Source organism: Euphorbia lathyris, chromosome 10, assembly GCF_963576675.1.
Source record: "Euphorbia lathyris chromosome 10, ddEupLath1.1, whole genome shotgun sequence".
Lineage (NCBI taxonomy): Eukaryota > Viridiplantae > Streptophyta > Magnoliopsida > Malpighiales > Euphorbiaceae > Euphorbia > Euphorbia lathyris.
The window spans coordinates 63,325,570-63,386,517 of record NC_088919.1 but is presented as its reverse complement, the minus strand read 5'-3'; the positions used below and the strand labels follow the sequence as shown (position 1 = coordinate 63,386,517).

Here is a 60,948-nt window from a genome sequence, read left to right as displayed (position 1 = left end):
GATGCTTTTAACTTTTAATAACATTAATCCAAGTGTGAAACCTCAATCCTCGTTTTAATAAAAAAATAAACCACAGTTCTTTATCCGAAAATTAGTGAAACTATATGGATTTTATTTAAAATTTACCATTTTAATTATTATTTGGGATCACAATACACGTGTCCAAATATGAATTGGAGATCATTTGAGTGATATAAAAAACCCAGTGCTTAATATAATAACCGGGAAACAGTTTAAAACAAAGTGTTTTTTTGAATTAACCGTAGATATTTTATTAGTTTAGTTGACGTCACTGTCCTTGCTTGTCTATAATAAAAAGTTTAGGGGGATGGGAAAGGAATTCTGAATTTCTTGGTCTGTGTCCAACAATGGCAGGCGGAGTGAGCAAGAACATATCTCCCAATTCAGGTCTGCTTATTAATTCTTCTCTCTAATCTAACTATTTGATTTTATTGGTTTTATTTGGTGATTCTTATTGTTTTTTAGTTACTGAAATCAAGCAGCAATATCCATATGTAAGTTCCAATTTTATATCTAGATCTTAGATTATTCATGGCTTCAGGATGCCTAAGTATTTAGTCTAACGAAACGATCATGTCCGGAGGATGGTGATTTCGGAATAGAATGTTTGAGCAAAGAGTAGCAGAAATGGATTGGAACAGTGAACCTTTTAGAATCATAGGGGTGGTGGATACAGGGAGGGGACTGGAGTCCGGTCTCCGCCGACCGCCGGAACCACCATAACCATGAGTAGTTTTGGCTCATCTGTTTCTATACAGTTTGAGACTGTAGTGGTTCCGGTTCCACTGTTTTCAAGAAATAATGGTCGGGTGCTGAATTAGCACTTCAAAATTGGTTCAGATTCGGTTAGACAATCTCTAAATCCAAAATTCCAATTTTTTTTAGCCTATTAGGCAATTTCTAAATCCAAAATTGTACTTTTTTTTTTCGTGTGAGTCCCTTCTTAAATTCAAATTTCTAATTTTTTTGGCCCGTTAGATCATTCTTAAATCTAAATTTCTAATTTTTTTACCTATTAGGCTGTTCCTAAATTCGATTTTTTTCTATTAGACAATTTTTTTTATATATGTTAAGAATCTTAAACACAATATAGCTTAATTCTGAGAAGTTCTACATTGGTAGTTAAAAATTGGTTTTTGACCAATTTGACTATAACACGTATGTATACGATTTTAATTTAACAACTTCAATTTTAGAATTTTTTTTACACACTATATGTAAAATTAGCTCTCCCAACCGAACAATCTTGTATTCGCCACTGGACACAACTTCGCGTTTGGTAAATAGCTTTTTGGGTAAAATTATAGGCTTAAGCCAATTTACAGGTTTTGACTAAAACTGAGGTTTGAAAGAATTTATTGAATCTACAAAGCTAATTTCTAATTTTGAAAAAGTTGGTTTTAGGAACTTTTTGAATTAGCCTATTGCTCAACCTCTCTTGAATGACATATTTTACCACGTTTTTTTTATCATTTTACACAAACAGTTATTAGTAATCAGTTAATTTTTACCAAACAAGTTTACATAAATAGCTAGTCAAATCAGTTAACTAAAAAGTTAATCAACTAATAGCTATTTATCAGCTACTGGCTGTTGAAAAAAACTGCTAAAAGCAGTGATTTCATGCTTTTATAAACAGCTACTTTTCAGCTATAAAAGACAAATAAAAAATGTCTAACCAAACACTTAAAACTCTTCTTTTTAAAATGAAAAGATAAATAAAAAAAGGGTTAAGGTGCAAAAATACCCCTAACATTTTGGGTCAGGAGCAATTTTACCCCTAACGTCTAAAATGGTGCAATTTTACCCATAATGTAGGAAGCCAATAGCAATTTTACCCCTAACGTTGATAAATTGGTCAATTTGATAAATAATTCATCAAACTGTCTTTTCGGTCATGAATCTTGTCATCTACACTTCACACATGCGTTATTTTATTAGTAACAAATCACAAACATATGTTGGGATGTTAAAAAAAATAAGAAAAAAATATTAAAAATTTACTGTTTTTTGTATGAATTAGACAAAAAAATTCACCGAATTTATAAATATTAATCTCCAATTTTATTATCAAATTACAAAAAACATTATATCCTTTTAGAACAAATTGATATGCAATTGGTGCAAAATAAAGAAAAAAATGATTGTATTTTATAATAGTGTCTGAAATTGATCCAATTTACCAATGTTAGGGGTAAAATTGGTCTTGACTACAAACATTAAGAGTAAAATTGCACCATTTTAAACGTTAAGGGTAAAATTGCTCTTAACTCAAAACGTTAAGGGTATTTTACATTATAACCATAAAAAAAATGAAATAACTCAACAACTAAGATTATTAGCATCTCATTTAGCAGCATGTTTAGTAAAACTTAATTAATTATTAATAACCGATAACTATTTAATTGTGTAACTTGGCAAATAATAACAAGTCAAACTTCTAAAACTTAGACCAAACTTGTAATTTTACACCAAATCTTTTTTCACCAACTATAGTCAATATCTACTTAGAGCATCTACAACATTCTAACTTTAAAGATTTTAGTAACAAAGTTAGTAATATGCCACCAGAAGAAACTTGTTATTTAAAATTATATAAGTCAAAAAAATTATTAATTATAAATAGGGACTTAAATGATAATTTTCCACGGACTAAAAGAGATTTTTACTACTTTTTAAACGCAAATTCTTATGGTTACATGTGGGCATGGACCGGGCCTGTCGGACTTTTAATAAAGCTTGATGAGTCCAAGCCCAGCTCAGCCCAGCCCACATGAAATGTAATCAGGCTGGGTTCGGATCTGAGATATGAATCCTAAGCCCGCTCATACAAGCCCATCTGTATATTTAAAAAAAAATTAAAGTGATAAAATTACTATCAAATTAAAAAAAACAGAGATAATTCACAAAACAAAACACAGATAATTCACAAAGAAAAAGCAACAAAGCCAAAAACAACAATGGTTCAAAATTAAGCTCAAAATACAGTACTGTTCTCAATTATTTTCAAAAAAAAAAAAACAGCAAACTTTAAATATTTTATTTTTGTTTATAAAATTATATTATGATTAATATTTATATAAAATATATTATAAATTTAGAATATATGTTATATCGTGCCGGGCCGGGCCGATGTAAAATGTGTAAAGCCCAAGCCCGTTCAATTTTTGACGGGTTTGGGCCGGATCGGGCTTGAATGCATTTTCATGTGTCCAAACCCGACTAAATGGGCCTAGGCGGACCAGGCAGGCTCACCGGCCCATGCCCAGGTCTACATAGGGGTATAATGCCCAAGATCTGGTGCGTGTAAACCACGCGTCAGATCTGACACCCCTGGCCCCTCTATGGCATGCAAACACTTAAAATTTGGATTTTAGAAGAGTATTTACTGTTTGTTAGTAGAATAAGTTACAAACTTATTTTGGTCACAACCTCCCTAGTAATTGGTTATTACTCCAAGTAGATAAGTAACAACCAAATCACTGCCACTAAAGATGGTTTTAGTATTAGCTCTCATTAACTAGGTGTGTTGCACAACACCCCAAAATTGGAAAGACTTGTTGTATTAGTCCAAATTAATTTATTTTGTAGGTCTAGTATATCTCCAGCCCCATCAAATTGTCTAAAAATTGTAACTGACGGTTGAATTTCAAAATGTTACAACTAACCCTCTTAATTTACTTATTTGAGACAAATAACCCATCAAATATGTTAATATTTGTGATTTTAAGAGTTTTTTTTACCCTTTAGTTAATGTATCAGTAGATTATTTAGATGTAACATCCGATATTTTAGAAATCTTTTATTTCATATGTAATATTATTTCGAATGTTTTTTGGGGTTTAGAGGCTATTTATTCTAAATAAGAAACTTAAGAGGCTATTTGTTCCAAATAAGCAAGTTGATAGAGAGTTAGTTGTAACATTTTGAAGTTTAAGGAGTCAATTGCAGTTTTTAGACAACTTGAAGGACTAAAAATGTATTTAGGCATTTTATATATAAAAGTATTAAAGTTATATATATTTAAAATATTAGATTTTTATATTTAACATAACAAAAATATTTAAGGCTTAGTGTGCTGTTTTTTTTTATATGTTTGATGTTATTGGTAGCGTGTAGATATTAACTAATTTTTCTTGTGAAATAATTATATAACCGTTTTTCAATTTTAACCGGACATATTTAAATCTACTTTGTAGAGTAAAACGATATAAAAGAACAAAAAGCAAACCGAGACCTACACTCAAATGCTTTTATCTTGTTTTATGGATTTCTTACTTCTTTTTCTCTTCAACAACATTACGTCTCAGTGTTAACTTTGAACATGATATTTGCAGGGATTTTTTCAAAAGTGTTATTGGTTTTCACTGTGGGGATTTTGACATGGGGTTATCAATCGGTACAACCTCCTCTGAACAAGTTACCTGGCTCTCTAGATGGTCCGCCTATTACAGGATCACGGATAAAACTCAAAGATGGGAGGCATCTAGCTTATAAAGAACGTGGTGTCTCAAAAGATACAGCCAAATACAAAATCATTTATCTCTATCCTTTTGGTTCTTGTAGGCACGATCCTGTTTTTGACAATCACCTTTCACAGGTACTAAATGTATAATTTTCAGTTATTTGTTCTATTCATCACTCGATATCAATGAATGAAATCTAAGACGAAATTATCCGTCTGAAAAAAAGAATTGTAATTTTTAACATATTTTCGTCCATTAACTTATAAGACGAAATTATCCTTCTACAAAAGATTATAAATTTTAACATATATATAGTATTTAATTCTAGTTCTGCTACTGATTTTTATGAGTATCACTTGATTTAATGGTGGGTTTCTTTCAGAACCTTATCGAAGAATTAGGGATCTACATTGTGAACTTTGATAGACCGGGTCACGGAGAGAGTGATCCTCATCCAAGTCGAACATTGAAAAGCTTAACTTCAGATGTAGAAGAGCTTGCAGATCAATTAGAACTTGGATCCAAGTTCTACATAATTGGGTATTCGATGGGTGGTGGATTCGCCTGGAGCTGCCTTAAGTACATTCCTCACAGGTATAATTTAGCTCAACTATACGACATGTTGTTTCTTATTGTTTGCAACGAATTGTGACAGATTTTTGACAAATTTGTTTTGAACGCATTGAACAGGTTAGCAGGGGTAACATTATTAGCTCCAGTTATTAACTACTGGTGGTCTGGTTTTCCTGCTAATTTATCGACTGTAGTCTTAAGCCAAATGATGGCACGAGACAGATGGGCGTATCGGGTTTGGTATTATACTCCTTGGCTATCGTATTGGTGGAATACTCAAAAGTGGTTTCCTATTTTTTCTATTATAGCAAATACCCCTGTTCTTTCCAAGCAAGACAGAGAGATTGCACCTTCTATTGATTTCTCAAATCTGGTAATCTTTTCTTTGCCCTTATATTATACGCTCAATGTAGTCGAGCACATGTGATGCACAAATAGTTTGATACCATGTTATATATTTTTTATTTTAGAGTTTTAGAATCTAAAATATTTTTAGGTCTAATTTTTTTTACAAAATTAAATAAAAATATATAATTAAGTATTTTGGACACAACGACTGTTTTTAGTTGTTTATATATTCATCTTTGTACATTTAAAAGTTTACAAATACTAATTATCGATTAGCTAACAATAAATAGCTACTATCTAACCGCAAACAGCTTACTGTAACGATTATGAGCTAACAGCTGAACCAAACATACCTTAAACAGTTGAGGCATTACAAAGATTGTTGTGATATTAATTTACATTACTTAAAGTATATTTACAATCTATCATGTTAAAAAAAATAATAAAATAAATGAATTAGCTTTATTGCATATGATACATGATTTGTTTAAAAATATTGATTTTAAAATTAAAATTAATGATTTTGTTTCAAAAATTGAAAAAAAACTATTTTTATTTTTATTTTTTTGGAATGTTTTTTATTTTATTTTTAATAATTAAATTTTAAAATATATAAATCTCTTAACAATTTTTTTTTTAAATATTAAATTTTTCGTTTTATTATTCAGACACTTTACTTGAGTTTTGTACAAAAACACTCAAAATATCACAACCCACTGTCAATAAGGACCATTACCACTTGTTGATGTGGTGGCTATGTTTAAGTCAACTTCTGCTAGAACCTCTAGGCCCATCAATTAAATTTTGGGACAAAATGAGAGCAATCATAGATGTTGCTAGGTAATAAATTGGTCTTCAATAAATGCAAAAAAAAAAAATATTGAATATTTAACGAGTCTCGAACCGAAAAATCAGATAAAAAAACAGATCTTAATAATTCTGGATTTGATGGATTAAGTTCCTAATCTGTTATTTCACCATATTAGATCATTGATAATTTTTTTTATTATATTAAGTTATTATTTACTAAATTAGTTTGGTGTGAATATCTAATTCGATTAAAAGAGATTATTCATTTTTTTTATCTAAAATTATGTTTTTTAAAATTTAAATAAGGTTTTTACATTTTTTTTCTACTGTCGCATTACATATATATATATATAAAACTTTTTTTGAACTGTTAAAAATATAAATTTCGAACCTAGATGAAATGAATAACGTCTAGTTCAAATTTTATATTCAAATCTGATTTGTCTAGTCACTAAAAACATAAGATCATAATAAATAAAAGATTAAGGGAGTGTTTGTTTCAGTTTTTCAGAATAACGTTATAGTGTTGGATTATGTTTGAAAAATAATAGTGTTTTTTTTGGGTAAATTTCAAATAAAACCAATGTGATTTCACTAATTTTCAGATAAAGGATTGTGGTTTACTTTTTGTCAAAACGGGGATTGATGTTTTCAACTTTAGCAAAATAAGGACTTTTTCGATTGATACTATTAAAATCACCCTTGACGACTTCAAAAATGGCATATTTTAAGAGCTACTAATATTCTAAGCAACTTTAATTCTTCAACTTTTTTATTTTGAGATCATTTAGATGAAGTTTGGTAAAGAGATAGAAAGTTAATGTTTAGAGAGAGAAAGTTCCAAAAAAGATGATTTTCGAAAATCGAAAATGTAGTTCCATAGAAAATATGACATTGAACAACTTTAATTCTTGAAAATTTTCATTTTAAGGTTGTTAAAGATAGTTTTAATAGCATTAATCCAAGTGTGAAACCTCAGTCCTCGTTTTGACAAAAAGTAAACCACGGTCTTTTATCTGAAAGTTAGTGAAACCACAGAGGTTTTATTTAAAATTTACCCTTTTTTTTATGAAAACAGCTGCATTTTAGAGTTTTCCATGAACAACTGTTTGTAGTTAGTTAATATTGATAAAAATTATTCTTCTTATTTGCACCAAACATGTTTCTTCTGTAACATTATTTCTATCTCTATAATATTATTGTTGAAAGAACATAGTTTTGCTCTATTCAATAAAATTTTATTTTAAATTATTTATTTATTATTTAAATTATTTTTATTAATTTGTGTAATATGTTTTATTTTATACTTTATTTATTGATTAATTTAAAGCATGCTCATATTAGACATTTTACATACTAACATCAATAGTTCCGTATAATTTCACCAAACGTTGTGAATTAAATAGCTAAAAGCAACCATAAATAGACTACTGCAATAGTAAATAGCTAACCGTAACAATAAACGGTTATTAGCTAACCGCTGAACTAAACATGTCATGTATTAAAATGAAAAATCAAATGTTGGATCCATGAAAAAATCAAACAATATGGTTTGCTTTAACAAGTTAGTCAAAAGTAACATGGTATGGTATGGGCAAACATATAATTAGTGATTTTTGCAAATGTTTCAATTTCCATGGTGTTGAGGTTGGAAATTAGGCTAAGGTATAGCAGCGGAAATATAAAAATTTTAACGTATTTCCATTAACCCTAGGATCCGTTAATCGTTATTTCATATAAAGAGGGATAAGAAGAATTACCTTTTGATGATCAATCTACCGTTGTTAATGAAGTGCCCACAACTCTTCTCCGAGTTCCCAAGCACAAAATAAAATACGGGAAGATTAAGTTAGAATCAACCGTTGAATAGCAACCAAAATAGATTGCCTCTAATTAATCAACACAGGATCAAGGATAAAAGAAATAGATGAAATCAATTGATCGGAAGGAAGCCGTAGAAAATCTCGTCCTCGAACTGGGGGTCGAAAATTCTCTCTCTTGCACTATAGGGGATTTCGAAAATCACTATAGGGTTAGCATTAGTGTGTTAGCCGAAATTCCCATAGGGGGGTATTTATAATCTCTTGTATCTAATCCCTAGTTAGATAGAATTAGGTTACTGAATATGAATTCAATTCGGAATAAAATTCCTAATTATTATCTCATTATATATCTAATATATTAAGGATAATAATAATAACCTTATTGGATAATAATAGGAGTATTATAATCTAATTAAAACTCCTAACTTATTTATCTCTTAATTAATTTAATTCATAATCCTAATCTAATTAGAATTAATAAAATCAAATTAATTATTCATGTATTTTACTACATGAATTTCGACCCCCTATGGTCCATGGGCTTTATTGGGCTCAATTGGGCTTCCATCAATTAATTAACATCTATCTCTCTTTTAGGTTCCAAGTCTTATGTGTGACCCATTAGGTTCCTATTACTACTGGCCATATGTAACTTTATTAAATTAATTTTCAAAGAATTATATTTAATCTTTGCATAACGGAATGATGTACATAGTATGTGATTAGCAAGTCCGTAATCATTCCCCCAGAGCCATAAGAAGACGGGTTGATTCTGTCGTTAACCTTTCCATATTAGTTACAGTATAATTCGATCCTTTATCAACTACATCCTTGAACTGAATCTTATGACTATGGATGATGTCAAGTCACATATAGCGAGACGTTCGTTTTACTTATACAGGCCGAGTCAACTCAAATAGATAGGTTAAGTGAAATCTGTATTTCAAGTCTTAAGCTATCACCTTGCAAGGATTTAGAGTCGAGTCTTCCACAAGCGATCCTTGGATGTATCTCCCATTTATCGGGAGTGATAAATAATCCAATATATAACGATCCCGCAATCACTTCCTGTGATACCCAACGTCTACTGTTCACACCCCAGAGTCATCTCTGTTAAGGATCGTGTTACACCAGAGTCAAAGCGTCACATTCCATAATCCAGAATACCAATTAATATTCCTTTGAGTCTGAGGATTAGTTATTCCTATTAATACCAATGAGATGAACAAGTGACAAGGATGAATCTACCCATCCTGTTATCACAAATCGGATCCCCAATCCTAATGAACTACTTTTCATCGGATCCATGTAACTGTCCAGATATCTGTATATATGAAGCTTATGAGATCAGCTTTCTGTCGGACAGAAAACATTGTTACATTCCAAGTCTCAACAGTGATATATCAATCCTAAACATATCACTTGACTTAGGGTGGTTTTAAGTTTATTAGTTTATTATAAAATTTTGTCTCACTTCATGCTTGTATGAACACTTTATAATCACTTTAAACAAACTTACGGATTTCCTTTTATTAGACTTTATTTAGTGCTTAAAAGGGATTGCCTTTATATAGTTATAAAACATATATCTCATTAAAACAAATGATATAAAGAACAATTCATTTATATTAAGTTTGTATCCTAGAACAATTGTCTATAGGACACTAAACCCCAACAGTTGACACATATTGTATTATTTTGTCAAAAGAATACCAAACTAAAAGAATAAATTGATACCAAAATTTGACCCTTCTTCCCACATCTTTCAATTGGAAGATAAGATATTTTGACAAAGTTATTATTCTATTCTATCACTTGTGCTATTTGGTCATTAGAAAAAAAACATAATATCTATTTATCTCACCTAAATTAGCACTCGAAACTATCAAAATCATCGATTAGGTCTCTGAAGTAAGTAAAAATAATTAATTGAAATTCATTGGGTTGAGCAGTTTCAGACCTTTTGTGCCGAACTCATTTTGAACCAACACAGAGATTATTATAGTCTATATCAAATAGTCACAGTTTCTAATTTTAGGATATGATATGAACTTAATTGGTGATTTTTGCTTAGTTCAGGGACCTAATTGATGATTTTGGGAATCCAAATGGGTGTAATGCCTTAAAAAAAGGCATAGTCTTCATTGAGAAATTTAACTAAACTTGAGGCGAATAACCTCATTTATGACACGTTGTATATTTTAGAGTTTAGAATTTATAATTTAAAGTTTATTTTACAGAGTATTTATATTTTAGGGTCTAAAGGTTTATATAAATGGTTAACAAAAAAAACTATACAATGTTAACTTTTCAATATCTTATTAGTTAAAATGTAATATAACATTAGATTATTAGTACGATGCACAGATGACGTGGTGTGTCAGACATACAATAAAATCTCTCAAATTCATATGCTCCTTGTGATCTCTGAATTTTAACAAGTTGTACCTCCTCAACTCATCAGGGACATGCAAGACAACAAGGAGATGCTGAATCCATTCACCGTGAAGCGGCGGTTGCATTTAGAAATTGGGAATTTGATCCCATGGAAATGGAGAATCCATTTCCAAATGGTGAAGGTTCCGTTCATCTGTGGCAAGGAGATGAAGATGGCGCTATCCCTGTTACGATGCAGCGGTACATCGTGCAACGCCTTCCCTGGATTCGTTATCATGAAGTTCTAGGTTCCGGACACATGTTTCCTTTCCTTGATGGATTGTTTGACAAAATAGTTAAAGAAATGTTAACTGGAGAATAGTTACTGATATTTTGTTCATATCCTCTTCAATAAACAGTTACAATTTTCTCTTACTTTTTTTTTTGTATAAGCTCAATATTGTACCAAAATGTAAGATTTTCCAAAACAACACGAAAATGAGTCCAACGCTCATGTTTATATCTGGATCTTAGATTATTCATGGCTTCAGGATGCCGAAATTGGGAAATTATTTAGTCTAACAAACCAGTCGTGTCCGGAGGACGGTGATTTCGGGATAGAATGTCTGAGCAAAGAGTAGCGGAAATGAATTGCAACAGTGAACCTTTTAGAATCATTAGACACAACTTCATGTTTGGTAAAAAGGTTTTCGGGTAAAATTATGGGTCTGCACCATTTCAGATGTTTTGACTAAAAAAGAGGTTTGAAAAAGCTGATTTTAGAAGCTTTATGATTTAGCTTATTGCGCCATCTCTTTTGAATAACATGTTTTTATTTATCATTTTACACGAATAGCTACTAGTAATCAGCTAATTTTTACCAAACAAGTTTATATAAACAGCTAATCAAATCAGCCAATAAAAAAGTTAATCAGTTAACACTATTTGACAAACATGGCCAAAGAATGAGATACAAATAGAGTTTGGAGGTTAGGAGTTAACTTAGGGTCTGTTTGATTTATCGGCAGCTTGCTGTTGGAAAAAACTGTTTTTTCAATAAGTAGTGATTTCTTGCTTTTATGAACAGCTACTTTTCAGCTATAAAAGACAAATAGAATGTGTCTGACCAACACTTAAAACTCTTCATTTTAAAGTGAAAAAACAAACAAGATGAAGAAAACGGAATAACCAAACAACCCCTTAATTAGATTATTACCTTTTTATCTAGCTGTTTATATAAACATGTTCGGTAAAACTTAATTGATTGTTAATGACCAGTGACTATTTAATTGTGCAACTTGGCAAATAAAAACAAGTCAAACTTCTAAATTTAGACCAAACTTGTAATTTTACGCCAAAACTCTTTTCACCAGCTATAGTCAATATCTACTTAGAACATCTAACAATATTGTGACATTAAAGACTTTAATAACAAAGTTTAGTAATATGCCACTAGAAGAAAGTTGTTATTTAAAATTATATGGGTAAAAAAAAACTATTGATTATAAATAGAGACTGAAATTATAATTTTCCGCGGACTAAAAGAGATCTTTATCATTTTTTAAAAGCATATTCTTATGGTTATAAAGGGTATAACGCGTCGGATCTGGCACATGTAAGCAGTGGCGAATCCAGGATTTGAGGGGGAGGGCAAAATTCTACGTAAAAATTTTTTAGATAAAAAATGTAAAATTGTTCAATTTTTTATAACAAAAAATGTAAAATTGTTCAATTTTTGGTGACGAAAAATGCAAAACCGTTCAATTGTCATGCATTATTTTCATGATTTTTTTGATAAAAAACGTAAATTATAATGTTTCCGACTCGTAATCATCCATTTCCGGGATTCTCGGGTTGTTACGCATCAAATATCCCTAACGTTTTGGGTCGGGTGCAATTTTACCCATAACATCTAAAATGGTGCAATTTTACCCCTAATGTTTGTAGCCAAGAACAATTTTATCCCTAACGTTGATAAATTGGATCAATTTCAGATACTATTATAAAATACAGTCATTTTTTTCTTTATTTTGCACCAATTGCATATCAATTTTGTAATTTTGCACCAATTTTACCCCTAACGTTGATAATTATTCATGACTGAGAAGACAGTTTGATGAATTATTTCTCAAATTGACCAAATTTATCAACGTTAGGGGGTAAAAAGACTCTTGGCTTCCAACATTAGGGATAAAATTGTACCATTTTAAACGTTAGGGATAAAATTGCTCCTGACCCAAAACATTAGGGGTATTTTTGCACTTTAACCCTTATTTTTTGACTAATTTTTTTTTTAATGGGATGAAGGGGGGCAAATGCCCATTTGACTCCCTACATCCGCCCCTACGTGTAAACCACGTGTCAGATGTTACACCCCTAACTCCTTTGTGGCATATAAATATTTAAAATTTGGATTTTAAGGAAGTTTTCACTGTTTGTTACTAGAATAAGTTATAAACTTATTTTGGTCACAACTTCCCTAATGATTGGTTGTTACTGGATATGGTCTTAATATTAGTCCCTATTAACTAGGTGTGCAATAAATCTTGCTACACAGCGCCTCAAAATTGAGAAGACTTGTTGTATTAGTCCAAATCAATTTTTTTAGGTTTAATATATCTCCAGCCACATTAAGCTGTCTAAAAATTGTAACGGACTCCCGAAAAATATTACACATAATTCTATCAACTTGTTTATTTGGAACAAATAACTCCTCAAATATGTTAATATTTGTGATTTTGGGTTTTTTGTCCTTTTGTTAATGTATCAATAGATTATTTAGATGTAACAATCGGTATTTTAGAAATCTTTTATTTCTTATGTAATATTATCAGTGTTCTAAAAATCGGCCAAGGCGGTCGCCTTGGCAGAGATTTTTAGAACACCGTCCCAATTTCCACTAGTCGGACGGCATAAATCGGTTGACTGATTTTTGGCCTTCTAAGCAGTCCTAGACGGCTCTTAGGTGGTCCCACGCGGCTCCTAGGCAGTCCTTTTGAAAAAATTGGCCCTTAAATTTCATGTCATTTTTTTTAAAATTTTAAATAAAATATTAAATAACAAAAACCTAAAAAAAACCCTTAAACTATCAAATGTATTTTTTAAGAATATTAACTTTATTTTTTTTTGACACATTTTGCTATAAGTGTTATTTTATTGATCTATTTATTTATTTTAAGGATATTAATGTAAATAATATTAAAATATGTATGTTTTTCTTTCCTAAATATTTCATATTATAATTTTTACATAGTATAATTCTTATATTAATAGTATTATATAATACTTTATTTAATAAAAAATAAATAAATACAAAAAATACAAATCCGATTAATCCCGATTAATTCTCGATTAATCAATAAGAGCTCTGTTCGTCCGACTAGCACCTAGCATCTTTTACAATCTTGAATATTTTGTTGAATATTTTTTTATATTTAGGTTTATTTGTTGCAAATAAGCAACTTAAGGAGTTATTTGTTCTAAATAAGAAAGTTGAGGGATTAGTTGTAACATTTTGAAATTCAGTGAGCCAATTGCAGTTTTTGGACAACTTGAGAGACTAGGATATATCAGGCCATTGTTTTTATATAAAAAGTATTAAAGTTATGTATATTTAAAATATTAAATTTTTATATTTAACATAGATTCCAAAAATATTTAAGACTAGTTTTTACATTATATATCATACTACTCTTTAGTGTGCTGTTTTTTTTTTTTTTTAATGTTGGTTGTTATTGGTAACGTGTAGATATTAACTAATTTTTCTTATGAAATAACTATATAACCGTTTTTCAATCTTAACCGGACACATTTAAATCTACTTTGTAGAGTAAAACGATATAAAAGAACAAAAAGCAAAACAAGACCTACACTCAAATGTTGTTTTATAGATTTCTTGCTTCTTTTTCTCTTCAACAACATTACGTGTCAGTGTTAACTTTGAGCATGATATTTGCAGGGATCTTTTCAAAAGTGTTATTGGTTTTCACTGTGGGAATTTTGGCATGGGGTTATCAATCGATACAACCTCCTCCAAACAAATTACCTGGCTCTCCAGGTGGTCCACCTATTATAGGATCACGGCTAAAGCTCAAAGATGGGAGGCATCTAGCTTATAAAGAACGTGGTATCTTAAAAGATACAACCAAATATAAAATCATTTATCTCTATCCTTTTGGTTCTTGTAGGCACGATCCTGTTTTTGATAATGACCTTTCACAGGTACTAAATGTCTAATTTTCAGTAATTTGTTCTATTCATCACTCGATATCAATGTATGAAATTTAAGACAAAATTACCTGTTTGATTTTTTTTTTTTTTGTAATTTTTAACATATTTTCATCCATATTAACCCATGAGATGAAATTATCCGTCGACAAAAAGATTGTAAATTTTAACATATATATAGTATTTAATTCTAGTTCTGCTACTGATTTTTATGAGTATCACGTGATTTAATGGTGGGTCTCTTTCAGAACCTTATTGAAGAATTAGGAATCTACATTGGGAACTTTGATAGACCGGGTCATGGAGAGAGTGATCCTCATCCAAGTCGAACATTGAAAAGCTTAACTTCAGATGTAGAAGAGCTTGCAGATCAATTAGAACTTGGATTCAAGTTCTACATAATTGGGTATTCGATGGGTGGTGGGTTCGCCTGGAGCTGCCTTAAGTACATTCCTCACAGGTATAATATAACTCAACTATACAAAATGTTGTTTCTTATTGTTTGCAACGAATTATCACGGATTTTTAACGAATTTATTTTGTACACATTGAACAGGTTAGCAGGGGTAACGTTATTAGCTCCAGTTATTAACTACTGGTGGTCTAGTTTTCCTGCTAATTTATCGACTGGAGCCTGGATCCAAATGATGGCACGAGACAGATGGGCGTATCGAGTTTGGTATTATACTCCTTGACTATCGTATTGGTGGAATACTCAAAAGTGGTTTTCTATTTTTTCTATTATAGCAAATACCCCTATTCTTTCCAAGCAAGACAAAGAGATTGCACCTTCTATTTCTCAAATCTGGTAATCTTCTGTTTGCCCTTATACTATACACTTAACGTAAACAAGCAAGTGTGATGCACAAATAGTTTGATGTCATGTTATATATTTTTTATTTTAGAGTTTTAGAATCTAAAAATTATATTTTTGGGTCTAATTTGTTTTACAAAATTAAATAAAAAAATATAATTAAGTATCTTGCACAAAAGTAGTTGTTTTGGAGCTTTTTACAAAACGTTTTTTTAGTTGTTGTGTTTTTTAACAAAATCACCCTTGAAAATAAGTTTTTTTATTCATCTTTGTGCATTTAAAAGTTTACAAACACTAATTATCAATTAGATAACAACAAGTAGCTACTATCGAGCTTACTGTAACGATTATGAGCTAACAGCTGGACCAAACATACTCTAAATAGTTGAGGCACTAAAAAGATTCTTATGACATTATTATAAAATTACTTAAAGTATATTTACAATTTATCATATTACAAAAATAAAATAAAATAAATGAATTAGCTTTATTATATATTTTACATAATTTGTTTGAAGATATTGATTATAGGATAAGGTTTAAAAATACCCTTAATATTTACAGTCAGTAGTAATTTTATTTCTAACGTCTAAAATGGTGCAATTTTACCCCTAACGTTGACAAGTTGGGTAAATTTCAGATATTATTATAAAACACAGATAGTTTGTTCCTTATTCTGCACCAATTGCATAACAATAAAAAAATTTATATTTTTCATGATTTAATAATAGAATTGGAGGTTAATATTTATTAACTCAGCGAAATATTTTGAATTTTTTTTTGTTCAACTTGTAAAATAGACATTATATTTTTTAATTTTTTCCGCGTCTAATCATATATTTATGATATGTCACTAATAAATAATAAAATAGTGATAACATTCATTACCGAGAAAAAAGTTTGATGAATTATGTCTAAAATTGATCCAACTTGACAACGTTAGGAATAAAGTTGCTCTTAGCTGCCAAGGTTATAGGTAAAATTAAATCATTTTAAACGTTAAGAATAAAATTGCTCCTGACTTTAAATATTAAGGATATTTTTACCCCTTATCCTTGATTATAAAGTTAAAATTAGTGATTTTATTTAAAAAAATTGAAAAAAAAAACATTTTTACTTTATTTTTAATAATTAAATTTTTCATTTTACTAGCCAGACACTTAAGTTTTGTACAAAACACTTAAAATATCACAACCCACTGTCAATAAGGACCATTACCACTTGTTCATGTGGTGTTGTTCTTTGGTCAACTTCTTCTAGAACCTCTAGGCCCATCAATTAAATAGATGTTGCTAGTTAATAAATTAGTTGTCAATAAATGCAAAAAACTATCCATCTAAAGGGTAAAGGGTGTTCCGAGTCTTTAATCGAGAAATCAGATAAAAAAATAGAACTTAATAATTTTGGATTTGATGGATTGAGTTCCTAATCTTTTATTTTCACCGTAATAAATCATTGATAAAAAAATTATTATATTAAGTTGTTATTTACTAAATTAGTTTGGTGTGAATATCTAATTCGATTAAAAGTGATTATTCATTTTTTATTATCTAAAATTATATTTTTTAAAATTCTAAATAAGGCATTTACATAATGTCTCGTTCAAATTTTATGTTCAAATCTGATTTTTCTAGTCACTAAAAACATAATATCATAATAAATAAAAGATTAAGGGGGTGTTTGTTTCAGTTTTTTGCAACAACATTTATCGTTTTATTACAAACCGCAGAAATAATGTTTAGTTAGGCTTGGAAAACAGCAGCATTTAATTTATTTTTTTTTATAAAAACAAATGTGTTTTGGAGGTGTTCACGAAAAGTTTTTTTTGAAACTTTTCATGAACAGTTGTTTATTTAATATTGATAAATTTATCTTTCTTATTTGCACAAAATATGTTTCTTCTTTAACATTATTTCTGGCTTTATAATATTATTGTCGAAAGAACATACTTTTTCTCTATTTAATAAAATTTTACTTTAAATTATTTATTATTAATTTGTGTAATACATTTTATTTTATAATTTATTTATTGATTTCCTAAACTTTTCTCCTCCCCTATTCTTTTTGTTTGTTCTTCTTCCTCTTCTCTTATTTAAACACTCATTTTTTTTTCTTTTATCAATATATTGCGGGTTTGACAGTTTTTGGGCCATGAGTGCTCACCTCACCCTAGTTCTGTCTCGTCCTAATTTCTATCAAAAAAAATCAAAAAATAATAATTTATTTGTTGATTAATTTAAAACATATTTTTACATACTTACATCAACCGTTCTGTATAATTTTACCAAAATTATGAATTAGATAACTAATAACAAACAGTTAAAAGCAACAATAAACAGTTTGCTACAATAGTAAATAACTAACAATAACAATAAATAGTTATTGACTAACCGCTAAACTCTCGTATTAAAATGAAAAATCAAATGTTGGATCCATAAACAATCAAACAATATGGTTTTTTTTAACAAGTTAGTCAAAAAAAGTAACATGGTATGGTATGGGCAAACATATAATTAGTGATTTTTGAAAATGTTTCAATTTTTATGGTGTTGACACGTATTATATTATTTTGTCAAAAGAATACCAAACTAAAAGACTAAATTGATACCAAAATTTGACCCCTCTTCCCACATCTTTCACTTGGAAGATAAGATATTTTGACAAAGTTATTATTCAATTATATCACTTGTGCTATTTGGTCATTTAAAAAGCATAATATTCATTTGTGTTAAAATAATCCATCAGGACTCTGAATTAAGTAAAAATCATCAATTAAAACTTTATTAAAATTCATTCGGTTGAGCAGTTTCAGACCCTTTACACCAAACTCATTTTGAACCAATACAGAAATTATTCACTACAAGAAAAAACGCTATCACGACGGAAAAATCTGTCGGTGATAACCAAAAATGTGTCGGTAATCATCATCACCGACGGAAAACCGACGGAAAAGGATGTGTCGGCGTTGACCTCCTAGGTAACCGGTTGCGACAGATTTTTGGCTGGGTCGGGGATATCACTGACACAATGGTGTCGGTGATATGTGTAGTGTTTCCGACCTAATTTTAGTTGGTGATTTGTGTCGGTCTCACCAACATCATTACCGACCCATATATGTTGGTGATGTATTTTTTAGAATATTTATTCAAATAATGTACCGACAGAAATTCCGTCGGAATTTACATCGGTAATTGTGAATTGTTTTCAAAATTATTTTTATATTTTATTATTACTGAATTAATTTGGATTGAAGGGAACTCTCTAGCTTTGGTTAAACAATAATCATTTATATATATATATATATATATAGTAATGAGGACATATATTATTTGTTTAAATGTTTCAACAATTCCATAGAAAGTCAAATATAACATAGTTATCTGCAGAAAAACTTCTACAAGAAATCATACTCTCATATTTACAATAAATCATATTCTCATAGTTAACATGTGCAGTTGTATGACTCCAAACACTGGACCTAAAAATAAAAAAAAATAAGCATGCCACTTGGGTTAGACATTTCCCCAATAACTCCCATCTTGGAGATGTACAAGTGGATCTCTGTACACCTATGAAATTGAAGTAAACATGGTCTGCGTAAGTGCCTTGTGCCTATGCTCCAGAATCACATTGTGCTTTAAGTTATATAGAAGTAGCAATATGCAACCAGCCAAAAAATGTCCTAACTAGAACATACAATGGAGATTTACCTCTCAGAACTTCAATTTCTTCCCAAATTGCAATATTCAAATCCACCACAAGCATCTCTTGTCATTTCGACTGTAAAGATACCTAAGTTCTGTGCAGAAAAGAGAAGAAGGACAAGGAAATAAAGGCATATACCACAATAATATGGTAGCGGCTGCTAAAATCCCATGATAACTCTGAAACTGCTAGCAAAACATATTTGGACAATAATTAGTCAGAAATCAATAAGCTTCAGTAACGATTTCTGGTTGCTATACAAAAACTTGGCATAAAGCCCATTTTAAACCTTCAGGTGCGCAAGGAACAAGTTGAATACTTGAGAAATTCAGTGAATAGCAATGAACCTCCGGTTTTTTTTGTAATCCAAACGGACTATCTGCTTTATGTTAAAAATGTTGAAGATAAAATTTTACCTTTTTTACAAGATAAAATTTTACCTTTTCTACATTAACTGTTTATTCGTATTTAAAAAAAGAATATTAGTATATTTGAGCAGCACCTAAAAACAGGGTAGACAGTTTCGACGTATGATATTCTTCCAGTATTAGGCCTAAAAATGCCAGATAAATGTGCAAAGATTACATATACACTAAGCAGAGACATGAAACAACACAAACAGCCCTGTAAATAGCCAAAAACAGAACATAACAATTAAACATTATTATTCAAAAGAAATTAATTTGGTGCTCATTATTAAAATTTATTGCACTAACATGCCATCAACAATCATAAAATATATTTAATTAATGTTCTTGCCAATGCCAAATTCCTATAAAGCCTTTTCTTGGCCCATCAGAGACTATTATTATTTATTTAGTCAAAGATTGCTTTATAATCTCATGAAGTGATGTTGCTTTCACTATATTATTATTTTTTAATTATCGTACAAGTAGAGTATGTCCAGTTAATCTTTAATTAATGCTTGAAGTTGTGTATCAAATAAATATGAACAGCCTACCTAAGATGGAATAGTAATGCAATTGAAAATAAAACAGGGACGGATTGCATAATGCTCACCTTGCACACAGTACATATTGTGGAATAGCATTGAAACACTTCATTCAGAAGTGAGAAAACACTCTTCAGAACATTATTAGAGTTATTTTTTTCTTTTATCTTATTTGAAAGCTTTACTCAGAATCAATAGCAACCTGCAAAAAACGATAGAAATTAGATACTACAATTGGACCAACAACATTATATGTGACAAAAACATTTTACGTTATTATATACGCAAATGTTAACATATGTAAGAAGGACTAAATGGGAGTTATAAATGAGATAGGAAACTATAAAAGACGCATCAATTAAATTGCAGAACAATGCTTACTCTGTCAAGTTTAAGCTCTTTTTGCAGGGACAGAGAACAATTAACCACTACTCCCATATTAAATGAAAGCAATTATTTCTCTGGTCACACAATTAACTTAATCAAATAGTGAATCATACGAAGAATAAGTAAACCAATAAAAATCAAGAGAAAAAAAAGTAGCTTCTTGTTTAAAAAACCTGAAAAATACAAACCCACTTATGATATGAAAAACAAACAATAAGAAACTCAAGGAAAAAGGACATGAATCTGTTATTGCCACTTCCCACTACTATGGCTTTTTACCCTTAATGGACCATTGCACTAATTGTTGTTTCATGAGGGTCTAACCTGTCTACTGAAAATAAACAATCTCAATATATAACTTGGCTTACTTTTTAGGTTTCAGAATTCCGAATGTTGACAATCTTCATTTTTACCTATGACTGTGTGTAATTTGAGGATATGATGATTGAAAGAAGCACATCTAGATGTCTCAAATTAGAAAACCTCAGCAAGCATAATTTTATGACTCGTAACAAGGTCCCAACTGCAACTAATAATGTAAATTTCCTTTAGTCCACACTAACAAATGTAGCCCCTTCCTTTGCTTCTCATTTTAATAAACAGGCAAGATAAGAGAGCAAAAGGAAGGAGCATACATAGAAAATGGTTTTGTTTTTTCACAACACAAAAAAACACATCTTTAATTCAAAGAAAAACCAACAAGATCAGTGATAATATTATTATCTTTTCTGAGTATGGATAATCAACAATTCATAATTTACAGATGTTCCTGCTTCCGTAATTTCAAAATATCATAACAAAACATGATGCCTCAACATTGAAACAACACCCCTACAACAACCTGGAAACCAAAACCCAAAACCTAGAAACCAAAACAAAAAAACCGAGAAAAGAGGAGACAACAGCAACCACAACCAACAAAATCACAACCATGCAATAACCATAACAAACATCAAACTAAAAGGAAGCGCAATGGAGTGTGAGATCGGTACCTGAAAAGAGGAGATTGAAGGCAAGACAAATTTTGGGAGCAGCGAGGAGTTGGAGGAGTGAACCAGAGCAGTGCGTAGAAGACAATAGGGTGGGGGATGGGAGGTAAAAGCGCCGCGGCGCCAGTGTCAATGGAAGAAACAAGCGTTGCGGCGCCGTTCTTCCAAAAGGTTTCGATTGGGTGAAAGAGAAGAGAGGAAGAAATTAGGGGAGAGGAAGAGATAAAAATTAGGGCTACATCCACATCTCCTTATATATTTATTTTTTAATTTTCTTTTTTTTTTTGTTGAAATTTTTGATGACCAGTATTTGTTATTAATAATCATTTAAATTTAGATTAGGCTCAATCCACTTTTTTTTAAGATCCGTATCTCTTTATATATTTTTTTCTTCTTATTTTTTGTTAAAAAATTTGATGACTAGTGTAGGTTAATTAATAATTTATTTTTTTTAATTTCATAATCACCGACACAAATTTGTAGGTCTATACTCAACTTTTGTTGGTGATATTAAGGATAGTTTTAATCTCCTATACAATTTGTCGGTGATGGAGGCGGGAAAAATCCCGCCAGTATTTACCGATACATTCTAAAAATGTGTAGTGCGTCGGTGATGACCGACACTTAATTTTTGTCGTCTTCCGTCGGTATCTCCGACGGAAAAATTTCCATCGGCAGAATCCGTCGGTGATCGAGCATTTTCTTGTAGTGATTATAGTCTATATCAAATAATCATAGTTTCTGATTTTAGGACATGCTTTCCTGATTGATGATTTTAATATTTTGAAGTCTAATTGATTTTAAAGCTTTAGTTTGAGGACCCAAATGGATGTAATGCCTTTAAAAAGACATAATATTCATTTGTCTCACCCAAACTTAGGACCTTAAACTATCAAAATCATCAATCAGGTCACTGAATTGAGTAAAAATTATCAATTGAAGCCTCATTGAAATTCATTCGGTTGAACGGTTTCAGACCTTCTGTGCCAAACTCATTTTGAACCAGCACATAGATTATTATAGTCTATATCAAAGAGTCACAGTTTCTGATTTTAGGATATGATGAAGGCTTAATTGAGGATTTTTGCATAGTTCATAGACCTGATTGATGATTTTGATATTTTAAGATCTTAATTGACTTTAAAGCTTTAGTTTGAGGGTCCAAATGGGTGTAATGCCTTTTAAAAAAATGGTGTAGTCTTCATTGAGAAATTTTACTATACTTGAGGCAAATATCCTCATTTGTGACACGTTGTATATTTTAGAGTTTAGAATTTATAATTTAAAGTTTAAAGTTTATTTTATAGGTGTTTGTATTTTAGAAACTTTATATAAATTGTTAACAAAAAAAACTATACAACGTTAATTTTTCAATATCTTATTAGCTAAGATGTAATATAATATTAGATTATTAGTACGATGCACAAATAACGTAATGCGTCAGACATACAATAAAATCTCTCTAATTCATATGCTTATTGTGATTGCTAATTTTAACAAGTTATGCCTCCTCAACTCATCAGGGACATGCAATACAACAAGGAGATGCTGAATCCATTCACCGTGAAGCCGCGGTTGCATTTCGAAATTGGGAATTTGATCCTATGGAAATGGAGAATCCATTTCCAAATGGTGAAGGTTTTGTTCATCTATGGCAAGGAGATGAAGATGGTGCTATCCCTATTACGTTGCAGCGGTACATCGTGCAACGCCTTCCCTGGATTCGTTATCATGAAATTCCAGGTTCTGGACACATGTTTCCTTTCCTTGATGGATTGTTTGACAAAATAGTTAAGGAAATGTTAATTGGAAAATAGTTATTGATACTTTGTTCATATCTTTTTCAATGGACAGTTCCAATTTTTTATTTTTTATTTTTGTACAAGCTCAAAATTGTACCAAAATGTAAGATTTTCCAAAACAACACAAAAATGAGTTCAACGCTCGTGTTTATCTATCTGGATTTTATTTTCTGTTCTTTTAGCTCACAGTTATCCGTGCGGTCGGAGGACGTGCTTCCATGTCTTGTTCGCCGATCCTTATGGATCATTGGGTTTTGCTTTTACGCACTGGTGATTTTGGAGAACTTTAGTATTTTGCGCGCTTTTTTTATTTGATGAGCGTTTACCCATCTCCTCATCTTTCCATGGTAGATGATGGGGAAAAAACTTCCTTCAAGGAATCTTTCTTAGTTGCTCTTGCTATGGGAGGAGAACAGTGATAAGAATATATTGCCTCGGTTTTCGCATGCGAGTCCTTCATTCTTTGCCCTCCCTATGATACTTTTGATATAGATTCCTCATCTGCGAACAACTTCGATTCGTATTTCGCTTAGTGGAGCAGTATGTGGAACTTGGATTCTTTGCCAATCTAATGGCCTCCTTTGCTGCTATCAGTTTGTTTTGTAGCTCACCGACCGTAGTTGTTTGCTTGTTTGTGGCTTGCTTGCTAAACGGTACTCATGGTATAGAGGACTTGCTTGGTGATGCAATCCATAATTTATCAGTTGGAAGGTTTCATGGATCCCAAGCATTCGCCAATATGCCGATTGATCTCCAAGGTTATTTGAAGGAAGGTTATTAGGTTGTTACTAGTGCCATGAAAGGTGTTAGGTTATAGTGAGGATGTTGGATTAGTTCTGTTTTCTTGGTACTTTATTTCCCAAGATGATCTTTCGGGTGCCTGAGGTAGGACATAATGATGATCATCATGAGGTTGTTGATAAGCGGCCCACACTTATGCTTAAGTTAGCAGAGTATATGATAGATTACTAAGAAATTGAGAGTAATTACAATAAATGTGTGTATATACCTTGCAATAGGTCGTATTTATAGGATGTCCTGGGGTAGATTCGTCAAATGATGTTATTCTTAGATTCATCAGAAGACAATTGGATATATTTTAGGTACTTTGTATTATACCTGATTTGAGTTTCTTTGATCCTGAACGGGATTAGCGGGTTCTAATCCGATCCGATCCAGTTGTCCTCCCATCAGTCCACATGTCTCAGGAAGGACATTATCCTTATTTAGTTTAATCCGACTGCTCCCGTTAACCCGAATATCTTTATTAGTTTAGGATAAGAATACATGTATATCGGTATTAATTCGTATGACATCACTTAACTCGTCATCCTCCTCCTCCTCCTTATTATTATTATTATTATTATTATATTAAAATTATTTTTGTTTTATAGTTTGGTATTAGTATAGGTTACCACAAATAGCATGTTTCTTTATAATAATGTTTTTCTACAATAATTTGGTCATAAAAATAATAATTGGAAACACATGGTATTATTAAAATATGTTAGTGATATATATTCGTTGGTATTAATAAAGTGAAATAAAATAAAATTACAAAATATTTTATATATATTGAGAGAGAGAGATTAATTCCTCATATTTAATAGCTTTATGGGCTTTATAATTCTATACTACATTTGTGGGAGAATGACTAATTTTTAATATTATCAATTGAGTTATATTATGAAAGCAACTTGATATCTTTTTAGTATTTAGATTTAGGTGGTATTTAATTGCTACTTTTTGATCTTCTGTTTGCCTTTTTATTTTGAGAATAAAAAGATATTTGGTTAGACATCTGTTATATTTTGTAGCTGAAAAGTAGTTTTTTTTATAAAGGTAGTAAAGCTCTGCTTTTTGGAAAAGTAGTATTTTCAAACAGCAAACAGCAAACCGTAACAGGAAACAACAAACAACAACATCAAACAGTATGTAAAACAAATGAGCTCTTAGCTTAGTAGGTAATTTGTCATTTTTGGATTGACATTAAACTGATACGCAAATCTTTGGATTGAATTAGAGTTGATATGCTAACCCGAAAACAACATGAAATGACACGAACATTAGAATTTTTGTTATATTTTCTCGTGTTTTTATATGTCACTTTATTAATAAAGGTAATAAAATTATAATGGGCAAATAATTATAAGGTCCTTATGTTTTTACTTAACACGCTAGTAGGTCCATCATATTATTATTAGGTCCTTAAGTTTTATCTTAATCAATTGTTTAGTCCTTGCATTCATTTTTATAAATGAAAGTCCCAAATTGTCCATAGTTATATGCATAAAAAAAAGTATCTTTTAGTTTCAAATTTAATCTAATTAATTTTAATGAAGTTTTTGAATTACATATACACCGAAATTAATATACTTAAAAAAATATATTATTAATTTTCTTAAATTGTAATTAGTTTTCAATATAATATCTTTAAACTAACATTAAATATTATTATAATTTTTTTAAAAATCATATATTTTTTTCATTTGTAAAATTTATTAGAATTGTAAAAACTTTTTAAAATGATAGTCTTACTCCTATTTTAATAATTTTTGAAATATTTTTCATTCATTTTTTTGTCAATAAAATTTACGTTATTAAATTAAAGTTTTATAATTATATAAAAAATAATAAATCAATTAATTTATATTTGAGAGATTGTGATTATTTAGGAAAAAAGAGAAAAAAATATAAAATAGGAAAAATAGATGTTTTATTGTTAAAATATAAAGTAAAGGGTAATTTTGGAATTTTAAAATTTATTTAATATAGTTTGACAATTGACTCAAGCATAAGGGCTAAGGAGTTAACAAAAACAAAAATTGGAGAACTATATAATTATTTCTAAAAACACAGAGACTAAGTAGTGTATTAGGTAAAAACATATGGACCTTATAATTATTTATCCAATTATAATTATTACTTGCAAATATGATTCGAACTTCCTAAATTGTTATAAACACGTTACATGACCTCCTAAAATGATAGTAACAGATTTTTTGATGGTAAGCGTTAACAAACTAATCTATAAATGACAAAATATTTAAAAATAGTTACATATCTTCTTATACTTTTAAAAGTAATATACATGCATAGCAAAATTACGGGTTTGTCTGATTCAGATGTTAGCTAATAGCTGTTGCGGTTGTATAAGTTGTTTGTTGTTGCTGTTATCTGTTTGTTATTAACTGTTTAATTATTAGAATTTTGTAAAATTATATTGAACCATTGTTGTTAGTATTTAAAATATCGAATACATGTTTTAAATTAATCAATAAATAAAATTATAAAATAAAAAATGTATTACACAAATTAATAAAAAAATCTAAATAAAAAATAAAAACAAAAATTTTATTGAACGCAATAAAACCTTATTCTTTCGATAATGATGTTATAGAAATATAAATAATATTAAAGAAAAAACATATTATGTGAAAATAAGAAAGATAATTTTGTCAATAGCAAATAACTACAAACAGTTGTTCATGAAAAACTCAAAAAATGAACTTTTCGTAAAAAGTTCCAAAACACCGCAATTTCCATAGCAAACGCTAAATGCTACTGTTATATAAATCTAACCAAACGCTATATTTTCTACATAAACGATAAACGTTTATCCGAAAAGCTGAAACAAACACCCCCCTACATGTAAACTGAAAACACGATATGAAAATGACACTAATCCGAAAAGGTTAACACGATTGTGACACGAAATTTTTGGATTGAATTTGAATTTACTTTTTTTTACACGAATCCAAAAACGACACGATTTAGAAATTATTTACTATTTTTCTATCATAATTAAAAAGCAACCTATTGGAGTGCATTGGACACCACCGTAATGAAAATAAAAAAAATAAAAGATTCCTGCAATGGACAGTGGCTTCACATGAAGCCACTATCCAACTCTTTTCCTGCTCCAATTAACATTGCACCTTTTTTTTTTATATAAAAAATATTATATTAAAAAAATATATAGAAAATTATTACATGAATTTTATATAAAAAGCATTCATTAAATTTAAATCATTAAAAGTTAGTTTTATAAGTTGGAAATTAATTATTATAAATCATGCTTAAATATGTGACATATTTTTGTATGGTTTGAATAAAAAATTGTTAACTTTTATTATATTAGATTAAAAGCATAAAATTTATTTGGCTCCTCAAACTAACTTTCAAAACCAATTATGACCTTAAACTATCAAAATAATCAATCAAACTCTTGAACTAAGTAAAAATATCAATTTAGTCTTCATATTAAACAAAAATTATCAATTGAGTCTTTATCGAAAATCATCCGATTGAACAGTTTGAAACTCTATTCTCCAAACCTATTTCAAACCAACACATAGGTTATTATAGTCTATATCAAATAGTCACAGTTTCTGATTTTAGGATAAAATGTGGACTCAATTAATGATTTTTGCATAATTTAAGGACCTAATTGGTTTCAAAACTTTAGTTTGGGGATCCGAATGCGTGTAATGCGTAGATTAAATTTATAGTGGTCGATATTTTTAATTTTAATTTTTTTTTGTAAATAGATCGTATGTATGATGATATTAGTTTGTACATGAATTTTCACATGCATCTTAATGAGCAAGTGAATTTGCTAGGTTTATATATTAACTTTTTTTATTTTATTTTATTAGGGAATTATATTTTATGTATATCACTTTTATATTTTAATGTATGGACATTGTCTATATTTTTTTATAATTTCTGAAAATTTTGTATTAAAAATCAACATTTTCACAATCTAATTAAACACTAAACCAGATTTATTTGACTTGGTTCAATCTAATAACTTGTATTTTGACATCAAATTATTAGTATTTCTAAGTTAAGTTTTCAGTATTAGGCAGAAAGAAAAAGTCAGGGATTTATAAAAATAATAGTATAACTTAAGATCCAATTTTTTTTTTCAAAAGTAATAGTTTTTATTTTATTGTTTTACCTTTTTCTCTTTTTTTAATTAATTTTTAAAAAAAAATTGGGGTTACCCCATCTCCCTGTTGGATTGCGGGTTCGGATTGACCCTAAATTTGCTAGGTTGTTGTAGATTAATAAACAGTACCAACATAATCCAGACTGGAGACCTGATTGATTCACGACCTGATCGGTCGAACCAATCGGTTCGATAACACGAAATGATAGTTTTAATCGTAAACTAATAAAGAATTATACCCTTCTCAAGCTTGAGCTTGAAGGAAATAATCTCAAACGGGTTGAACTTAACCCTTCAATGAAGATAAAATTTGATTTAGATTGAAAAACCATGTATCATTTACAAAAAGAAAGGTTTATGTACCTTTAAAAACCTTAGGCTATAAAAGACATAAAAGGCCTTAAGACACTACTAAGATAAGCTAAGTTATTGGGAGATAAAATGGTTACGAGATAAATTAATAAATAGATTAACGGTATAAATTATAAATAGGTGGTGAGAAATTCATAATTAGGACAAAAACAAAAATGGAAGAGCTTTCTAGTTAAATCAGGTCACACGCCGTGTGGGCTTACGACTCGATAAGCCACACGATGTGTTGGGATATTCACAAACCATGTGAATTAATAAAAAATAAGCGGAATCTTCCCTTTTATAGCCATACGTCTCACATGATATGTGGGTGCTTTTGCTGTTTTTCTTTACTACTGTTCTTGGATCCACATCACGTGTTGCTGTCCAACATGCTGTGTGGACCATGTTTCATTATATCCCTATTCTTCTTCTCGATCTTCTCATTACTTATACATCAATAATCAATTACATCCATATACTTTAAATTTTAATAATTATATCCCTAACCTTTTCTCAAGTGACCAATTCCCTCCCTCCTCCCCCCTAACATTGTTAATTTTTTGGCATTACATCCCTAAACTAAAGTTTCAAAGTCAATTAGGACCCTAAACTATTAAATTAATGAATCAGATCTCTGAATTAAGCAAAAATCATCAATTGAGTTCTCTTTCTATCCTAAAATCAGAAATTGTCACTATTTGATATAGACTGTAATAATATCTGTGTTGGTTTAAAATTAGTTTAGAGTAGAGGGTCTGAAGCCAAATGATTTTCGATTAGGCCTTAATTAATTAAAAAATTATTTTTTAATACTTAAAAAGATTACCTTTTAGAATACAAAATAAAAAAATCTTAAATGAAGTAATTAAAAGAATATTGCACAAATTATTTATTACCATTTGGAATAAACTCCCATTATTGGTATAATATTGATTAACATTTGAAATGAACTCCAATTACAACATTTGGAGAAATTAAAGTTTAGTGATAATTGTTTTGGAAATAATAAAACCATTTTTATATTTTCATCTAGTGGTTTTGTTGTCAAAATGTTGAGTTGGATAGCTTATAAAACAAACATAACACTACATTTATAAATAAAAAAATATTGATAAATTACATATATAGTATGCAATTTTTAATTCTGCACACAAATCTGTATATTTTTTTTTGGTGACCTCTCATTCAAGTGTACAACCGGTAATTGTGACATGTTAACACGCCATATCACTAATTTGACCTCTCTAAAACTCAAAAATTGACCCACCTAATATGAAAATACTTTTTATCCAATTTTATAATTACTAAAATACCCTTATGTCATTCCTCCATTTTCTACAACTCCTCTCTCTAAAAAGCTTTTAATCTTCTAATGACTTCATTTCCCCTAATAGCATAAATGCTTACTTTTATGCCCTTTGATACTCTATGCGTGTTTGGTGACTCACTTTTCTTCTTATGTTTGTTTTTTCACTTCAAAATAGAGACTTTTAAGTGTTCGGTTAGACGTCTACTGTTTTTCTTTCATAATTGAAAAGAAGTTTTTTTACAAAAGCATACTTTTTAAAAAAGCAGCTTTTTCCAATAGCAACAACCAACCGTAACAGCAACAGTAAACCGTAACAGCAAACAACAAACAACACCAGCAGTTGGTACCAAACATGCCTATGATTCCATATAGCATAATATTTTTCATAAGTGACAATTATCTTATATTTATGTTATAAATAATCCAAGCATTTCAACACTACAATCTAAGAAAAAAACATTAGGTAAGATTGAGTATCCATTAATATATGTGTATTGCTATATACCGCCCCCAAATTCCGGTTCACCGCACCCTTTTGACCATATTGCCTTTTTCATTTTTTTCCCAAAACCTTAAAAACTCTCTCTACTTTTCTCTTCCGAGCACAAATCCCAGATTTTACAAATATGGATCAAAGCATTCCCGAAGATAATGAGTTCTAACACGAGGTAATATTACGATTATTAAAAACGTTATTTAGGTATTTACGTTTTTTTTTTTTTTTTTGGTTTATGCCTGGGCGGGTGGCGTATACCACCCATTCCCTAGGCCGAACGGATGAACTACCCGTTCGGCCTACGGAACGGGTGGTATGCGCCGCCCGCTCCACCCATGGAACGGGTGGTATGCGCCACCCGCTCCACCCATGGAACGGGTGGTACGCGCTGCCCGTTCCACCTACAGAATGGGCAGTACGCGCTGCCCGTTTCCACCTATGGTGAAATGGGTAGCCTGCCCGTTCAAGCAAAATTGGGCAGAAATTGCCCCGAACTATTTTTGCACGGGAGAAATAGCCCCAAAGTATTTTTTTTAATTTTAATGTCAATTTTTTATATATTCAGGTACCGATAGAAGATTGGAACCCCGATAACATTGATTATAGTTCGCGTTTCATAACGGATACCGTTTTCCCCTCAAGTCAGGATGCTATTGATTGGGCAAAAAAGATAGCTATTCAGAATGGGTTTGAGATTGTAATATCTTCGCACAAACATGGGGGAAAACAGAAGCTGTTGCGATGTTCACGGGGTGAACGATATAGAGGTGTTGTGAAAATTGATGAAGATCCTGCAATTAGGAAAAGTAAAACTAAAGCGTGCCGCTGTAAATTTCAGATTAAAGCCTATCAACATGCAGACCTTTCTGCATGGGGGATACAGGCTAAGGCTGGGTTAACTGGAATGCATAACCATATAATGCGTATGTATCCAGAGGGAAGTCGGCAAATGAGCGGACTCAGTATCGCATCTAAACAAATTGTGCGTGATATGACTTCAGCTTAAGCAAAGCCTTGTGCTATTTTAGCAGCAGTTAAAGAAAAACACCCAGAGGACAACTCAGTAATTAAACACATATATAATTACATGGACAAAATGAGGAGGGACGGGTTTGAAGGTAGAGACCTGGCTAGTCAATTCTACCATATTGCTGTGGAGAACAAATATGTCAATTACACATAGGCTGATTCAGGTGTGATAACGCATGTGTTCATGGCACATCCAGAGTCAGTTGATATGTTCAGGACTTACCACTGGTACATCGACATTGATTCAACGTACAAAATAAACAAGTACAAAATGCCGTTTGTTGAGATTGTGGGGATGACGCCATGCAATAATAACTTCAAGATAGCGTATGCTATTGTTAAAGTCGAGACCGAAGGGAGCTATCGTTGGATTTTGCAAAGGCTGAAGATTTTGATTGGGGATGATCTTAACCCGACCGTTGTTGTTAGTGATAGGGAGCTTGGGTTATTAAAGCCGATCCAAGAAGTTTTTCCACAAGCAGCGCACTTGCTATGCACTTGGCATATAAATAAGGATGTGGAAGATCGGGTGTATAGAATTTTGGGAGATAAAGGCCTTGCCTCTAAATTCAAGAATGGCAGATGGAGAACAATATTACAATCATTAACCATTGAGGAGTACGAGACCAATCTTATGATGATGAAGGATAAGATGAGCAGGTACAAAAATATTATCTCGTATGTTGAGGCGACATGGTTGGTGCATAAGGAGAAGTTTGTTGTTGCTTGGACAAAGGAGTTCCTACATTTTGGCAACACAACTACTTGTCGAGTGGAGAGCGAACATGCTAGTCTAAAGCAATGGCTCAATACGGCAACTGGCTCCCTTGACACGGTATGGAAGAAGGTTCACAAGCAGATTGAATCACAAGCAACCAATATAAGGTATTTGCAATTTCTTCTACTGCAATTTAGGAATTTGCATTTATGGTTGTATCATTTCACTAACTAATAATAATTTTGTCTTCGTATCAGGTACATGCTTGAGCAGTCCTAGCTTCGTCAAACAGTCACTTTCGTCGGACGCCCATTAAGCCAACTTGTATTCAAAGTCTCTCACTACTGTCTGCAGTTGCTGAATGAAGAGTTAGAGCGAATGAGAGGGTTGAGCCATGAAGTGTACGTGCGTTGCGGTTGTGTATTGAGAACATCGCATCAGATACCATGTGCATGCGAGCTGAAACGAGCTTGTGATCTGGAACAAATGATCAGTACTGAGAGTGTTCACGTGTTTTGGAGAACACTTTTAATCAATCATGGTCACACTGATGAAAATGACAGATGTAATGATCTGAACGAGGATCAACGATATTTTCAGTCCTTAGTGGATCAGGTCTCTAAAGGCGACCCATCCTTAATACGTAATATTTCAATGTTTATCCATGATCAACTACACCCGGATCAAGCTCAGTACACCGAACCCGATGTCAAAATTCACGTGCGAGGGCGACCTAAGGTGAGCAAATCCACAAAACGTATGCCGAGTTCTTGGGAATACAATGAAACTCGTCATAGACGGGCTCGTTCTACTAGTTCATCCAGGAGTCGTGGTAGAAGTGGCAGAATTAGCTCGTCATCCTCGGTACATAATGGTGCCTCATCAGGTAATGTTTATCTGATAAACCTAACTTTTTTTTATAAATGTTTTGCAATATAGAGTTCATTTACACTAATATACATGAATGCAGATGGAAAAACGTATTATGGTTCTGACTTCGTACATTCCGATAAAATAGTTGGCATAATTAAACCATATGTCGAATCATACTACGACGTTGTAGGTGATGGAAATTGTGGTTTCCGTACGGTAGCAACTTACATTTTTGGTAGCGAAGAAGCGTGGCAGACAGTTAGGCATCACATTCGAAATGAAGTAATTGCTAACCGTTGTCTGTATCAAAGAGTGTTTGTTGATACTGTTGATGCAGCTATTCGTAGGGTAAGTTGGGACGGTGCAGGTTGTACGCCAGATTATTGGATGCTCGTTTGGGATGACTTGTGGCCGGTTGCTACAATGTACAATGCTGCTGTTATGTTATTTGGCTTCTCGGGTGGGGACACATTAGCGTCGTGTGGTACTATCTTACCATTGTATGCCGCATCCACTGCTACAAGACCAGCACGTGAGATTTGTATAGCTCATTTAGGGAATCACTGCCATCACTACATACGTTTAAATTTATCGCCTAACTTTTCGGTGCCCCCTATAATACACTGGTGGTTTCTGCACCGAGGTCAAAGCGTTGTAGGATGGGAGCGCTTCTATCAGGATAGGGTGGCACAGTGGACCAGATTGGCCAAACTTAGGGGATATTAGTATTTGATATTGTATGGTTCTGTAATGTTACAGGTGAATTTTGATGAATTATGTGTGGTTCTGTAATGTTGTATGTGAATTCTGATTAATTCTGTGTTGTTCTGTAATGTTACAGGTGAATTATGATGAATTATGTGTGGTTCTGTATGGTTCTGTAATGTTGCATGTGAATTCTGATGAATTCTGTGTGGTTCTGTAATGTTACAGGTGAATTGGGATGAATTCTGTGTGGTTTTGTATGGTTCTGTAATGTTGCATGTGAATTCTGATTAATTCTGTGTTGTTCTGTAATGTTACAGGTGAATTGTGATGAATTCTGTGTGGTTCTGTAATGTTACAGGTCAATTGTGATGAATTCTGTGTGGTTCTGTATGGTTCTGTAATGTTGCATATGAATTCTGAAGAATTTTGTCAGGTTGTAATCCAAGGAATATATTCGAACAGGATATATTCCAATGGCTATATTCAAACGGATATATTCCAACGGCTATATTTTCCATCTATAAAATTAAACAATTTTTCTACTTCAGTTATCCACATTTACTCTTTAAATTCATTTCAACGAAAACTCTCAACTATCAATGGCTTCATCTGATTTTACCAATGTGTTCCCTAATTTTCCTCCCGGGAAAAGTATAGTGTCAACTTTGAGTAAGTCTGATTGCACGGCGAAGATGCTTGATTACCAATACTATGCAATCCGTGTATATGGAGAGACATTTGTGAGTCCAGCAATGTTCCATCCTGAAACTCCATTTATGTTTTGCTTCAAGCTTCCGTCTGCTGGTGAGTTTCCAATATACTCACTACACATGCTATGGTTCTTATGTTATATGCATTACATGGCTTTTGAATTCGCTCTAGAGGAATGGTTGAACAGTTTGAATGAAGGAAATATTCCTAGTCATATTCAAATATTTCTGAAGTGGTTTATGCCTATTGATGACTGGAAAGCTATGTTCGCCAGACTATTGCGTGATAATCAGAGGGGAATTATCCCTAGAAAAAATTTCAACTCCATCATCTTTTTAAGATGGACAGAGTCTGAAATTTCTCATGAGGTTCATCGAACTTATCCTTACTCGATCGTGCAAAATTGGGATCGCTATAAATTAGAGGTTCGAGTACTACAGAGTATCAGCGCTTCAAAGAACGATTACCTTCCAGGACGAGCTTGGCCAAGAAATAGAGGAAATGCTCCATGGAACATTTTTCCTGTGGAATATGAGACGAATATTGCAGAGGAGAAAGAGATATACCTTGCAATAATAACAAAGCGTACCACAAAAAAACAATAATATCAAAATACCAAATTCAATCATAATAGTACTAAAATACTTCGAAATACAGTCATAACTCACTTGGCCAAATGCCAAGCATCCATAATCTGCTCTAACGACTGCCTATATACAATCGCAGCATCCTCGTCCAGATGACTCATGTGATCCAACACAGTTTTACCCCAGCCAGCTAATCGACTAACCCACTGTCAAAAGTAAGGAATAAAAAACAGAGTTAATATCATTTCACACTTCAGTAAATATCATTTCACATTAGTAGATCAGTAAAGAAAAACCAAAAATAACTTACAATCTCACTGTTCGAGCGAGTATAAACAGTCGGTCCGGGTGCAACAATCTTCGGAAGTAGACGAGGGTGTGAGTGACGGGTGTACCAATGCATGTACTGATCCTCACAATCTGATGGAGTATGTGCTGGAGTGAATACAGACAATATAAGGACGGCCGACTGGGGAAAAGAGTCCCAAATACCCTGCACCATCACAGCTGGCACCTCTACACGATACTTCAAACTGGTCCACGGACGCACAACCTTAGAAGGCTGCAATATCGGTCTAGGAATGGTCTGCACATGTCCAAGCTATCGAAGGCATCTCCCCGGCATGTACGGCTCGATCACATCCCGATACCGTATCCATCCAGCGTATAGAGTCCTCGGGGTCTCCATAATGGCATCAGGGCCATACGACATCCACATCACCTACAGATGTATAAAATTACATTAACACATACAAGTAATACAGATTTGTTTTAATTGAACAGTATTTATAATTATATAGCAAGTATACCTCATCTTCCGTCAACACATCAAGCCGGGCACGAAATGCTCTCAGCCGCTCATCGCTCTTCTCCATCGATATAGATGGCCACAACGAAGCCCTAGGAAGATCCGGGTCAACTGTAATTGCCTCTCGATGTGGCCTGAAGCAAGGAAAATACTCGTAAATCCAGGACTGGAGCAATGTCATACAACCTGTCATCTGCCCGCAATCTCCTCTAGTAGCAATACCAAGATGACGGTATAGATATGCTAGTGCAGCTGATCCCCAAGAAAGTCCAACGGCTCCAGCTACCGAGTCCTGCACCTCTAACAGACAAAAAGGTCGGATGCGGTCACCACTCTTGTCTACGAACAAGGTGGAACCGAGCATCAGCCACGTCCAAGCTATAGCCTGGGTCTCAGGAATACGATCACCTCTACAGTGCTCCATGACGGAAGCGGCTCATATACCACCAGAGGAATAGTGACGGGCATCTAACTCAACCCGAGTCATCCCAAACAAATCCATCACGCACTCTTTAAGCTCATCAATACTCGCATCAGCAGTCACCATGGCACCATCTACGGGGATGCGCAATATCTCCCACACATCATGCATCAAAATGGTCATCTCGCCAAACGGCATGTGAAATGATGACGTGTCTGGCTGCCACCGCTCTACAAATGCCGTGATCAGAGCAGCATCTATGTGACTGTGCATAATACCAGGTAAATGGAACATGCCAGATGACTCGATACGCGACTGAATCGTCCTGGAAGAACCACTGTACCATGATCTCAGCTTCGAGCAATACCCTGATCTGGTATGACACCTAAGGACGCCCCTATCCTGACCGGCCCAGATAGCACATGCAACATGTCCCAGAAAGCTCGGGATCACAGCACCATCAAATGGACCCCCGGGTACGGGGTCCTTCACAACCCAGTCATCCTCTGTAGCACTCCTCGATCGCTTGCTGCTACCTGAAATTACAGTAAACGGTTTACATTAAATTATTGGTATATTTTCCAATAATCACGATTAAAACAAATAAAAATAAGCAGATTTTTAAATTTCTCTTACCAGAAGACGATCCTGCGGTAGAAGAAAATCGTCCGTCTCGACCCCTCGTCACGACGCCACGATGTACGGGGATAGTATCAGAACTAGGACGAGGCATAGAGTCATCTCCGTCCATCTCTATATCAGCCGCCTCATCCTGTCCCTCAGCACGCTTCGCCTGTGCTGCATGTGCCCTCCGGGCGTCCGCCATGAACCGCTGCTGCTCCGTCCGCTCTCGCCTAGCAGATGCAGTAACAGGACGTGAAGATGTGTGTCTGCGGTCAGATCCCGCCTCATCCTGTAATATTATTTATTTATTATATTCAATTTACCATAAATTTTTTATTTTTTTATGTGTTCGGGTCTACCTACGCCCGGTCCGTACAATTTTTTTTTTTTAAAAAAAAACAAAATTTGGCCCGTTTTTGACCTGGGTGGGTGGCTTACACCACCTGGCAGATGGGCCAAACGGGTGCAGCGCACCAGTCAGCTATAGGACCGACTGGTGCGCCGCAAACGTTTGGCCCGTAGGCCATACGGACGCGCGGCTCATATGCATTCCACCGTAGGTGGAACGCATGCGCCGCGCGATCCACCTTATGGTGGAGCGCGTGCGCCGTGCGATCCACCTTATGGTGGAGCGCACGACGCGTACTTGTTCCACCTACGGTGGAACGCACAGTTCGTGCGTTCCACCGTAGGCGGAACAAGTAAATCGCACCCGTCTGGTGTGATTTCTGGGATTTTTGCCTCCAATTTCGGAGGCAAAAATCATGATTTCGTTAATTATTTGAATGTAAAAACTTACCGTAATACCCATGTATCCTTTGCCCATGCCTACTTTTGGTGCCATGTCGTTTTAGGTCGGTTTTTTGAAAACGAAAAGAAAGTAGAGAGGATTTGGAATTTTCAAATTTCTTGTTTGAAATAATGAGAAGGGCAATATGGTCAACAGGGTGCGGTGAACCGGAATTAGGGGGCGGTATATAGTCGCTCACTTAATATATTTAACCAACCTTCTATTCTTTCTAAATTATAACACAATGCTTTCTCAATTATTTTATTAAAATAGTATTATAAATAATTATTTTAAATGAAGAATAACTTTTTCAAAACAAAACATTAAAATAAGTAGATAATAAAAGATATAGTTGTTTAATTTTATTATTCAAAATGCTAATTTTTAAGTATTGGAAAATTAATTTTTTAAATTATGTAGGGTCTAGAAACTACTATAATAATGAAGCATAGGAATCAAATTTGAATTTCTTCATCATTGGCCAACAATGGCAGGCAGAGTGAACCAAAAGAGCTCCTTCAATCTTCCTTCAGGTCTGCTTCATTCTTCTCTAAATTAACTATTTTCTTTGATTTTTTCATTAATTTGATTGGTTTCTGATATCGGAACGGTGACCTGAGAACACAAAACACGGCCAGACAAGGGCCGGAATCCGATAAATCTTCTTCGATGCTAGGTCAATGAGGCATCGTAGAAAGAGTACCAATTTGAAAGCAGTTTAGTTTAGTGATAGAGAAGTGAATATTAGTTACTTACATGTATCTCCCATTTCTGAGCAATTTCTAGGTATACGTAAGTTTGTGTGTTATAGACGTGTTAGCTTCTTATAGGTTTCAGACCCAATAATTCCGCAGTAAAACAGAGTCAAGCGTGTCTTTTGGAATCCGAAACTTCTTATGCATTCTTCTTGATCCATCTTTCCGAAAAGAGCCCCGTAAATGGGTCAAGATGATGTTTGGTCATTTAATGGGCCTGGGCCTTAGCTTCTTTTGGGGATTTCTATCGGGTTCGCGTCGTATCAATTTCAGGTTAGTGTCAAAATGAGTCAATCCTAATTCAACTTAAACATATTCTTATCATATTCAGATTAGTGCCGTGTTTTTGGATGACAAGCAATTTTCCTATATTAATGGCGAATTTTAAATCATATAGAATGATATAGCACTATTTTAAAATATTTTATATCATTTTTTTATTAATATGTTGACAATAATCCTTTAAATTCTATTAATATCATGTTGAGGGCTCATGTAATGCGTTTATGGTAATATAGGAGGTTCGAGTCGTATTTGTAAGTAATAATTATAATTTTATTATTTTTTAATACATGTGGAATATAAAAAATTTAAGAGAATATAACAACAATTTTAAATACTCGTGTCATTGGGTGTCATTGGGTGTCATTTTAAGGTTAGTATGTCAATCTTATCTCAATTAAAAAATTTACGTATCAATTTCGTATCAAGTCAAAATTGACACATTGCCAACTAAGTTAAACGAAACACTACAATATCTTATCGTGTATATTTTTGTCACCTCTAACTGGACAGATCCAATTCCGAGGATAGTGACTCCAGAGTGGAATATGTGAACAAAGAGTATATATCATACTACTCTTTAGTGCGTTGTTTTTTTTTTTTTTTACTTTCTTTATTTTGTTATTTTTTGATGTTATCAGTAGCTTATAGATGTTAACTAATTTTTCTTATAACATAACAATCTAACTGTTTTTAAACCTTAATCGGACATATTTATATATACTTTTTAGAGTAAAACGATAAAAAGAACAAAAGGCAGAACAAGTTTTACTCTATTTTTCTCATCATTCACGTTATGTCTTTTAATTTTTGGAATCTGTGTTAACTTTGAGTATGATATTTTCAGGGATCCCTACAAAAATATTATTGGTTTTCACTGTGGGGATTTTGGCATGGGGTTATCAATCGATACAACCTCCTCCAAACAAGATACCTGGCTCTCCAGGTGGTCCGCCTATTACAGGACCACGAATAAAGCTCAAAGATGGGAGACATATAGCTTATAAAGAACGTGGTGTCTCAAAAGATACAGCCAAATATAAAATCATCTTTCTCTATCCTTTTGGTTCTTGTAGGCACGATCCTGTTTTTGACAATTATCTTTCACAGGTACTAAATGTATAATTTTTGGTAATTTGTTATATTCATGATTCGTATCAGTGGACGGAATCTAAGACAAAATTATCTGTTTGAAAAAAAACTGCAATTTTTAACATATTTTCGTCCATTTTTTTATCCACTGTAAATTTTAACACACACACAAATATATATACATACACACACACACATATAGTATTTAATTCTAGTTCCGCGACTTATTTTTATGGGTATCACTTGATTTAATGGTGGGTTTGTTCCAGAAACTTATTGAAGAATTAGAAATCTACATTGTGAACTTTGACAGACCGGGTCATGGAGAGAGTGATCCACATCCAAGTCGAACATTGAAAAGTTTAACTTCAGATGTAGAAGAGCTTGCAGATCAATTAGAACTTGGATCTAAGTTTTACATAATTGGGTATTCCATGGGTGGTGGGTTGACTTGGAGCTGCCTTAAGTACATTCCTCACAGGTATAATTTAGCTCAATTATACGAAACGTTGTTTCTTATTGTTTGCAATGAATCGTGATGGATTTTGGACGGATTTGTTTTGTACGCTTGAACAGGTTAGCAGGAGTAACATTATTAACTCCAATTATTAACTACTGGTGGCCTGATTTTCCTACTAATTTATCGACCGAAGCCTTGAGCCAAATGATGGCACGAGATCGATGGGCGTATCGGGTTATGTATTATGCTCCTTGGCTATCATATTGGTGGAATACTCAAAAGTGGTTCCCTGGTTTTTCTATCATAGCTAATAATCCCGTTCTTTCCCAACAAGACAAAGAGATCGCACCTTCCCTTAATTTGTCAAATATGGTAATTTTCTATTTGCCCTTATAATATACGTCCAACACACCACGTCATTTGTACGCTTGACTAATATAATTGGATAAATTACACTAATAATATATGAACTTTACCGATGACTGAACAATTTAGTACATCTAACCGATCAGTCACTCTTCAACAAATTTGACCAAATTTTGGCCAAACTCCCATTGACAGATTACTGACTAATTAAATGCACTAAATTATTCACTTATCCTTATTTGAGATATATTTTTTTAGATAAAATGAAATCTAGATACAAAAGCGTGAATTTAAACAAAGTTTAGATACAATCAATATAATTTACTCAATATAATTTGATGTCATGTTATATATTTTTAAGTTTAGATTTATTTTTTAGGATATAAAGTTTATATTTTAGGGTCTACATTTTTATATAAATAATTAACTAAAAAATTATATAATTAATTAACATTTTATTAATTGAGGTATACCCGATACTGCACCAGATATATAGTAAAACTTCTCCTGATTATCTTGCACCAGACATAAAATTATCATTTTTTTCATATCAAACTCTTGGTTGATTTTGAACATCAAATTAAATTAAAAAATTATTATTTATTTATATCTAAAATTGTATTTTTTTTATAGTTAAAAATAAAGTTTTACATTACATTTTATATATATATATATATATATATATATATATATATATATATATAAAGGATTACTTTCCAACTATTAAAAATGTGACATTTTCTTTGCTATTATCTGTCACCAAGTTTGGAAATGGAGAAACGAGGAGATTTTTGGAGATAAAACTGTTTTTATGACAAACTTAGCTGATTTCTTCTCGAAAAAACTTTTCTCTATTATCGATAGTTTCAAAGGAGAGTCCCTTGCCAGAGCCTCTCAGTGTTGTGATGTCCATCTCGTGGGATGGAGCAGGCCAAGAGAGGGGGTTGTGAAGCTGAATACTGATGGTTCCTGCCTCAGTAACGGTAAGATTGCGGCTGGAGGTGTGCTTAGAGATGTAGGGGGCGTCTGGCTTTCTGGGTTCTCCCAGAATTTAGGGTTGGGTTCTTCCTTTTCTGCGGAGCTCTGGGCTATTCTTACTGGAATCAATCTTGCTAAAAGGCTGGGTGTTAAGAGGCTCTCTGTGGAGTCTGATAATTTGGAAGCAATCAAAATGATTTCTGAGAATCATTCTATGGGTCTTAACAGTCGCAACCTCATCAAAGCTATTATAAGGCTTTGCTCCTCCTTTGAGTTCGTAGAGTTCAGACACATTTTTAGAGAGCAGAATCGTGTTGCTGATCGCTTGGCGGCGGCGGGCCATGAAGGGACGTTAGACGTTACTACCCTTCCTGTTTCCCCTAGTTTCATCTCTCATCTTCTCTTAGAAGATAGGATTGGGGTTAGCTTCCCTAGGCTAATTCCTGGGTAGTTTGTTGTTTTTCGTTTTTCTTTTTCTTTTCTACCAAAAAAAAATGTAAATTTTTACGTAAATGAAATAAATAAAATTTTATTAATTAGAAAGTTGACTTTTAAAAGAACAAAAGTTTAATAAAAGGAAAAATAAAAAGATAAAATATTCAATTAGGATGGTTTTTCCTTAACGAATTATTCAAAAGTAACATGGTATGGGCAAACATATATCTATATATTTTTAAATGTTACACTTTTTATGATGTTGACACGTATTATTTTAGTGCATTTTGTAAAAAAACAAAAAACAACATAAAGAATAAATTAATATCAAAGTGGGACCCTTGTTCCAACAACTTCCACTTGGAAGATAATCGAGAAGAAATGCACATTCTCACTGTTATTAGAATCTGTTTGGTTTACCTGTTATTTAATGTTGTTGTTTGTTATTGAAAAATAAAATTTTTTTACTTTTATAAAAAGCTATTTTTTACGTATAAAAATATAAAAATATAAACACCAGCTCTTAACCAAACACCTAAAAATCTCATTTTCAAATGTGAAAAACAAACAAAAGATAGAAATAGAGTAAATAAATACCCACTTATTCTATTTTGTCATTTAAAAATAATTGTAATGATTTAAAAACTTCTTAAAATAAATGTAATGTACATTGAGCAAATACTGGTTAACTAAAAAATATATAATTAATTCTATAATATTAATTTTTTAATATCTTATTAGTTAAGATGTAATATGACATTAATTAGGTTATTAGTAAAATGCACGAATATCGTGGTGCGTCAGACATATAATAAAATGTCTCTAAGTCATAGGTTGTTTGTGATTATTAAATTTTAACAAGTTGTGCCTCTTCAACTTATCAGGGACATGCAAGACAACAAGGAGATACTGAATCCATTCATCGTGAACTAACGGTTGCATTTGGAAATTGGGAATTTGATCCGATGGATATGGAGAATCCATTTCCAAATGGCGAAGCGTATGTTCATCTATGGCAAGGAGATGAAGATGGTGCTATCCCTGTTACATTGCAGCGGTACATCGTGCAACGTCTTTCTTGGATTCATTATTATGAAGTTCCAGGTTCTGGACACATGTTTCCTTTCCTTGATGGAATGTTTGATAAAATAGTAAGGATAATGTTAACCGGAGAATAGAGTTATTGATATTTTGTTCACATCATTTTCAATAAACAGTTTCAATTTTCTCTTATTTATTTGGTGTACGAGCTTAGACTCAATATTGTAGCAGAATGTAGTAATTGATTGTCTCGAAATTTTGTTATATATATAATGACCAAGTTTTCTTGTGTATTATGATATGTAGGAATATATAATGCATAATTAGATTCAGGAATGGAACTATAGCGTCACTGAAGGTGCATTTAACCCCTTCTGTAAATACATGTACCGATGACATAAAATGTTGTCATTATGTTTTTGTGATAGTTTAACATCAGAATTGCGTCAATTTTTCCGTCTGATTCTGAATTAGAAAAAAAAATCTGTGTTTCTTACTACCTTTCTGTCTGTTGATCTCCAAATATTTGGCATTGGTTCTACCATTGATGTGGTCCGATGACATAAAACATCACAGAAGGTGTATTTAACCCCTTCGGTAAATACATGTATCAGTGACATAAAATGTCATCATTATGTTTCTGTGACAATTTAACATCAGACGCAATTTGCGTCGATTTTTCCATTTCTTACTACATTTTTGTCGGTTGACCGCCAAATATTTGACACTAGTTCTACCATTGATTGTTGGTCCCGTATAACGTGATAGTATTAGTTCCAAGGGGGGGGGGGTTAGGAACTATTATAAACTTTTTAGAATTAATGCTGACTTATTTGATTTTTTAAGGCTGTAACTTAGTCGTTAGGTCAGCACCGCTGAGTAGAATTGAGACAGCTTTGGTCAACTGGTGACAAGAGCTATTTCAACCGTAAGTCGGGAAGCAACACTTGTGTCAATTTCCAACTCAGCACTCAGCTTACACAACTTAGCAATCAGATTACTCAGCACAACATATACAAGTTATTGCTTTGTTGAGTAATATTTAGCAAGCAATAAATATATATCAAAAGATAAAGGGTTAGAAGTTACTCAGCAGACTTATCCTAGTTCGGCCTCTCCACCTACGTCCAGTCCTCGGAAATCCTTCCGAGCTTTTAGAATCCTCTACTGAGCTCTTTAAAGGTAGAGCACAAACCATTTACAATAGCAACTGAGTATGCAAGAATACCTTCCTCTATTCCTCTACTCAATCCTATCTCTACCACTGAGTACTCAGCCTCTATCTACCACTGAGTACTATAACCGAGTACTCAGCCTCACTTTTCCTAACCTTTTACAAATGATACAATGATTGTTCTTAGTAAAACAAAGAACACTTTAGATGACTCAATCACTCTAGACTTTTACAAAAGAATAGGAGTTTGGTGTAAGAGCTTGCTTTCTCTCTTTAAGACAGAGCTTCTATTTTGTATTTTCTCAATGAATTGACTTGAAGATTTTCTTTCTGTCTCTTGTATGTAAAATCAAGTTTGAAGTGGCCTTTTTATAGTGATGTATGAGGCATCAATTATTTGCATCCCGACATAGCCGTTGTGGGGAAATGATCTCCTTTCGTCATCACTTGGTCAGCACTCAGTGCTGCAGGCCAATCCTGTCTTCTGTCTTCGTCAGACGCCAGGTTTGTCTTCTTGTAGATGTCAGATGGCCCATGCTCTTTCTCGAAAAAGTCTTCCAGACAGATTTCTGTGACTTCTGATCATTTTAGAAAATGGACAGACTTTGTATTCCAAGTTGACGGATCATTGGCGCTGACCTGACGACCACTCGGCTTGACTCAGCGGCTTCGCCTTCAAGCTTCTTAGAGGAAGACATTTTATTTCTCAAAGCTGAGTTGCATTTTACTCAGCTCCGGCTGTGTGACTTGCATCTGCTGACTTTGTCTTGACTTTCTCTTATAGATTTTTAGTTCCCATTCTTATCAATCAATTTACTCAACATTGAACAAACTCATTAGTACAATTAAATCAAAGCAATTAAATTTAATTTTGTTGGAATATTTTTATCATGGAGATTTATTTAAATAATTTTGTCAAATCAAAATCATGTGGAAAGGTGTTTCAACATGATGTGGTCCGTAATAGGAGAATTTCAATTAATGTTGGATATTTTGGCGGGTCATTTTTTACAGGACCCGACCCGATTCATATATTTTTAATAAAAGTGGAAACTATTTGAAGGAAAATAAATCACTTCCTTCATTTTCTGTAAAATAGAAAATATTCTTTTTCTCTGTGAAAGAGATGCTAAGGCAATCCTCCAATTTCAATTTTCATTCTCTAATTTATTCTTCGTCTTTTCCGGTGAATCGGACATTTGCATGAAAGTTTACGTAAAACTAATTTAAACAGTTCGCTAATTTCTATTAATATGATTGTGTAGTTCGATAAATTGTTTATGGCCTTGAGCATGATTAATTCTGTTATTAATCATATAGTTTTTATTAATTAGTATTAGAGCATGGTTAAAATCATGTTAATTATAATTAAGAATTTGAAATTTGAAATTTATTTTTTAATTTTCAAATTAAAAAATTATGATTGATCAATTAACTTTGAACAGCGACAACTTTTGTTAGAAATTAGACATGCAAACATATAAATTGATAAATTAAACACCGCATTAGGATAATGAGAAATCCCTAAAAGTGTCGTGTGGGCCCCACGTGCATCAGCGTGAATGGACGTGGCCTATGCGTTAGATTCAACATTTAATTTTTAAAAAAAATATATGTGCTAGAAGTTTGTCTTCCTTCTTTTTCCAACCATCTATGTTTTAGATTTAATTTTAGAATTAAATGTATCATTGGTACTGAACTTACATGGTTGTCTCAAAATGGTCACTCAACTTCAATTTGTCTCAATAAAATCATCCAACTTTGAATTTTGTCTCAAATAGGTCACTCCGTCGATTTTAGTGGTTAAAACATATCGAAATAATGACATGGATGACGCGTTAACATGAGTTAACTCAAATCTCTGACCGGAACGAAATATGACAGCCACATGTCGGGTATTTTTATGAAAAAAACTAAATTTTAGTTTTTTTTCCATAAAAATAATCGACACATGATAGCCATGTGACACATATGTGGATGTCATGTGTCATTTCGGTTAGAAATATGAGTTGTTTCATATTGACGTATCACTTATGTCATCATTCCGATGGTTTTTAATCATTAAAATCGTTATAGTGACTTAATTGAGACAAAACTCAAAGTTGAGTGATTTTATTGAGACAAATTGAAGTTGAATGACCATTTTAAGATAACCATATAAGTTCAATGAACAATGGTGCATTTAACCCTTTAATTTTAGTCTTATATTTGCATTTTCTTTGCTTGTAGTTTTAATTGGTTTGAAATCTATTATCTTATTGAAGTTCTTTTTTTGTCAGATCTACATCTGTTACCTATACTTCTATCATTTATCATTTTTTCGGTTTTAGCACAAGCAGAAAAGTTTTATCTTATCCGTAGATCTATAGATCTGTGTGGTTGCACAATAGGAAAAGATTCAGATCCGAATGTCCGAAAGAGTATAAAGGATGAAGAATGGATTGCAACAATATTTCAACAAGATTCGACTATCGATGAGTATATGATTTCTATTTTCTTTGTCTTAGTTGTACCTTTAAGGGTTTTTATTATTCTTTGCAGTCTTTTTTCTTCATTTTAATGTGTCATGTACTGACATTAGTCTGCACTTTTTTATCTAATGAAATGATGCATACTATTTAAAAAAAATTAAAAAGAAAAATATGTAACTGTCGGGGTTTGAACCTTGGGCAATTATGTATGAAACGTTTGTACATCTTAGTTGACACAATGACCAAATTTGATCCTAACGTTTTCAAGGAAGTGTATATTTTCTCCTAACGCACGAAATTGTTCAAATTTAACCATAGAGCAGGTCAATTTAATCCCTTTGTTATCGAAAAATAAAAAAGGTTGGGTTGACTGTTATTTAACTATCACTTCAGACATTCCAAACACAGATTATATCCAAAATATTTAGTGTCTCATTAACACAGTTACAAAAAAAAAACTTTAAAATGCTAATAACTAAGTCTGTCACATTTAAGTTAATAAAAAGATATCTCAAATTGGGGAACGTATTTCGAGTTGAAATTAGCTTGGGAGAGGGCTTATCAACGATTGATATTTGAACTTGATCTCTTAGTGTTATTCGTATGGTCATGGATGATGAGGTAAGTCGACATAGGTTCTATTGGTTGATTGAGAAATGTCGGTCAATGTATAGGCGAGAGTGAGATGTGAGGTCCATGTTTTTCGTGAGGGAAATAGAGCGACAGATTGGATTTACGCAGGGCTTTTATCCTTACGTCTTCACGAGTGTGATGAGCCTCCTGTAGTCATCCATGATATTTCATTCTCAGATTTAAGTGGTTCGTGTCTACCTAGGATGATACGGAACTCAAATTGTCTAAAATGTTCTAATATGTTACTAATATAGAATTATAAATAACCAATCAAAAAATATTTGAAACTACTTCAGTTTATTGATAAACTTGTTTGGAAGGTTTGATATGACAGTCAAATAATTGTCAAATGAGTCAGTTTAAATTTTCCATTCAATAGGTGAAAATTAACCTTATTTGGAAACGTTAAAGTTAAAATTTGAACTATTACATATGTTATGTTATGACTAGACCTGTCCACAGACCCGGGTATCCACCCGTCCCGCCCAGGCCCGTGTCCCTTGGACCGGGTTTGGACAGTTTAAATTAAGCTTAGGTTTAGCCCGACCCAGGACCGCTAAAGCCCATCTATTTTTTAGGTGGACTTGGGATTGATTAAAATAGCACGGGCCGGCCCAGCCCTGTCCACCTATTAATATTAACTAATTAATTTATACATTTATATATTAAATATTTACTTTTAAATGTAAATTTTAGTTTTTATAATTAAAAATTATATATATATATATATATGTGGGTTTATATGGGTTGGACTTGAGATTTGATTTTTAAGCCCGAGTTCAGCCCGACCCGAGCCCGTCTAAATTTATAGCGGACATGGCTGAGCTTGGACTGAATATTTTTATATAAAAAGCCCGATTGACCTGGTCCGCACCCGACCCAATCCAGCCCATGGACGGATCTAGTTTTTGCACTTTCCAAAAGAAAACGTTATGGTCAAAATTTAAAACTTATCACATGTTAGTTTGGCCATTCCATCAAATAGTGTTTATGTTCACTGTCTGGCCAAACCTATTATGGGGTGTTTGTTAGAAGGGATATAGGAAGTGAGATATGGATAAAAAACACGAGATAAGTTATCCCGTCTTTGTTTGGGAGATCGAGGAGTGGGATAGATGAGGGATAAGACTCTTATCCCTCAAATCCTATACCTAAGAGGGGGTAGTATAAGGAGGAGGGAATAAGCTCCTGTGATTTTAATAGGATGAAAAATTCCATCTTATCCCTCAAATTAATGTTATGTAGTTTAAATAAGATTAAAATAGTAAAATTTATTATTTTATCCCTATCCCTATCCCACATATATGTACTAAACATTGAATAATAATTCTCGAATATCATATTTTTATCCTTATCCCAACCAGTTATCTTTATCCCAATCCTAATCTTTATTCTTATCTCTATCTCAATAGGACAGTTTTGATCACATGCACTTTAAGGAGCAAGTAGAATTTGCCCATTCACCGTTAGATCTAGGCTTATTAGAATCCTAAGGTGGAGATTGAAAGCATCATGAGGCTTAGATTTAATAAGCCTATATCTAACGGTGAATGAGCAAATTCACTTGCTCATTAAGGTGCATGTGAAAATTCCTGCTCAACAGGATATCAAACGTCCCGTTAGTACCTATCCGATATATATATGTATATATATAAAATAGATATTATGGTTACTTTGTTGACAAAGTAACCATACATATATATATAATAGATAGTATAGTTACTTTGTTGACAAAGTAACCATTATTTTTTTTCTATTATAAATGATGAATGGATAATTAACCTAATGGTAAAGAAAAACAAAGTAATGAATCCCGTGCTGGTAAAGAGGTGCTCATCAAATCGGTCTTACAATCCATACCCACGTACTTGATGAGTTTGTTTCTCTTGCATAAGGAATTCTGTGATGAGGTAAATAAGCTCCTTAACAGGTTTTGGTGGAAGTCTTCAGGAAGTTCCTCTTCTGGTATTCATTGGAAAAGCTGGGAGAAAATGTGCTTGCCTAAAGCCAAAGGGGGCATGGGTTTCCGCAACTTACACCTCTTCAACCTCGCATTATTAGCCAAACAGGGATGGAGGATTTTGCAGGACACAACGTCATTTGTATCCCGGCTACTAAAGGCTCGATATTTTCCAAACAGTGATTTTCTCCATGCAAATTTAGGTCACAACCCGTCCTTCATGTGGCGTAGCATCCTAGCAGGTCGCGAGCTGCTTACCCCGGGTCTCCGTTGCAAAATTGGTTCGGGCTCATTGATGGGCGTAGGATCTAGTGGTAGAGTTTCTATGATGAAATGTATATATTATGAGTGCGTTATGACTATGTCTATGGATGTGATCTTTATAAATTGCTCTTAACTCTACTAGACGCTACGACTACTTAGGGGCAAGTGTACCCCGTCGTATCAAGTAATAATCCGGTTAAGACCGGGTATCGAATCCACGGGATTTATAACTGCAAGTATTAGACGACTCGGTTTTATACGTTATCTAAGTGGTGTATACTTTGGGATTGGTGTGCGACACAACTACAAACTACTTCTAAACTATTGGCGACACATGTTTATGTAACGGAAAACTCCACGGAATGATATGGGCGACGATAAGTTATAAATATAAAAGGCAATGACTCCGAATATATTCGATTGACAATTTACTCTTGCAAAGATGACTACGTGTAGTTCGACCGACCCGTTAAGTACTTAGACTACGTGGTTCCTAGTCAAGGCGTGTCTAATGCCGGGGGTCAGAAACTAGGGCCCGTAAGTTCCGTGGCTTGTCAATTCCTACGGTTTCCGGTTTGTCACTTCCGGTAAGGCAACACCTATATGAGTCCCTAAAGATAGCCCGAATGGCATTGGAAATCGCGTTCCCCTACACAATAGTCAATTATGAGTATCAAAACAAGCAACAAACATCAACACGTATATAGAAACGGAAATTGCAAATCATATATTATAAATATGGAAAGCATAAATGAGGAATACAACCAAGCCTAGTACATAGGAAGAGTGCAAGCTAGTTAGCAAGTGAAGAGGGAAGAATCGGCCCTCGGGACTAGCCAACCGGACTCAAGGCCGTCTCTTAGGACTTGGAGGTGGAACTCTCGAGCTTGGTGATGAATGATGGAGCGGAACGTTGATGGAACGCCGGAATAACCAAACAAGCTCTCGAGGTGGGAGAGTTTTATTACATAAACCCAATCTAAAACCAAAACTATACAACAACTATCTAGGTAAGGTAGAGGTAGAAGATAGAAAGTAGAAGGTAGAAGCTGTCCATAAATGAGTGCTAGTCACTCTTATTTATACATCAAGCTAGGGGTAGAATTGTAACTTCACAAGGTACAAGTATGGAGCAACATTATTTGGTGCAGAAATCCCATGATACGCCCCGCGTAAGTGCCCATTCCATCAGAAATCTCCTGCATGTGGACCAATTCTATGTCTAATTGTCTCAAATACGCCCTGCGTAGCTGAAGTACGCCCCGCGTAAATGAGTCTCTGATCTTTTTACGTTGAAGAACTACCTTTTACGCCCTGCGTAAATGGTGATACGCCCCGCGTATGGAGAGTTGACTCCGGGAGACAATGCAGTCTGACTTTCAGGATTAGGCCAATCATTTCCGACATGTGTCATACGCCCCGCGTAAGGTGTCATACGCCCCGCGTATGCTGAGTCATTTCCACATGGTGCCTGCGGATAAGGCAATTATTTCTGATACCATGTTTTACGCCCCGCGTAAATGACGATACGCCCCGCGTAAATAATGATACGCCTCGCGTATTTGAGTAGATTTTCACTCCTTCCTCGTACCTGAAATACAAATCTATGAGAGCCGAGTTAGCTTGATGTTTTATTTTCTAATATTAATAAAAAATAAGGAAAATTAACCGAAAGTAAGGAATTTATTTTTATTTTGTTATTTTATTAAAACACTCTATTTTTGTAATTAAACTTATTTATTTCTTCTAAAATTAAATCGTAAATCGCGCTAAAAGATAGGGACGAAATGCCCCTATCAAACCTCCTCAGACTTTAAAGTTTTACTTGTCCTCAAGTAAAAGAAATTGAAAGACAAGGGATTGAGATAATTGAGAAACAAACCGAAGGTTGGTTTTACCCAGTGCGTGATTTCAAAGTTACGGTTTTATGCAAAGGTTTCGGTAAGTACCTACGCAAGCAATTGAGTATAAAAACTTATTTGAGACCTCCATGATTAAGTTTAATAGGCGATATTAACGGGAGCCGATCATATTTTGAGAACTCGGTAGTACCTCACCAAGGAATTTCACTCTTACGCTCAATTTGTGGTGGGTCGGTGTTTTAGCACTCTTCTTTGCACTTACTCAAGATCATGTTGAATTTGCATTTTCATCCGGGTTTTTCCTCCTATAACATGGTTAGGCAACATTAAAAATGAACCCGGAGGGGGGTTGTAATGTGGGTGGCTTTTTAGTGGTTAGTTTAAAGAGACTCAAGTTCCAAAATACCGTTTTGTGATTGCACCGTGTTTTTATTTATTTCGGCCTAGGCGATTTTTACAAAATATACTTCAAAATTGCTCGGGTGGAGCTTGAGAATGCCTTTTTATTTTTATTGTATCCTTTGTTTTCATAGAGGCACAAAAACAATATTTTGAAAGCTTATGGTGCTCATTTGCTAAGGCCGTGAATGATTTCGGGTAATTCGGGTGCAAATTGATTTTGTCGGTATTTGAACAAGAGGAAAAAAAAGGGTTAAATGTTAAAAGGGTATTAACAAAAAAGTTGGTTAATAGGCTCGAAGGGGTTTCCTAATGTTTAATGAAAACGAGAAAAATAAATCAAGAGAAATTAGCCTAAGTAGGTTCAGTTTATCATCTATTGCCTTTTTACCAAAAATAAGTGTACTTAACCCGATATTAGATGCAAATTCTATGAGTCAAGTGAAGTCAAAGCTCTCGAAAAATTGTGAAAGAATTAGAGTTCTCGTACGAACTCTTTTAGGCTCAAAAATACCTCACAAAGATTCGGGTTTAAATTGTGTACTATCAAGTCTTCGCTAAATTCTCAACTATCCCGTTTTTATTGTCTTTTCAAAGTTCATTATGGAGATAACATTTGGGTTAAGACTCAATGCCTTAGTTTAGTGCTAACCTAAGCTTTGCACAAATTCCCTAATTTCAAAACCAAGACTAAAATTTCTCAATTAAACCATCCTTAGTGTTCCGATGTTTTTATTTTTAACGACAAATAACGGAACTTTAATTAATTTCCGAGGGAGGTGTAGCGTGTCGGAAGAATTCAAGAGTTAATAAATTTGTTTAATTATTTTGATAATTATTTGATTTTTATTTTTGTTTTTGTTAGTGCAAACCAAACTAAAAGTGCGGGGTTGCACGTCCCTCCGCGTTATTAAAATGACGCCTATTCCAAGGGCGTCGCAAAAAGAAAACAAAACAAAAACAAAAATAAAAAATGAGCTGAAAAATGGACCCTTAAGGTCAGATCCTACGCGAGGCGTATCCCTGGGGGTGCCCCGCGTAGAAGAGGCTTTTTAAGTGGACCGGGGCCAGAGACTCAAATACGCGGGGCGCACGTAGAGGGACGCCCCGCGTGTTCCGAGCTCTGAGCCATCTTATTATGGAAAAGGTGGAGCACGCGGGGCGTAACAGGAATACGCCCCGCATGAATGTTATTAACTCACGTAAAAACAAAAAAGCACGGTGCGCGGGGTGTATAGGTGTGTACGCCCCGCGTGGCTTATTCTCCTTTGGAAAAAGTGGGATTTTTTTTTAATTTTATTTTAAAAGAAACGACATGCGGAAAATAAAAGTTGGGAAAGAAAACTCCGTTATTCGAGCTTGGGTTGCCTCCCAAGAAGCGCTACGTTATAGTCGGTGAGCTCGACTTAGCATTTCCTCCTAGGTGTATGCTTCCATTCGCGTTAGAAATGCAAATTCTTGAATAAACAATCCGTACCTACAAAACGGATTGTTAGCTTCAAAAGAATTCAACAAAAACCAAAAACTATATTTACAGAAATTATTGAAGAGTTTCGTTTGCTCCCTTTTTGACTCCTTTGGTAGTTCAAAAAGAGTGAAATATTCCGAGGTAGAAGGAACCTCAAACTCTTCTAGCTTTGGATTTATTTCCATGGGCCCGCACACAACCGGCTTATCGATTAGGATTTCCGGCTCCTCGTAGTTGAGACATCCTACATGACTTGGGGACTCCTCTTGAGAGGGCTCAGTTAACTCGACCCCTGCAACTTGACCACCCGGATTGGCATCTCGAATTGATTCGTCCGCGGTTGAATCAATACGAGACGTCAATCTAGTGATTTGATTCCCCAAATCCCTGCAATATGCCTCATTGTTAGATAATCTCACTTGAATATCTTTAAGCATAGAGATTACCACATCGAATTGCGAGGTTGAGTGTTGGTGCGAACATTCGTCCTCCATGTGGTCATCCCACATATGACGAATATGAGGCATCATACCATGAAACAAATCATTAGTAACAACACGAAATGAAATAAATTATTCACACAAAAAGAAAGTAATATTTACAAATGCTTAAACTAACAATAAAACATTTTTGTCTAATATTGCAAGAAATTATAAATCCCCGACAACGACGCCAAAAACTTGATGGGCGTAGGATCTAGTGGTAGAGTTTCTATGATGAAATGTATATATTATGAGTGCGTTATGACTATGTCTATGGATGTGATCTTTATAAATTGCTCTTAACTCTACTAGACGCTACGACTACTTAGGGGCAAGTGTACCCCGTCGTATCAAGTAATAATCCGGTTAAGACCGGGTATCGAATCCACGGGATTTATAACTGCAAGTATTAGACGACTCGGTTTTATACGTTATCTAAGCGGTGTATACTTTGGGATTGGTGTGCGACACAACTACAAACTACTTTTAAACTATTGGCGACACAGGTTTATGTAACGGAAAACTCCACGGAATGATATGGGCGACGATAAGTTATAAATATAAAAGGCAATGACTCCGAATATATTCGATTGACAATTTACTCTTGCAAAGACGACTACGTGTAGTTCGACCGACCCGTGAAGTACTTAGACTACGTGGTTCCTAGTCAAGGCGTGTCTAATGCCGGGGGTCAGAAACTAGGGCCCGTAAGTTCCGTGGCTTGTCAATTCCTACGGTTTCCGGTTTGTCACTTTCGGTAAGGCAACACCTATATGAGTCCCTAAAGATAGCCCGAATGGCGTCGGAAATCGCGTTCCCCTACACAATAGTCAATTATGAGTATCAAAACAAGCAACAAACATCAACACGTATATAGAAACGGAAATTGCAAATCATATATTATAAATATGGAAAGCATAAATGAGGAATACAACCAAGCCTAGTACATAGGAAGAGTGCAAGCTAGTTAGCAAGTGAAGAGGGAAGAATCGGCCCTCGGGACTAGCCAACCGGACTCAAGGCCGTCTCTTAGGACTTGGAGGTGGAACTCTCGAGCTTGGTGATGAATGATGGAGCGAAACGTTGATGGAACGCCGGAATAACCGAACAAGCTCTCGAGGTGGGAGAGTTTTATTACATAAACCCAATCTAAAACCAAAACTATACAACAACTATCTAGGTAAGGTAGAGGTAGAAGATAGAAAGTAGAAGGTAGAAGCTGTCCATAAATGAGTGCTAGTCACTCTTATTTATACATCAAGCTAGGGGTAGAATTATAACTTCACAAGGTACAAGTATGGAGCAACATTATTTGGTGCAGAAATCCCATGATACGCCCCGCGTAAGTGCCCATTCCGTCAGAAATCTCCTGCATGTGGACCAATTCTATGTCTAATTGTCTCAAATACGCCCTGCGTAGCTGAAGTACGCCCCGCGTAAATGAGTCTCTGATCTTTTTACGTTGAAGAACTACCTTTTACGCCCCGCGTAAATGGTGATACGCCCCGCGTATGGAGAGTTGACTCCGGGAGACAATGCAGTCTGACTTTCAGGATTAGGCCAATCATTTCCGACATGTGTCATACGCCCCGCGTAAGGTGTCATACGCCCCGCATATGCTGAGTCATTTCCACATGGTGCCTGCGGATAAGGCAATTATTTCTGACACCATGTTTTACGCCCCGCGTAAATGACGATACGCCCTGCGTAAATAATGATACGCCCCGCGTATTTGAGTAGATTTTCACTCCTTCCTCGTACCTGAAATACAAATCTTTGAGAGCCGAGTTAGCTTGGCGTTTTATTTTCTAATATTAATCAAAAATAAGGAAAATTAACCGAAAGTAAGGAATTTATTTTTATTTTGTTATTTTATTAAAACACTCTATTTTTGTAATTAAACTTATTTATTTCTTCTAAAATTAAACCGTAAATCGCGCTAAAAGATAGGGACGAAACGCCCCTATCACTCATCTATTAAAACTTGGGAAAGTCCCTGGCTTCCTGATCCAGTCAATCCGTTTCCTACCAGCGTACCATCTGATGAACACATCGTGGAGTACGTTACTGAACTACTAGACCAGCATGGTAATTGGCGCAGCGACAAGGTTCATCAGATCTTCAATGCCCGGGATGAACGATTGATCCTCTCAATCCCTCATCGTAGGCTGGGGTCTAATGTCTCTTGGTTATGGCAGCACAATCCTAACGGGTTGTATTCGGTAAAAAGTGGTTATCTATCGGTAGCCAACCCCTCTGACACTAGGCCCTTACCTCTGTGTTTGGTTAATTGGTCGTTATTGTGGAAGTTACAGGTTGCACCCAAAATAAAGAACTTTCTGTAGAGATCTCTATCTAAATGTCTCCCATCAATGGCGAATCTCGCCCTCTGCCACAGCTCCCTCCCAAATCGATGTCCTGTGTGCAAAGCTACGGGGGAAGACGAAAGTCACATATTTCTAACATGTTTTTTTGCACAGCAGGTTTGGGGAATATTTTTTTTCGGATAATCGCATGGAGCAGGTTCATGACTTCTTCAACTGGTTTGCTCAGTTACTTGAAACTGGATCCCCAGTAATTGATACTTTTGCTATCATTTTATGGCATCTGTGGCAGTACAGAAATCAAGTTGTTTGGGACCAAAAATTTAGCCTGCCGGGGTCTATTCTACTCAATGCAACAGTCGAATTCAACCTCTGGAGGTCATCACGGCTAAATCCAGGTGCAACCGCCCCCACCCCAGTCCCAGCTCAGGATAAATGGCGCAAACCGCAGCAAGGTGACCTTATTTGCAATGTCAACGCAGGTACTCAACATGAAGCAGGTTTCTGTTCGCATGGGATACTGATCCGCGATTATACCGGTAACTGTATTAATGCCCGAAGAGCTGGGATAGCTGATATGACTGATCCAACAATGGCCGAAGCAATCGCCATTGATGAGGCTCTTGGTTGGATCAAATCCCTTGGATACTCTCACTTGGAGCTTCAATCGGACTATTTAAATGTAGTTCGCGCCATACAACAACAAGACTTTAATGTTTCTTACCTATCAGATGTTGTTAGAGAATGTTGTGTTATAATAAGAGAATTGAATTCCATTTCAATCTCATTTGTTAGAAGATCAGCGAACACTGCAGCATATTTGCTTGCAAAATCTGTGAGTTCTAGGACTGATTACGGTGAGTGGGTCTATCCTCCGATTTAATTTAATATAGCTTATTCTTTCAAAAAAAAATAATGAATCCAATGAGAAAAAAACAAAACAATAAACAAAGTAACTATATATATATTTCAAAAAGAAACCATCGTTTGAGGACTGTAATATATTTTTTTATAATAAAATGATGCTTCTATATTAGTAAAACAAACAAAAAAAAAGATTTTTTTTAGTGATACTGTCTTTTTAGTTGATATTGTTAAGGGAAAATTATAAAATTGGGTCAAATGGGAGACTCATTTACATATTTAATCCATTTACTCAATCTACTATATATTTAGACTATATTTGTGTGACTTTCCCAAAATACCATTAATATGTTTGTAATTTTACGGCGCGTCTGTCTCCCTCCCGTCTGACTTCGCGAAATAGATGATTTCGCAAAGTCTGTGAAGCTAATGTTTGGTTTAGTTTATGATTTTAATCAGCATATGCGAAATCTGGACCTGTTTTTAACAAAATTTGCAAAGTGGTATATAACAACAAAAAAGCACAATAACAAAGGATTTCAATATTAAAATCATAACATCATCACAATTTACGGAAAATTTTAGGATACTCCTGGAGTAATACTACATACCAATCAATCCATGACACGTGTATATATATTTCTCTTTCTACCAATCATACTCATGTAGTGAGATTCAAAAATGATTTTGATTGGATTGGAGTATTACTCCCGGAGTACTGTAAAATTTCTCCACAATTTACAACAACATTGCCACAATAACAACATGAAAATCACAACATTATCAAAATTTATATCAAGATTGCCACAATAAACTCATTACAAATCATTTTAAAGTGAACGTGACGAATTTGGATAGAAATTTCTCCCTGTATTGGAAGTACACACCTTTTGGGATGAGAAATGGAAGTCCAGACTTTTTGGGATGGATGTGTCTTACGGTACAGAACAAGATTGACACAATAACTCTTAACTAATCACTTTAAAGTTGAATGTGACCAATCTTGATGGGAATTTCTCTCTGTATCAGAAGGAAAGTCACCCCATCTACATCTGAGGACACCGCCTTCTTGCGGGATGTTATGTATTCAACCACCTTCAGAAAAATTTAATCGTGTTAGTCAGGAAAAAAAAGGAAGATTTGGCTTCGCGAAATGAGGATTCATGAAGTATGCGAAAATAAATGTACAAGGAAGAGGATGATTTTACTTAGCGAAACGATGATTTTGCGACGTCTGTGAGGAGAAATGTGACGTTCTGACTTCACGAAATGATGATTACGCGGAGTCTGCGAGAGAAATTTATCGAATTACCTCGCAAACTTTGCGGAATCATCATTTCGCAAAGTTAAATCGATAAATTTCTTCCCACAAACTTCACGAAAACGACATACGCTAAGTGAATCTCTGGGCAAAAATGAAGAAAAAATAGTATATACTTACATTTTTTGATAAAAAAAAATATGATAAACTGGGAAAAGCGATGAAAATAAACTAGAATCACCATTTCTTCGATTGTCACAAGAAGAAAGAAACCAAGAAACGAGTAGGAAATGGAAGATGAAGAACCATGGCTTCGTTTTCTAGGATTAGGAAGATGAAGAATCAAGAGAGGAAGAGAGGAAGAAGAGAAATACATGGTGATTTGGAGAAATGGTGCAAATTTCGCACAATTTAAAGGAAGAGAGGAAGACCAAAGGTCTGAGAATTATTTGGGGAAGAGCAACCGTTCGCGTAACCAGCAAGGAGAAGGGAAAAAATGAAAAGGTAAGGATATTTTGTGAAAGTCACACAAACATAGTGTAGATATGTAATAGGTTGAGTAAATGGGTTAAATATGTAAATGAGTCTCCTATTTGACCCAATTTTATAATTTTCCCTATTGTCAATGGTAACAGATTATAAATAAAAAAAATAATATTGTATGAGATGAGAAATTTCAAAATAATAGCCAAAATATCCGGTTGATGTTAGTCTTTCAAATGGCCAAACCAACTGAACTGACTATATATTATAACACTACAAGAAAATCAGTAATTACCAGCGCAACAGTAAGCTAGTTTTACATAGGTAACTAATCGAAAGAATATAGATTTATTTATTATATTAATACTTAAATATTTAAAATTAAATATATTATTTAGTATTTATTTTTTATATATATTTTGATAAATATTATTAAAATTTTAATTTATTTTTATAATATAAACAGTTTATCTCATATTTAAATTTTAAAATATATAAAATAAAATTTAAAAGTCTGGTAAATTTTATAATTTAAATTAAGTTAATGTATATATTATTTATTTATTTTTTACGATGTTATCCAATTTAACCATTTCAAATCAACCAGTTGAACTCATTAATTTACTAACTCAATTATCAATCCGTTCCGTTTTTTAACACATTATCATCAAAGAGGCAGTTTAGATGTTGACTCCTACGGTTGTATCACTGTTTGTCCCTTTCATAGGGCTGTTAATTAGTTGAGGATTCGCCATCTCTATTGGAGACCTGCTCCGATGGGGACGGGGAATCCCCGTTTGGATCCCATGGGACGGGGATGGTTTGTATATTGTCCCTGACAGTCGGGAACGAGGCGGGGATGGTTATAAGTGTGCTATCTCCATCCCCATCCCCGAATGTCCCCATTGGGATCCCCGACTAAATACCCAATTATAGAAAAAACTAAAAAAAATATATATTATTATTTTGTTTTGGACTTGTTTTTATTTTATGTTTTGAATCTTTGTTTAGACCAGTGATCGGGGATGGTTAATGCAATCCCCGCCCCATCCCGCCCCGTTTATAGCCCTGCACTTTCATATAGATGAGCCATCATATATGTTGCTACTTAATAAATGTCAAAAACAGATTTCGAATATGATGTGAATTGCGCTAATAGATTTTTGGTGTTAATTATATATATATATATATATATATTTCCCGTGGTATTATCGATTTACAGATAGGTATTTGTGTTTTTTTTTTTTTGCAAACACAACTCTGTGATTGCAAAATTTTACATGTTTTTTTACTTTGATAAATTTGACCGATGAAGACCTTAAAATGAAAATTTTCAAGAATTAAAATTGTTTAGTATCATATTTACTACGGAACCATATTTTTTATTTTTCAAAATCATTATTTTTGGAGTTTTCTCTCTCTAAACATTAACTTTCTATCTCATAAAAAAACACCTAAATGACCTCAAACCTAAAAAGTTGAAGAATTAAAGTTGCTTAAAATATCATTTAACTCTTGAAAATTTTCATTTCGATGTCGTTATCGGCCAAATTCTGATAAAGTGAACTAAATGTAAAATTTTGCAAACCACATAGTTGCGTTTGCAAAAAAAAAACCCATAGGTACTTATTTGCAAATCGACGGAACAACAGAGCATCTATATGTAATTAACCCTGAAATTTTTATTTGAAAATATAAACAAAACTTTAACAATTTAAATTTATTGATTTATAAACAGAGTAACGTTTTACTGTTTTCTTAGATGCTCTGTTGACACATCATTAAATCAACATGATACGTCATTGGATCAATGTCGTGTAAGTAAAAGTTAATATTTTTGTTATGCTACATCAATATGTTATGTCATCGCAAGACCGTTTCTAACCTTTTAGAGGCTCGGAACGAAATGAAAAATTTAGATCCCTTCGTATATATATTTTAATTTTTTTATTACAAAAAAAGGTAGATGAAATGGAGGTTGTCAGAAGGGTGCGACAACGAAATATGTAAAAAGAATTGTAAAAAGTGTGACTTCATGAAAAGCAATCGAAGATAAAATAAAAGAGAATGAGATGCACGATGGAAGATAAAGTTGAAATTCTTCATTACTTAATTTCAGTAACAATCAGTTCAGTTCAGTTCAATTCAGTTCAGTAGCAATTAGTTCAGTTTAATTCAGTTCAGTTCAGTTCAGCATTCAGTTTCAGCATTTAGTTCCA

General features: G+C 33.5%; 2 protein-coding genes, 1 long non-coding RNA gene and 1 pseudogene across 4 annotated transcripts; 3 read left to right on the top strand and 1 right to left on the bottom strand.

The window, feature by feature from the left end:
- Positions 1–277: 277 nt before the first annotated feature.
- On the top strand, positions 278–10,852 carry LOC136209410 (uncharacterized). Its single transcript, XM_066000867.1, has 5 exons — positions 278–408; positions 4,359–4,621; positions 4,870–5,081; positions 5,178–5,433; positions 10,506–10,852. Exons 1-5 carry the CDS (start codon positions 369–371, stop codon positions 10,797–10,799), a joined length of 1,065 nt encoding a protein of 354 aa, XP_065856939.1. The 5' UTR covers positions 278–368; the 3' UTR covers positions 10,800–10,852.
- A 3,510-nt stretch (positions 10,853–14,362) lies between these two features.
- On the top strand, positions 14,363–23,308 carry LOC136208194 (uncharacterized; annotated as a pseudogene).
- LOC136209411 (uncharacterized) lies at positions 18,410–21,695 on the bottom strand. 2 transcript variants are annotated; one of them, XR_010677528.1, is made up of 4 exons: positions 21,495–21,695; positions 20,497–20,576; positions 20,184–20,317; positions 18,410–19,348 (listed from the first exon to the last, which is right to left on the bottom strand). It is a non-coding gene; the product is annotated as an uncharacterized lncRNA (long non-coding RNA). The 2 variants fall into 2 exon arrangements; XR_010677527.1 differs by lacking the exon at positions 20,497–20,576 and having other exon boundaries at positions 18,759–19,348.
- A 14,792-nt stretch (positions 23,309–38,100) lies between the features above and the next one.
- LOC136209164 (uncharacterized) lies at positions 38,101–43,357 on the top strand. Its single transcript, XM_066000562.1, has 5 exons — positions 38,101–38,208; positions 39,560–39,822; positions 40,074–40,285; positions 40,381–40,636; positions 42,928–43,357. The coding sequence occupies exons 1-5, from the start codon at positions 38,163–38,165 to the stop codon at positions 43,219–43,221; spliced, it is 1,071 nt and encodes a 356-aa protein (XP_065856634.1). The 5' UTR covers positions 38,101–38,162; the 3' UTR covers positions 43,222–43,357.
- The last annotated feature ends 17,591 nt before the right edge of the window (positions 43,358–60,948 follow it).

Coding starts and splice junctions, on each gene's coding strand:
- LOC136209410 (XM_066000867.1), top strand. CDS start 369: ATGGCAGGCGGAGTGAGCAAGAACATATCTCCCAATTCAG. Junction 4,622..4,869: donor TTGACAATCACCTTTCACAG/GTACTAAATGTA, acceptor GGTTTCTTTCAG/AACCTTATCGAAGAATTAGG. Junction 5,082..5,177: donor CTTAAGTACATTCCTCACAG/GTATAATTTAGC, acceptor CGCATTGAACAG/GTTAGCAGGGGTAACATTAT.
- LOC136209164 (XM_066000562.1), top strand. CDS start 38,163: ATGGCAGGCAGAGTGAACCAAAAGAGCTCCTTCAATCTTCCTTCAG. Junction 39,823..40,073: donor TTGACAATTATCTTTCACAG/GTACTAAATGTA, acceptor GGTTTGTTCCAG/AAACTTATTGAAGAATTAGA. Junction 40,637..42,927: donor CCCTTAATTTGTCAAATATG/GTAATTTTCTAT, acceptor TCAACTTATCAG/GGACATGCAAGACAACAAGG.